The sequence below is a fragment of the Myotis nattereri genome (assembly GCF_964212035.1).
Source record: "Myotis nattereri genome assembly, chromosome: 3".
Taxonomy (NCBI): domain Eukaryota; kingdom Metazoa; phylum Chordata; class Mammalia; order Chiroptera; family Vespertilionidae; genus Myotis; species Myotis nattereri.
In genome coordinates this window covers 78142680-78213900 of record NC_138077.1, presented here as the reverse complement: position 1 = coordinate 78213900, position 71221 = coordinate 78142680, and the positions used below count along the sequence as shown (strand labels likewise).

Genomic DNA, 71221 nt, shown 5'->3' with positions numbered 1-71221 from the left:
TCTGCCTTTGCCCAGCTCTTCTCCCCAATTCCAAGTCCCTTTCTGATCCCAACTCCTGAGACAAATAAAATATGAGATTCAGAAGCATTATGTAATGCCACTGACATCATCATCATCATCATTATCATCATTATCATCGTCATAATTACCCGACTGGCTTTCCAGGGGTAAGGATTCTACCTGAAACCTCAATGACCAGAGGCGCATGGACTCCATGTGAACACAGATGGGCCCTGTGAGGCCCACACAGTCTCAGTGATTTAATTTAAAGTAATTAGTTATTCAATATTTCTAAAAATGTTCCGTTTCACATCAACATTCAGCTACGGAGATTCTGGGTGGGTGGGGAGAAAGCATCAAGCACAGGCCCTGGCTGGGGCGGCTCAGCAGTGACAGCGTCAGCCTCTGTCCGGAAGGGTCACGGGTTGGATTCCCAGTCAAGGGCATGTCCCTGGGCTGTGGGATTGCTCCCTGGCATAGAGGGGTGTGTGCTGTAGGCATCCAATAGATGTGGCTCTCGCATCGCTGTTTCTCTCTCTACCCCTCCCTCCCTCCCTCCCTCCCTCCCTCCCTCCCTCCCTCCCTCCCTTCCTCTCACTCTCTCAGAAGGGCAATGGAAAAAGTATCCTGGGGTGAGGATTAAATAATAATAATAATAATAATAATAATAATAATAAGTAGAAACAAAAGGATGTCCTGGCAGCCCTGGCCTGCCTCCCCGCTGACTGCCTTCAGAGGGTGTGTATTCTCCACGAGGGCCTGCCCTGCCGCTGACACTCCCTGCCCACCTGCTGGACCTGCCTGGCCCCCGCAGGCACCTGACTTTGAAGCCCCAAACATATTAAAACAAGGCTGTGCCATGGAAGGCTTCACGTGGTCAGGCCTCTGGGCTGAGACAAGACCTGGATTTGAGTCCTGACTGGGCCACTACACTCAGGACTGGCCCGAACAAGTTACTGAATCTCTCTGAGCCTCTTTCCTCATCTGTTTGAAAAGAAGGATAAAAACGCAGTCAATTCTCAGGATTCGCGGTATAATGTCCTATGGAGCCCCCGCGAGCACTGAGCAGTGTAGACTGCAACTGTCCCCACCAGTTCCTGTGAGTCTCTGGCCACATTTCTGTCAACCAATCAAGACATAAGGACGCTTTGTGTCATATGCTCACTGGGACAGCCTACAGCACCAGACCTCGGGCCTGAACGACCCTCCTGTGCCACTCGGATATTTTCCCTGAGGCCCAGCGCAGCGTGCACTTGGGACACTAGACAGCACTGCAGCACTCCATCTGGGGGCCGTTTCAAACAGCGAAATCGCCACCAAAAAGCAAGAGAAGAGGACTCCATGGCACTCCATGGACCACAGCAGGGACGCTCGTGTGCAGTGTGAGAGCTGAAACAGGCAGGAGCCAGAGGCCTTGTTCAACTGCAGCTGCAAATGTGCACATCAGGCGATTCCAGGATCTCGCCCTATGGACAGGCCCCTGACAGGCCATGGGGACCGATGGGTGGTGACAAGTGCATCTCAGCGAGGAGGTGAGTTTGCCAACAGGGAACGCGGGAATGATGTGGAGCGAACATCTGTCCTTCCGGGATGGCTGGTGAGAGAGGATGAAGGTACCCGTGCCCGACAGTCATCACCATCATCCATGTGGGAGGGGCGGTCACCCACACCTGGACAATGCTCCATCCCAGCCACCAGCTGGAGGCCCTTCCCTCGTGACCATCAGCTGTGACCGTGACCGTGACAGTGTGAGTGAAACGGCACCATCACCAGGGGACTCACTTGAGCTGAGCTCAGCGGGAGCTGAGGGAGTTGGTGTGAATGAAACGTGGCAGATGTCGCTGCAGGGGCGGGCGGTTACCTTTCAATCTCCTGCTGCAGCCTCTCGTTATCTCGGGCAAGAAGGGCCTTGGCCTCCTGCTCCTGCTTCAGGGCCCCCTGGATTTCAGGCAACTGTTTCTCTTGCTCCCTCAGCTCCTCCAGCTCCCTCTCCTCGGCCCCCTGCTGGTTTTCGGGGCCCAGCTTGAAAGGTTCCTCCTGCCCAGAGGGAAAAGGTGAGGATGCCTCACTGGGTGCAGGCCCCGGGGAGCAACAGACCCCGCATCCCTGCACCCCCACACGCAGTAAGGGGCCAAGAGCAGGGCAAGTGCAGACCCCAAAATGGCAGGGACCCTCGGGACAGGCAGCACCAGCAGTGCTGAGCGCGGTTCTCCCAGCACTGAAGGAACTGCGGTGGTCGGGCCCACGGCATGAACGGACCATCACATGGTGCTACAGGAGCCCTGTGCCCTCTCCCCACATGGGACCTTTAGGGGCACATGATGCCCGCTCTCTGGATCAGCTCCTTGGCTGCCCTCTGTGACCACATGTAAAAGCCTATTTTTTAAAATGTACATAGAGATCAACCAAAGGACTTATATGCAAGCAGAAGGGCCTAACCAATGGACAAGGACAACAGGGGGGTGAGGGCATGAGTTACCCCCCCGCAACAGGGGGTAATGTGGGGATAAGGACACATATGTAACAACATAATTAATTAAAAAAGTTTAAAAAAATAAAAGAAAAATAAAAAGTACATAGAACATCAGTCAGGATACAGAATATCTGAACAACACTAGCAGCCAACTCTCCCGGATATTTACGGAACAACCATCCACTGGGCACAGCCAGCAGCACCTCCCTCCTCCTTCCCTCAGTCCTGTCAACAAACACCAAGATGGCCAGTGTCCCTGGGAGGCAACACCTGTCCCCGTGGCCCGGCAGCGGCTGAGAATAGCTGGTCTGAGCTACAGCTGAGCGAGGGAACTGGTCACCCAGGAATCACTGATCAATGACCAGGACATGGCTCTGATCCCGGAGGCTCCCTCGGGCAGACGGGGGTGCCAGGGGGGCTTGCGCTCTGGAGGGCCTACCTGCGTGGCCCTGGAGGGCCTCACGGTGTTGGCGATGTTAGACTGGAGTTCTCCCTCCAGCTCTTCCTTTTGGCTGTTGGCCTTGTCCTGGGTGAGTTGGGTCTCCAACTCTTCCACCTGCAGAGCCAAAGACCCAGCCCGTGCCACAGTCAGGTCACAGAGTATACTTGGCTTGAAAGGAAACCCCAAACCTGTCACCCCACGGGACACCTGGCCACCGGCTTGCCCGTCTATTCCAGACACCGCCCACTGTTACCTTCTGCCGGAGCTGCTGGTTCTCCTCCTGCAGCGCCTTTACTTGGCCCTGGAGGGTTTGGTTATTCTCTTCAAAATTGGTTATCCGCATTAAGGCTGAAGAGCAAAGTGCAGTCAGAGCCCAGATTCCAGGGCCTCCACTTCCCCTCTCTGACTCTGGCCCCGAGGCGGCCATCCCCCCGAGTTGGCCACCCCCAACCCCGAGGCCAAGGTGTGAAGGCCAGGGATTGTCAGCTGGGTGTTGTTCACAAGGTGCTGTCGCTGTTGGTTGTGGCCCCTGTGCTGGCTCAGCTGGGGGCCGGTAGGGGAGCCATCCAGAGCTTAAGAAGAAGGCAGGTGACCATGGAGAGGCCAGAGCAGAAGTTCAATAGGGTGGAACTGCTGGAACCACTTTATACCAAGTTCTAACCTGACTGTCAAGTCAAGGATTTCAGAGACTCACAGAGATGGCAGAGACATGGCATAGTCCGGGCCACCAGCCATCAGAGTGGCAGGGGGGTGGGGGGGGGGGGCGTCTGGGTGGCTAAGCTGTGGGAGTGGGGGGCACGATAATTGAGCAGTATGTCTGCAGGGGCTAGAGGATCTGGGCCTCGTGTGCCCAGTACTTGCCACCCGTGGGTGAGGTCCTTCGGGAGGAGAGGTCACTGAGCAGCCCCTGCCCAGGGAGACAGAGAGCAGACTGCACCCATCTGCCCGAGGAGGACATGAATGGAGGAAATCAGCCCAGGCCTCTGTTACAATGCAGGTTAGTGAGCACTGGGAAGCTCCTGCCATCCAGAGCTTTCAATCCCCCAGGGACACATCTAAGACTGCCTCTGGGGTCAGCATACTGTCACGTGGAAGCTCCCGGGACTGTCCGCACAGGCGCTGAGAAATCTGGCAACATTTACTGTAGTTCATGTCCTAACTTGACATGAGAGGCTGCCACACCCCTCATGCTCCTCTTGGGGTGAATGGCAATGAAACGGTCCCAAATGGCCCCTGAATCACACCCTATTGACTTGGGCTGAGGGTGGGCTGACCCAGGAGATTCAGAACCAAGGGCTTAGCTCCCTGGGTGAGGGAGAAGCCACAGCCAGGCTGGCTCCCCGGTGCCAGGGGCTGCTGCCTACCATCGACCAGCAGATCCAGCTGCCAGCTCTGTTGGGTACGCTGGGTCCTCCTCTGGCCCTGTTCACCCTCGAGGGCCATGATGTCCCCCAGTAGCTCCTCAAGGAACTGCTGGGGGATGTGTCCACGATCCTAGAAAGAAGGGTGAGGTGAAGATGCACACCAGGGCACCCTCTGGGCAGCCCCGCCCCCTCCCCCGCACCTCCCGTGCAGCTACCCTCATTTCCCCAGGATGAAGGGCCTCCATGTACCTGCTCACTTCCTAAAGCACAGCTGCACAGAAGGGACTCTAACACAGGGTCCCACTGGGAGACCTACAGCCACTAAAAAACATGCTGATCCAGTGGTAGGTAATGAAGACACCTGAGGTCAGTGATGTCTGAGCAAAGTGATGCACAGCACAGGGCTGTTAAGCAGGTGATAGGAGGACGGGCGGCTCTCAGGCCCCTTAGCTGGTTTACCATGTCTTGGAAAGGCCGTAGGGACTCCCAAATCACAGCTCAGCCCACATCCAAGTTGCCAGCAGAGACCCTTATTGCCAGTCACCCGCCTACATCCATCCTTACAGAAAGCAACACAGCAGTCAGGCCCTATTAGTTTGTTTGTTTAACATCCTATAGAATAAAAGCCTAATAGATTAAGTGTCTGGTCATCCATTCAACCAATCAAAGCATAATATACTAATGATATGCTAAGGCCGCTCAATAGCTTGCTATGATATGCACTGACCACTTTGGGGCAGACGCTGCAACTGGCAGGTAGGCTTGCTGCTGGGGTCTGGCCTATCAGGACTGATGAAGACAGGCCTGACATGCCCTGGGGCCCTCCCGTGTCCCTTCCCACTACCAACCTCCTGAATCCTTCCGTGCCCTGATCATGCACCAATGGGGTCCCACTGCCTCGGCTATGCCCTCGCACAAACTGGGACCCATCAGGGGCTGTCAGAGAGCCAGTTTCAGTCCAGTTCTCACAGGCCAGGCCATGGGACCCCACTTGTGCACGAATTGGTGCACTGGTCCTCTAGAGTGTGTGTGTGTGTGTGTGTGTGTGTGTGTGTATACGTTTCTTTTAAATATACTTTTATTGATCTCAGAGAGCAAAGGAGAGGGAGAGATAGACACATCAATGATGAGAGAGAATCATTGATCGCCTGCCTCCCACAGGCCACCCCTGGGCATGGAGTATGAGACCTGGGCATTGGCCCGGCCAGGCAGGCCCTGTCTGTTTTGAGGGCCTTAAGTGTTGCCCATTTAATCAGCTGAGCTTGCAAATGACCCTTCCCTGTCAGCAGGTCACTGTGTCGGCAACAGCCCCAGCCCAGTGGCAGAAAATCAAAGAAGGGCAACACATAAACCTAAAGCTGCCCCCATCTGTTATACACATGATGCAAGAGTGTCTGACATGTACAGCCTCGTCTGGTTGGACAAGTGCACCTGCTGATTGGTGTGGGACTTCGCTGAGCCCATTTCCCTAAGAAGGAAGGGGTGGGGCTAAGATCTAGCCCAGGTGTGAGAGCTGAGCCTTGGCCTATCATTTCCACAGTCACTCCACTGATCAGGGAGCTGGAAATAAATGGTTGTTCAGGTGAGTTTTTGTTCAACACCCAGTTCCTATGTGAACAGTTCACACACAGCCTCTTGGAAAACCAACATCTCTGGGCAGTTTCCCGGACATGAGAGCAAAGGCACAGCAAACAGTACTATGGGCCTCTGGGTGTCAGGCACATGCTGTGTGTGGGACGCCAAGGCTGGTCCCTCACAGGCCCCCTCACGGGAGGAGTCCGCGGGGCCTATTCCGGTCCCAGGGCCCAGCACACATGGGGAGCCAGTCTGCTCTTTCCCCTCATCTCTGCTCCCGCCCAGGAGCCCTCCCAGAACCACTGGGCTGTCTCCCCCGAGCGCCTTCACAGTTTGGAAACACGCATGCACCCGACGTGTCCCTTGCTCTCGGTGGCAGTTTCCCAAGGCTGGCCCCACACATGGTTCTAACAACTGGGAGTGGGCGGTAGCTCCTGCTTTTCCATCTCATGTTCACTTCCCCACACCGACCAGATCCCAAGGTTCTTGGTGGAAGGGAAGCCGTGGATCTGCCGCCAGTGGACACGGATCTGGTGGAAGCCTGGCAGCAGGGAGGGTCTGCTCACAGACTCCGGAGTCACCTGGACACCGTCTCTCTGCCCATCCCCGGCCCTGGGCCAGGTGCCCTCTGTCCTTGCACATTCACTCCTCACAAGAGCCCTGAGGGGGAGGCAGGGACAGTCCCTTCTCACACAGGAAGAGGCTCTGCACTCACCGACTCTACGACCACCGACTCTTCTCACTCCAACTCTTCACACCGACTCTTCAAACACTGACAGTTCACACCGACTCCGCACCACCAACTCCGCACCACCAACTCCGCACCCACTGACACCGCACCCTCCAACTCCACGCCCACCGACTCCACGCCCACCGACTCTGCACCCACCAACTCCACACCCAACATTCCACTGCTTCCATGGCACCCCATCCAAACAGCTCTAGGCCCCGCATTCTAAACGGCTCTGCCATAGGCTCATGCCCCATGCTAACTGCTTTGGAATACACAAAAATTAGCACACTCTCCCCATGAAGATTAAGATCAGGCTGGCACATAAAATGTAAAGACACATAAAGGTCATATTTATAGATCCTATACCATTATAAATGGAAATTTACCACTTCATTCTGATATGTCTGTTTATGTTTCAAAAAATTATTTTTTCCCATCAGCCACATTATAGAAATTTGATCTGTTCCTTTCAGGGAACAACACATTCATTTTATTTTGTGAAGTCTTACCTACAGAGCCCAGCTCAGGAATTCTCCCCATCGACTGTCAATAGTTCATACATTAGAACCCCTGATGTTCACCAGTCAATTGCCTAAACACAATTTGACAGACCACTCATTAATGTGTAATTTATAAGAAACATGAACAAAATAAAGCTGTAATTTGAAAATAATTTATATATGTTTTTAAAATACATCCTTATTGTGTTCCAAGGGAAAAGGAGAGGGAGGAAGAGGAAAAACATCAAAGATGAGAGAGAAGCATTGATCAACTGCCTCCTGCATGCCCATAATGGGGATCAAGCCCCAACCCAGGCATGTGCCCTGACTGGGTATTGAACGTGACCTCCTGGTTCATAGTGTTACACTCAGTCACTGAGCCATGCCGGCCGGACTGGAGAATATCTTAACAAAAGGACTTTGTACATAGCTTTCTGGGCAAGGAGTACTAAATTAGCACATGCAAGAAAGACATTTAGAGAACAAATATACAGTTACCCTCAGAACAGAATTTAAACATTTAGGCTGTCAATCAATTATTTCTAAACTAGTAATGGTTTTGCTTGGGTTAATTAAAAAACTCGTTCTTAATTTAAGATAAATTTAAATTGTTTAAAGTAGATGAAATGTTTGGATTTAGATGGGGGGGGGGGAGTACTGATTAGCATTTAGATTAATTATCCAGCTCCAATGACTGTTATAAAATTACTGAAAGTGAAACTGGACAAGCAATGGGTCCGGGCTGGTGGTCACTCCTTGAGCCAATGAAGCAGGGACAGGGTTGAGATCATTTATTCCATGAATGCAGCAGAAGGGGAGACAAGCAGGTCATCCACAAATGTCTGCTCTACCTCCTGTCCCCACCTCCCATAAGCCAGCTGCTTATCTTGGGTAGAAGGATAAAGATCCCACGGGAAAGTAGAAATTTCAGGCCCGGGAAAGTAGGAAGGTATAGTGGTTACAGGTTACAGGCAAGTCGGGCTGGGGGTTGGCAGAGGCCGGGTGGCTCCGGGACCAGATTTCAGGCAACGAGGTTGCTGATCTAGGCCTTTCTCAGAAAGGACGGTGGCCTGCATTCCCTTGTTAGCTCCCATGTCCCAGGGCGGACAACTCTCCACCACAATAGAACGTGCTTTCCCTCATTAGAACAGAACAATCATGGTTAACAGAGCACCATTAATATTCCTTGTAATCATAGTGAGTCCCCAGCAGTCTATTCCTGCCCCGAACAAAGGAACAAAAATGACAAAAAATCCCACCTAAAGTGGTTACTTTTTCACAACTATCTCAAACAATTCCTCATAGAGAATCTATTCCATAAATCTAACCACCTTCATTTGTGGGAAGCATGATGAGATTTCAATTAATGTCCAACGAAATGTGATAAAACCCGGAAACAAATTTATGGATGCAGTGACCTGAAGTGAGAACACAGCAAATAACATATACTTTAAGGAATCTTGAGATAATGAAAATTATTTCTTTATCATTATGCAAATCAAGATTTCAAGAACAGTTGAATTGATGAGCTTATGCCAATGAGATATAAACTGGATGATAACATTTGAAACTCTCTGCTCCCAATTTTTAGGGCCAACATTTTAGAGAAACGATGCAAAATTTATGAACCTAGCGCTATTTTAAGGAAAATACATAAGAATGACACAGAAAACAGGTTGAGGCCGACTGCAACCACAAAGAGTGAGCACAAGCCTGGCACAGTGATGAGCACATTGCACACATTGCATCTCATTCAATCAACTCAAAGTCATCAAGGTGTTCCATGAACTCCCATGGGCTGAGATGTATTTTGGACCACGGATATGCACAAAGGTTAGGAGTAACATAAAGTTTTCTTTCCTAAAAATTGGTTCCACGACATGGCCGGTGTGGATCAGTTTGTTGGAGCATCATTCTCTACACGGAAAGGCTGTGGGTTCAAATCCCGGTCAGGGCACATACCTAGGTTGGGCGTTCAGTCTCCAGTGGGAGTGTGTATGAGAGGCAACCAATTGATGCTTTTCTCTCACATCAATGATTCTCTCTCTCAAATCAGTAAGCACATCCTTGGCATAGGGTTGAAAGAAAAAATGGGTTCCATTAGGCAGTAGAAAGTTGTGGACGAAAGGGGCCACACGCTGACCTGACAAGCTCAGGGAAGGCCTGCGTGGCAGCCTAGCAGACTCAGAGACCTAAAATAACCACAAAGGATGGTCTGAAATTAAACTTTGACTAAAAGCAGTGATGGTGGGCAGTTATGTCCTAGGCTGGTATCTTCACTGACAAGATCAACTTTGATCCTTACTGAGCCCATTTGCCTTTTTGCCTCTAAGATAACATTCCTTTGAAGTGTCTCGGTAACTTGTAACTTCCCTTTTTCTGGAACCCCTGGGGCACAACCAAATGTTCTGGGCTCCAGGGCAGATACTACAAATTCCTTCATTATCATGTTGATTGATCCTGCACCCACCTAAGTATGTGTCCATCATTTTACTTTTTATCCTATCACAGAGGTTCCCCCCCGACCCCCCACCCCGCTTTGCTTAATCCCACCTCCTTAAATCTGTCACCAATGAATTTCATGTATAAATACAGATGTAACCCTGCCATTCTCCAGAGCACTATCTCAATTCATTGAGGTTCTGCTTCCCAACATATGTCGACAGTTTGGCTCAAATAAACTCACAAAAATTCTTTACAGGTTTCAATGGTTTTTTATGTTAACAAAGTCATTCTCAAATTTTCAGTTATAAATTCTTAGCATCCTCCCCAATAGTTTCAAAGAATACATTGAAGCTAACTAAACCAGCACTACCATTCCTTTCTTTATACAAGCAGTGTTACTGGCACCCGAGCCTGGTCGGCCTGGTTCAGTGGTTGAGTGTCAACCTATGAACCAGAACCAGGCAGTTATGGTTGGCTTCCAGGTTGGGGCCCATGTCCCAGTTGTGGCCTCCATCCCCAATGCGGGGTGTCCAGGAGACAGCCAATCAATGATTCTCATCATTGGTCTTTCTCTTTCGCGCTCCGTCTCCAGTTTTCTGTGAAGTCAATAAAAGTATATATAAAATAAGAATTCTCCTCAAAAAAATGAATAAATAAGTAAGGGTAGAGGACGCCCTGAGTGGAGATGGCAGTGGGTCTCTGCTGTGGCCCACGTAAAAATACCTGGGGAGGTTACATAGACAAGCCCCTCTTCTGCTGGGCTAACGCCTCCGGTCCTGGTGGGCCCTCTTCCACAGTGATCAGAAGGTCTCTGGTGATTCTGCTGCACAGCCAAGTCCAGAACCACCGGCTAAGTGGGGGCGATGCTGATCTCACAGGGACTCACTGCACACAGGCCCCTCACAGGGTCTCACCGCAGAAACACAGCTGCCATTGGATCCCTCGCAACTCTTGCTGACCAGGCCGGGCACCCGACTCGCGGCTCCAACTACCTCCCACCCATCCTCGGTGGGTCCACGTCCACAGGGAACTCGCTTCCACTCTTAGCAATTTCCTCAGTTTCTCCACAGGATCAGGCTCACAGCCCGGAATCCTCTGCATGTCACTGTCCTTCAGAATCAACATCGTTTCCAGCATACAGCGAACCTTAAAAACATGAAGAAAAGAAAGAGAGAGCCATCCATTTCAAATGGTCATCACTTCAACTTGGGAAGAAACAAACCAACTCTGCACGTGGCCACCACTGCTGATAAACCCGATGGTCACAGGCAGACCATCCCCACACCAGCCTCTGCAGCCTTTTAACATGACCCGGCACCGGACCCCCACCAGACCTCCACCGGGGCCTGGACCACTACCCACAGAGCTCCCGTTCCCTCTCCTGCTCATGGATTCTCCCCCCCTTCCCTGCACTCCTCCCTCCTGGCCCTGTGCTCTGAGCCACCCCTCCTCTCCAGGACATTGGCCATTCCTTCCCCACTCCTGGCCTGTACACTCTTTAACTTTTCAACTGGAAAGAATGTCACACTGAGAGAAAAGTTGCAAGAACAATTCAGAGACCTCCCAGATACCCCTGTCTGAGATTTCTCCAAGTACTCACTTTTCAGTGATAGCATTCACACAGCATCACACCCACCCATTCACAGTGTCCACTGCGTATGTTAAGGGCTGTGCGTCCTCAGAGGGCTCAGACCACAGCACATCCCAGTGAGCATTTCGGGTTTTAGGATGGTCCTGTCCTCCCTTTTGAGCCTGTGTCTCCTGCATGTACTGCTGTCCACTAAAGGCCCAGCTGAGAACATGGGCTGACCCTGCCTTCCCTCCCACCCATTCCCCGCCTGGTCAGTTCCAACTCCCACATCCATATCCACTACCACAGAGCTAATCCTCCCACCACCGTCTCTGACCCCTGAAGGGGGTCTTCCTGCCTGACCACCTCCGTCTTCTACGTTGTAGCCACCGTGACCGTTCGCACGAACCCTTCCCAGGGCATCTTCCCACTCAGAACCCTCCAGGTGCCTCCAGGATCAAAGCCCAAGTCCTTGCAACAGCCTCTGCCCTGCTCCCCTGTGGGCCCCACACGCACCCTCTCCCTGCTCCTCACACATCCCGAGGGGCTCCCCGCCCTCCCCTATCTCTGATCTGCACAAAAGGAAAAGAGGCAGGAGCTCTGCTCAGCCCTGTGTTCTACAAGGGGAAACTGAGGCTTGGAAGACTCAGGTCACATTGCTGTCCAGGGCTGAGCCAGAAGTCCAGGTCGGCTGACACCTGAGCCCCAAGCCACATGGCCTTCCTCAGTGAACATTTGTTGAACAAATGAGTGTGAATTAAATCGATTCTTAAACTCACAAAACACCCGCGTTTTAGTAAAGGAATAAGGTTTGCTCACACACTCACGATAAAAACATTTTCATCCCTGGAGCAGACGATAACATATGGCTGGGGCATGACACACAGCATTTACCCACTTATTTCACCTGCTGCTCAGCATCTGAGCACTTAGGAGGCAGATCGAGGGACCCATCGTCCCTGATCTGGTCCTGGAAGGTGCTGCCTGCCCCGCTGGCTTTGGCCCTGGTCTCTCTGATCATTGCCAGGGACACAGCATCGTGTTTTCTCAGTGAAAATCCCCATTTCTCACCCTGAACAGGATCAGTTCCTTATCTTTCTCTGTGAAAGTTCTAGTCAGTTTTTCCAAAATGTGGAAGATGCGGAGAGACTGTAGCAGGTGGAAATCATACAAAAGGGCAAGGATGGCAAGCCGGCTGCCACCCTCTGTGCCCTGCTTCCCTTTCTATAGACGTCATCGAACTTCCTCAGCACAGCCTCCAGAGAGGGAGCTCCGACCTGCAGGAGTGAAACAGACCCAGCGTCATCGCACACACCTGACCATCATGGCAGCGCGCCCCTCTCAGGGACCCTTCTTTTCAGCCAGCTGAGGCGTTTATGCTGAAAGAGTCAGTCCTTTTAAAACCAGCGCATCAACACACACCTGGTAGGATACTCACGCCCACGGGGCATACCCTTTAAGACCCGGTCTGAGTGTGCCAGATTGGCACAGGGCCACAGGGACTGCTGGCTGCAGCCCAGAGCACCTGCCAGAGCACTGGGCCCTGCCTGTGAGCCACCCTCTGGCCTTCTCAGTCCAGGGGGGCCGCCTCGGCCAGCTGCTGTCTAACTCCTTGGAAACAGAGCACTGCACATCTGTCTGCAGCGCTGCACATCCCACAGCCCTCATTCTGAAGCACGGCTGAGCCAGGGGAGGGGGGCGGAGCAGGACCAGGTGGTGGCGTGGAGCCCTGTGTAAGGGGCAGCCTGGAAGGGAGACTTGCAGGACGCAGTCACGCGGGACCTGGGAAGGAAGACCGGAGACCCAGCAGCTGTGACCAGCCACGCAGCCACTAGATGGAAAAGATGAATCTCTGAGGACCAGGAGCTGGAAGAGGAAACCTGGGGTAGGGAAGAGCAGATTTGGGGGCAGCTTCAATTGTGGGTGCAGGTGAGCTCGGCCCGCCAGGTCGGGGTGTCATGAATACGTGTCACTGCTGAAGGCAAACACTAACTGCTAGAAGCCTCCAGGAGAGGCGCAGATGAGCAGGAGGGAACCATGACTTCACAGAGGCCAGCGCCCATAGACAGGGGCTATTCCAAACTTAATAAATAATAAATGTAACCTGTAAACTCCCTATTGGAGCCTTTTCACTAATCAACCAGGAGAGCAAACCATGACCACGACATTATGTTCAAATAGAACTTAAAAAAGAGAAATTAGTTAAGCTGGCATGACTCAGGGGTGGAGCGTCGACCTAGGAAGCAGGATGTCACAGTTCAATTCATGGTCAGGGCACATGCCCAGTTCAATCGCCAATGTGGGGCGTGTAGGAGGCAGGTGGTCAATGATTCTCTCTCATCATTTATGTTTCTATCTCACCCTCTCCCTTCTTCTCCTAAATCAACAGAAATAGATTTTCTAAAAGAGAAATTAGAATTCTACAGATATAAAAATTATGTATAAAACTGAACGTTTGAATGGTTGAATGTTTTCAACACACTAATGGAATTACTTAACTACATCAAATTTTCTCAAACTTTGAATTTATTTGAAGTCTTTAAAATAAAGTACAGCAATACCTTGACGCATACAGCTCCTAGGGCAATGGAAACTAAGGAGAAAAGAAACAAATGGGACTACATCAAAAGAAAAAGCATCAACCAAAAGAACAAGAAAGCCCACTGCATGGGGGAACACATTCGCCAATGTTATGTCCAATAAGGGTTTATTCTCCAAAAATTACAGAGAACTCCTACAGCTTAACAAAACCAAGGTAAATAATCCAATCAAAAAATGGGCAAAGGACCTAAATAGATATTTTTCAAAAGAGGACACACAGAAGGCCAAGAGACATATGAAAACATAGTCAAAGTCACTAATCATCCAACACATGGCTTCACAGGGGAGTTTTACCGAACATTCAAAGAAGAACTAGCACCTACTAGTATACTCCTCAGACTGTTTCAGAAAATCCACCAATAATGAACTCACACAGATAATAGTATGATCTTTTCCCTTTGTTTCTTTGTGTTTTTTTTTCTTTTTATATAGGTATGTATATGTATGCACAGTATAAAGTTGCCAAATTTGGAATTATATATTCAAATGTGTATGCACATATATTTATAAAAATATATGTACATATACTTATTGCTTCCTCTTGTTCTTAAAATTATACCATAAACCTTCCCACACATTCTAAGAGAGAACTATTTTAATGGCTTTGTAATATTCCAGCATAGGTTTAAATCACAATTCAGATAACCAAAATTCTATCACTGGACATTTAAGTTTTTCCCACTTGCTCAGTGTTATGAATAATAAAAAGAATCAGCACTTTCTAAAACTTTTCCTGTTTTTTAAATTAAAGAAAACTAATGTTAAAATCACTAGAAAATCTTTTGAGAATAGAAATGTTTTTTTTTTCACTTTTCAGTAGAATAGCCAGTAGCCGCATATGGCTATTGAGCTCTCCATAGGTGGTTAGTGCCACTTAGGAGTGTGATTTCTCCTTTTACTTCATTTTAAATTAGCCTCATGTGGGTAATGACTACCTTATTGGTCAAAGCAGAACTTGAGAGCGCCGAATCCTAAGCACTAGACCTCCAGGGACTGTGGTACATATAATGAACAACATAAACTGATGAACAAAAACAGATCCAGAGACAGAGAAACATCTATCAGACCATCAAACCCCAATGGGAAGGTAGGGGAGGGTGGGGGTAAGAGGGAGAGATCAACCAAAGGACTTATTTGCATGCATATAGGCCAGACAACAGGGGGGTAAGGGCATGAGTGGGGAGGGTGGGGAGGGTAATGTGGGGATAAGGACACATAGGCAATAGCTTAATGAATAAAGAAATTTGAGAAAAACAAACAAACAAACAAACAAAAAAACCAACAAAGCAGAACTTGACACTTGGGAGCTCAGTGCACTGCTTTGAGAATTTGCTTGTATGCAGGAATACCCCCATCTTGTGGTCTTTTAGAATATTGCTTCTGAAATATTGGGAACTAAGGTGTATTAGCAAGTATGAGCAAGTATTTTTTCTTATAACTTCAGAATGTTCATAAAGCATCAGTGTCATCTGGTAGATTATATAAATTATCTGGAAGTTTAAAAACTGGCGTGGCTAAAAGACAGCACACAGGGCAAATGAATTGCAGGGGACAGTAAATATTTAGAAAAACACTAAGAATAGAGTCACTCTTTTGATTGGGACACAGGGAGGACTTTAAACAGAGGAACCTTGTTATCTTCCAAGTCCAACAATATTACTATTTGCAGATAAGGCTTCGTATGGTTATTCCTAGAATTAGTACAGTTGGGAAATGATCAGTTTCAGGCATCAAGGATATCTTTTTCCAAGAATGGCGAAATGTGAAGAGATCCCAGAAGTTGGTTCATCCTTGAAATAGCCTTGAAACATATTTTATTGGAGATTTATCCCTAAAGCACACCCCTTTGGGGAATGTTAACCAAATAGCCAGGATGTTACTTTAGTCTTTAGGGCTCATTCTAAGCTTAGCAGAAGAAATGGGGAAAGGGCAATGAAATGAGGTCCAATGTGCTTTGTGAAACAAGGCAGAATGGCCAAACCTCAAATTTCCTGAAACAAATAAGGTAAATTATCAAGCACTGGAAAGCTAATCCCATAGCTAGTTACTGGAATTTATTTAGCCATATGTAAGTAATGAGCAGCAACTATCTTGTCATCTGTAATTATTGGGAACAATAAAGTTTTTATAAGGAAGCTCTGTTCTTGTTTGGTTTCAATGTCTCACATTGGCCTTGGAACATTTCCCTGTTGCATTAGAAGAACTAACACATCTATTGTGTTTCAATAAAAGCTATTAGCTGTTATTTATTTTTCTTTTAGGGTAAGTTAGTCATAAATGACTATTGTGGGCTCGCTGGGGCTGTGGTCTCTTCTCCACATCCCGCACGGAGGGGGAGACTTGAACCGGTTTGAGCAAGTTAGGAGGCTCTTTCAGGTTTAAAGAATAATGAAAGACAGACATAAAATAAATTAAAAGCTTGGGCTGGGTGTGGTGTCTGCCCTCTGACTCCAGGGACAGACAGAGAGAGTCTGCCCTCTGGAGGGACAGACACAGAGAGAGCCAGCTCTGAAAGCTGATTATTATATACTCAAATTACAGGAGGTTACATCACATCTGGGTGGGCCTGAGACATCATGAGATCCATCCCCTTAACACTGGGTGGAGAGTCAGACTGAGTGACATCCAATCTTTTGACTGGTACTGCCCTCAGGTCATGGCTCTGACCTTGCCCTGAGTCCCAGCTGATGTCAATTAATCCAAGTGTATTCTAAGGGTCCTTAACTAATTAGTGATTCTCTGAGAAGTCATCAAAACCCAATGGTTAACATCAATTTTATTTATTTTTTTGGTGGTATGTGCAGATTTGATCTGCATTTACACCATTCACATTGCTCTTGTCAACAAATAAAAATAAATACTTTCATAGCCATGTTGCCTTCCTTTTTCATGATAAGTTATATTTATGGTACAGAAAACATTTAATAGATGTAGAATAAACAGTGTACAATAAACAGTGATCATATCTTGCCCTCTTTTTTTATATTTTCATTTTTTAAGAAATAAGGAAACACTAGAGATGGGTAGCTCAGTTGGTTGGAGCATCGTCCCATACACCAAAAAGTTTCAGGTTTGATTCCCAGTCAGGGCACATACCTAGGTTGCTGGTTCAATCCCCAGTCACGGTACATACAGAAGGCAGCATTCAATGATTCTCTCTCACATAGATGCTTCTCTCTCTCCCTCTGACCCTTTTTCTCTTTCTCTCACTCTTAAATCAATAAAATTATCATCAGGTGAGGATTAAAAGAAAAATAAAAAACATAATAAAATAATAAAGAAATAATACAATACAGTAATAGTCTATATCATTTTCAGTCCAATTAATCTCGTAATATTTACATTATAAATTTTCTAATCATTTTTCTAATTTAGGTCTTTAATCATTTGTTACATATACTAGAGGCCCGATACATGAAATTCATGCACGAGTAGGCCTTCCTTCCCCCAGCTGCCAGCACCAGCTTCCCTCTGGGACCCGGGACCAGGATTCCCCCCTAACCCCCCACCCCACCCCCACCCGACCACCATCAGGAGCCCTGGACCCGGGCATCCCTTGCAGCCCTGGCTTTGTCTGGAAGGTCTTCTGGAAGGATGTTTGCTCTAATTAGCTCTTATTATCATAAATATATATCAATCAACCATATGTAGTATTAGTTCATCTTTCTGGATTAATATACAGGTATATTTTATGTAACATTCTGGAACTTTTGTTTAAATTATCATACATTTTAAAATCTATCTACTTTGAGACAAATAGTTCTTTATTGATTTTTAGCTGCCCTGTAATATTTATTCATATGAGTATTTCAGAACTATGTATGTATTCCTTTTCTAGTGAATATTTACCATATTTTGTTGATTTTATTTATTATTATTTTTAAAATATATATATTTTTTTTTACTTCAGAGAGGAAGGCAGATAGACAGAGAGAAACATCAATAATGAGAGAGAATCATTAATTGACTGCCTCCTGCACACCTCACACTGGGGATTGAGCCTGCAACCCAGGCATATGACTAGGTTTCAGAGCAGACCGTGACTTCCTAGTTCATTGGTTGATGCTCAACCCCTGAGCAACACTAGCTAGGCATGTGTTGTTGATTTTAAAATGTGCAGTAGGCCACATTTAAAATCATTTGAAATCCAAATACTGTGCAAATAATAATGCACATGGCCTTCATCTACTCTGTGTAGGACAAGGGTCCGCAAACTTCCTGTGTCAAGGGTTTGGTAGTAAATGGTTTGGGCTCTGTAGACAATACCATCTTGGTCATAGCTACTCAACTCTGCCATTGTAACATGCAAGTAGCCAAAGACGATGTGTAAATGAATGTACATGTCTGCCTTCCAGTGAAACAGTAATTATGGACACCAAACAGTAATTATGGACACCAAAATGTTAATTTCATATTATGTTTATGTATCAAAAATATTCTTTTCATTGTTTTCTAACTTTTAAAACGTGAATAAAAATGATTCTTATCTCATGGGACATATATAAACAGGCAATAGTCCAGATTTCACCCACTGAGTATAACATCCTGACACCTGGTATGCAGATAATATAATGACATACCCTCCTTTATAACATCTATAAAAATTATTTCCTTCTTTAATATAAAACATTTAATAAAATAAGTCAAAAATTAAAAGCTCAGATATTCTACATGATGATGAGCAAACCAGTGACCTAATGAAAAATTCTGGCCCTCGACAGTGACTTGGTCAGAATGCAGAAGTGTCCTGTGTTGAAGTTACTCTGCAGGGACAGACTGTCAGTAGGCAATGCTGGGTGGAGGAACTAACCCAGACTCCTGAGCACAGCAGGATGGCAGCAAGGAGCCCAGGGTGGCCTCCTGGTACTGCCCAGAGGCGCCACCAGGTGGCGGAGCAGCAGCAAACGCGCCTGGCAGATGTGGCCAAAGGCTCTCACGTGGGTGAGGGGAACAAGCCTGGGGACCGCGAGTCACAGGACCCGCTGGGCTTCCTGGCTCGCGCTGCGGCCTCATCCGGGTCCGCCAGGGTCCCGCGGGCGGAGGAGCCGTTGGAGGCCGAGCCCAGCTGGTGTGGAGCCGCCCCCGCTGCCAGACCAAGCGCATCTGCCTGGAGTCCAGGCCACCATCCTGCAGGCGCTCCTCTCCCGCATGTGGGCAAGATCCACTTGCTCATCTGAGGGAGGAGCTGGAGCGGAAGCTGGTGAGGGGCACCCTGGGCCAGACCACCTTCCTCAATGTCACCAAGGTGAGTGCCCTCCTGCTCACCTGCCCAGCGACTTCGCCTAAAAGCCTAGTCGACCCCCCCCTACCACCCCCCCACCCCCCAGCCCCCTCACCCCCGCCTCCATGCAACTGTGTGCGGGTTCCAGCCTATCTGGCACCTCCCAGGTGCTGGGACTTGGAGTGTCCCATGTGGTAGTGGCTGTTGTGGGTGGGAAGGGCTCATTCCAAGGGGAACTTGGGTTTGTCAGGTATTTAAAACGCTTGGAGGATTGGGGTTTCCCTGGGCCTTGCTCTGTGGGAGCAGCCAAGGAGTCACTTTCCCGAAGGGTGGGACTCGGAGAGCCCCAGGGTCCTGGGAGAAAGCAGGAGAGTGGAGAGGCTCCATCAGGTCGCCACCTGGGACCAAGAGCCCCAGTGAGAGACCAAGAGCCCCGGTGTGGGCTCCTTCCCTGAGCTGGGCTGGTCCCCTGTCATTCTGGGGCAGGTTGCATGTGCTCCCTGGACCTGGAGGAGGGGTGGCTGCTGAGCTGATGGGAGGCAGCTGGGGACACAGTTCCAGCCAGACCCCAGCAGGGCCCCCTGTCTACTAAGCCAGGCAGTGAGGGGTCCTGCTTCTCCAGGGCTTGTGACTCAAGCCAGGGGAAAAGACAGATCTGTAGTCTCCAGAAAATTAAGTACCTGGTCAAATATGGTGTGTGTGTGTGTGTGTGTGTGTGTGTGTGTGTGTATGTGTGTGTGTGTGGTGGTGGGGGTGGGGGGTTGTGAGCGGTAGAGGGTGGAGAGGCGAGCTGAGGGAAGGGAATGGGAAGGGGCAGAGCTTATTCCAGGCCTGGGGATATGTGTCTTGGAGGGAAGTCAACACGTGAGCCCATTAACAACTTGGTGTTTATTCAGCAGTGGCTTCAGTGCAAGGATGATAATTACATTGTGGTTGGCTGGTTGGCTGGTTGGTTGGTTGGTTGGTGGGGAGGTAGGTTGGTTTGGTCTCAGAAGAAATAAGAGGTAGAGACAATGGTCAGTCTTTCCTTAAAGCCCAGCAGTAGCCTGACTGGGTCTTGGCTGGTAGGGCCTGTCCTTCTCAGGCTGAGTTTCAAGTGTTCTGAGAGAGATGGCAGCTCTTCTCCCACCTGTGAGCTGAGGCTGGCATCCTTGCTGCCTAGCCGCTGGCTGTCCAAGGGGCTTAGTGGCAGGAATAATTCACACACAGCTCCCTTCCTCACTGGACAGAATAGGTGACATGTGGCTCTCAGTCCGTGCACTAAGCTAATGTCAGGATGGGGCAGACCCTACACGGAAGTATTTCAGCTTCACAAACCATTTGAGTGAGTTAAAGAACAACTCTTATGTATTTTTAACGTTTAAGGCAGAAGATACAGCCACCTTTTAATTTGATGTTTACAAGAGTTGATTTTTACACCCCAAAAAGTGGCTTCAGCTGAAGTTTTCCATACCTGGGAAGTTACTTGTTGAATTTTAATAAAAGTGACATATAGTACTCAACACATCTGTATTTTCTGAGCCTATTCACACCAATACAAAGAATATGCAATTATATTTTTAAAAAAATAATCCTAAATTTACTAGTTTGGTTTATAGGACAGTTACTAAGAAATGTTTCATAGTATCTACCAAAATGTTATAGGGTAAGTTTTATAGAGAATGTATATTTTTGAAATGAGTAGTAGTATAAAACTGTGTTTACATTTTTGTGAAGTTTTGTACCACAAAGTTTAAACCAAGGAAAAGTTTATAATTGCTGAATTATTTAGGAAGATTGTAGAAATCTGAACCTACAATTATTTTTTGAAGCATTTGTAGAAAACTTATTTAAGAGGTCTAATTTTACCCTCATCCTATAGATGTAGCTAGGAGACCCAAAAAGGGTAAATGAAATCCCCAAGACCACAAGCTATTACTAGCAGAGATCAAATGAGAACCCAGGGCAAGTGCTCATTCTATTTTTCCTGTCAGCCTCTGTAGACCCAGTTGAGGTTAGCACCATAGAGCTGTGACTTAGGAGATCTGAATCCTTTAAAAATCTTTTCTGTATACATATGTTTCTCTTAGGAGTCTTGATAGTATTATTTAATTACTAGAGTCCTGGTGCATGAATTCATGCACATTGAAAGGAGATTAATTAGAAGAAATAATGTAAGATCACTATTTGCCCTTTCTCAATAATAGAAGTGTATACCAAATTCACAATCAACAATGACAGCTGGAAACACATGCAACTGGTGCCAGTGAGATATATATATATATATATATATATATATATATATATATATATAATCTCAAAACTTTCTGATTTAGCTAAACTTTTTCCAGCCTAGTGAAGTGCCCCAATTTTTTTTTCAGGATATTGACAGCAAAACAGCAGTAAATACCAATATGAAAGCAGATTATTATTGTGGATCATGCAGGGATAACAAAGGGAGAAATATTTAACTATAGCACTGTTTGACTCTATTCTGTGCAGTGAGAAAACCTGAAGTCATGTTCAGGTTCTACCATTTCTTGCTTCTTTTCAGTTGGGTCAATTTTTAAAACATTCCAAATCTCCATTTTCTGGCTAATGAAATGAAAACAGGATTCTACCGAGTCTCCTCTCTACCTATTCTAGGACTTTAGTGAGGATCAAATGAGATGAGGCACATGAAAAACACTTCAAAGATATTTGGTGAAAGTGTAAAATGTTTGCACCTGGCTATAAAGCAAGTGGGTGAAGAGACTCCAAGGAGGCTAGTCGCTAGGGAGAGGAAGCCTGTTATTACTATGTGACATCATTACCTGGTGCCCGCAGCCACCATTTCTGTGTTGGGCTGGCCTGTGGGCTTTGTGCCATGGGTTTGTGGCGGGGCCTGTGTCCCCCTTGGGAAAAGCGGAGTGTTGCTTGTGGACTCTCGAGCGCAGGGTCCTTCCTCTGTAAATGGCCAGTTCAGGTCACGGCAGCTCCAGTATTGAACGTCTGCCCCTGGTGGTCAGTGCTCTTCATAGTGAGTGGTCAGGTGGTCTAATCCTTAGCACATTCGCCTTTTATATATATAGATTTTGCAATAAGAATGGCAAAAACCGTTTTAAAAAATATTACTGTGGCTCATGTCTGAAATTTATCAAATCTGAAACTTTACTGTAGCTATCAGCTTTCCAATGAGGAATTCTTCAAATACAGCCTGAGCTGTGGACCCTGAGGCATCCTGCCTATGAGCCACTCTTCAGGGTTGCTGACCCGCACCATCCCCTGCCACGCCTCCACCCCTGCCCATTATTTTTTCCAAGCAGACCCAGCATCTCCAAAGCCCAGTGTTCTCATTCTGGAGCTGTTGGAGTGCAAGAATGCATTTTAAAGGTTATTTCACATCCCAAAGCACTTTTTAAGCTTCTCAAAGCTAAGTGGATGGTCACTGAACATGGATGCAAAATGCATTTTACACCAAAAAAAGTTACTTAAATGTTTTTTAGAAGATTTTTTCTCATTATCAAAATAATATAGGATTATTAGTACAAACTTAAAAAGAATAGTATAAAGTAAAAGAAATCACTTCTTTCCACTATACAAGGTTAACTACTGTCAACATTTCAAAGTATTTCCTTTTGTCTTCCGTACATTTATATATCCAGATACCTTTTTGAGGTGATACTATTAATTCATTTATATTAATATATGTTGTATTGGCTTCAGACAGGAAAGGAGAGGGAGAGAGAGGTAGTAACATGAATGATGAGAACGAATCATTCATCAGTTGCATCCTACATGCCCCCTACTAAAGATGGAGCCCAAAACCAGGGCATGTACTCTGGCAGGGACTCCATGTATGACCTCCTGGCTCATAGATCAAGGCTCAACCACTGAGCACGCCTCCAGGGCAAGATGATACTATTTGTTATGTGTATATCCTGATTTGTTTTCTCTTAGTTATGGGGTATTCATTCCACTGCATCTATAACCACTTTTTTCCCATTGATTAAGGCACTGTTTATTTTTCCCAGCTTTATTGAGAAATAATCAATATACACCACTGTATACGTTTAAGGCAGAGAGAACGATGGTTTGATTTACCTACATTGTGAAATGATTACCACATTGGGTTCAGCTACCGTCTATTGAAGATGTGACAAACCAAAATTGAAATCTCTAATGTAATTTGAGTTATTTTTTTCTTTCAAGTCAAACCTACAATTGTTACTATTGCAAAAAAGAGCTTGTACTTGGAACTAAAGTGCAGGGTGTGGTGGGTCTGCAGGCTGGGGCTCTACTGCCCTGACCTCTTGCATTTGACCCCTGTGCCTGTTCACATGCAGAACCTTTCTCCTTCCAGACTTCACATGAGACTGGTGATGGATGTGCTGGCCCTGCTGGACGGGGCTCCACAGTCTGTCTTCCCACCACGGAGTGGCAGAGGTGAGAGCCCCCTGTGTAAGGCTGTGGAGCATATGAAGTTCAGAATCACTTGTGTCTCAGCAGCTCTGGGGGTGAACTCAGCGTCAGCATTCGCAGAGCCTATGCTGCCTCCAGGGTGTGCTCTGTGCAGGTCCAGCTCACCCACAGCTCCTCTCTCCCTGGATTTCAGCTGCCTTACTGGTCCTTCTGCTAGATGCTCTGGTTCTCTCTCTCAGAACCTTACACTCCTCTCCACCCATGAGCTGTGTGGAAGCTTCATAGAACAGGATGGTTTGCAGGGAAAACTGGCAAGAGAAAAAGAAGAAAAATAATCAGGAGTCGCCCCAATACTTTGGAGTCCAGGGCCCCATTTTCTCAGGTCCTCACCAGAGATGGCTTTTTCCTCAGCATTTGAGGGATTTATGCCCAGGCCATGGCGTTAGAGCCCGGCCAGAAGAGAAGGGGGAAGGGTCCAAGGGTCCACTCTGGCTCCCACAGTCCCCTGATCCAGTCCTCTCTGAGTCATTCCCGTCCTGCTCACAGAGCAGTGCTAAGACTCACTGTCTTCAAGAACAATCAGCTCACCACCGTGCTGGTCACAGGTCAAGTTCTCAATTCTCTCCCCACTCAGCCCACTGCTGCTCTCTCTGGAGTCCGCAGATAGTATTCTCTCTGACACCACGGTTGTCATCATTGGGTGGACAGCTGGCCATTGGTCTGCTCCATCTCGGTGGCTTCAGAATGATGTGTTTTCTTCTTTGGAGAAGAAAAAAAAAGAGCAAGAGTATGGGTCTGGACAGCAAGCAGCCTTTCTGTAGAAATGCATGGACAGTGAGTTTTTTTTACTCTTAGTACTTTGAAGTGCTAGGTGCATTGGCATGCGGTACTTTTATTTTATTATTCTTTCTGGATGTTCTTCCTGAAGGTGACTGAGTTGGCTGGCTGCACAGGTGAAGGAACAAGAGGGTGAGTGAGCTGTCCTATGTGCCAAGTAGCAAGGAGTTTGTGCTGTTCTGCATTTCTGAGCCTCTCTCACCATGTGAGTCAGGTCTGGCCTGATGGGAGGATAGCCATGAGTGGCTGCTCCCAGGCCATCCTGACAAGACTCCTCTGTCCCACCTCTACACCATTGGCCTGTGCTCATTGTCAGCTGAATCCACAAGCCAGGGGAGCCCTGGAGCCCTCAGTCACTGTGTGGAGAGCTTTGGTGGCTCCCTGGCCCACATCATGAACCAAAAAGAGCAAGATTTTATGGGGTACAGACACTGAAAAGGCCTTCATGACAGCCCTACATTATTACCCTAATGATACAGGTTTGGATGGACAATTAAAAACTCCCTACTTGACCACAGAGTAAAGTATGAAACCTTAATGAGTGACACTCCGTCTCTCATCTTCGTTTCACCCCTTAAAATAGGGATGTATTGACTTCATCCACCAGCATTACTTCTTCCATCTTGCATTCAAATTGACAGGAAAATTGGAGCCATCTATGGAAGGAGAGAGCATATGAAACGGTATTATTTTTACCTTAATTTTGAGCACCACTCTGTTGAGTACAAAGAAAAAAATTATTTTTCTTTCCTGACCTTTAACAGAGCATAGGTATCTTTCCTACAGTTGAGATCTGCAGATGATTAAAAGGCACGTGCTTCCAACGACAATGCTGCCTTCCTTCATCCTTGTCCTTGGTAAGTGTCACCCCTGGGCCCTGTACCCTGGTCCCAACCAAGCCACCAAGAAGTGAATCTGCTCTGTGGAGGAGACCCTGGCCCAGCGTTCCTGGAATGGCACAAAAGGCCCAGACTTGTCACTTGGTGGATGTGGTTTAATGAAGCAGAGGGTCACTGTGGGAGGATTGTGCTGCCGGTGTTGTGTTTGGTGAGATGGTTAAAAGGTTTGAAGCTCCTTTAAGAAACCAGGTGGTACTGTGAAGGAGCTGTTCCCCCAAGTGATCGCATTAGAGGTGGCTGAGACACAGCAGCTGTATTAAAAGCTGTGGAAGCTTCATGATGGGATGAGAACTTAGCTGTGTAGGTCACTGGTCTGGATGGTGGCCCTCAATCCCACTGACCACCAGTTCCTGTGGGCAATTCCTTATACTCAGCCCTGACCCCAACGGGACCTGCTGGACCAGATTCTCTGGGGCAAGACAACCAAATCTGGTTGTCGCCCCTTTTCTTTTTTAACCTTTTAAAATTATAATTGTAGATTCCCATTATTTATAAGAGATAACGCAGAGGTAGCCCATGTAATCTGACCCGGTTTCCCTCAATAATATCTTATAAAAATCTCACAGCCAGGATATTGACAGTGACCCAACCACCCATGTAGGGCCCATAGAAAACAGCTCTACCCGATTCTCCCACACCCAGGACAGTGCCTTCTATTTTTTTTTTTTTGGTATATTATTATCACAGTAATATATACAAAATGAAATTTACCATTTAAACTATTTTTCAGGGCACAATCCAGTGGTCTTAAGTGGTCCTTAAAACAACTTAACATTCATATTGTTGTGCTGCCCTCACCACCATCAGCTCCATCACTGTTCTCATCTTCTCCAACTGAAGCTCTGTCCCCACTAAACAGCAACTCTGCATCCACTCCCCCATTACTGGTACCCTCCATCTTACCTCTATGACTCTGATGCCTCTAGGGACCTCATGTGAGTGGGATCACACACTATTTGTCCTTTTGTGACTGGCTTATTTCATTGAGCATCATGTCTTCAGGGTCCATCCAGGTTGTAGCATGTGCCACAATGGCCTCTTTTTCTAAATTGAATATATTGGGGTGAGATTGGAAATGAAATCAGGTAGCTTTCAGGTATACAGTTCTGTAATACATCATCTGTATGTTGAATTATGTGTCTCACCGCCCTCCCCCCGACCCAAGTCAGGTCTCCTTCAATCACAATTTATCCTTTCTAAACCCTCTTCTACACACACCCCTCTCTCTCTGATAATCACCAAACTGTTGTCTGTGTCTATAGGTCTTTTCTTTGCTTAATCCCTTCACTTTTCCCCTAGTCCCCCAACCTCCTCCCCTCTGACAGTATTCAGTCAGTTTTTTGTATCTATGAGCCTTTTTCTATTTTGATTGTAGTTTATTTTGTTCATTAGAGTCCACATATAAGTGAAACCATAAGGAACCTGTATTTCTCTGACTGGCTTACTTCACTTCACTTAGCATAATACTCACCGGCTCCATCCATGCTGTTGCAAAAGGTAAGATTTTCTTCATTTTCTATTGTGTGTGTGTAGGTGAGTAGTATTCCATTGTGTTAATGTACCATAGCGTTTTCTCCATTTATCTGCTGCTGGGCACTTGGGCTGCTATGAAATCTTCGGGATTGTCAATAATGCTGCCGTGAACATAGCATTGCATATATCCTTTCCGATCAGTGTTTCAGGTTTCTGCAGAGATATTCTCAGAAATGGAAATGTTAGGTTATAAAGCAGTTCTATTTTTAATTTTTGAGGGAACTTCATACTGCTTTCCACAGTGGTTGCACCAATCTGCATTCCCACCAAGAATACACGAGAGTTCTCTTTTCTCCACATATTCACCAGCACTTGATGTTTATTGATTTATTGATGATAGCCATTCTGACAGAGGTGAGGTGATACCTCGCTATGATTTTAATTTCCATTTCTGTAATGATTAGTGATGCTCAGCATCTTTTTATTTGTGTAATAATCATCTGCAGATCCTCGCTGGAGAAGTGTCTGTTTAGGTTCTTTGCTCATTTTTAAATTGGATTGTTTAATTTTCTTATGATGTTGAGTTTCTTAAGTTCTTCATGAATTTTGGATATTAAACCCTTATCAGATGTATCAGTGGCAAATATGTTCTCCCATTCAGTGGGTTGTCTTTTCATTTTGTTGATGATTTCCTTTGCTGTGCAACAACTTTTTTGATTGATGTAGTCCCATTTGTTTAGTTTTTCTTTTGTTTCTGTTGCCCAAATAGATATATCAGAATAAAAAATATTTCCATGAAAACTTATTGCCTTTATTTTCTTCTAGAATTTTTGCGGTTTCAAATCTCACTTTCAAGTCTTAATCCGTTCTGCATTTTTTCTTCAATATGGTGTAAGAAGGTAGTCTGCATTCATTTATTTTTCTACTTATGTGTCCAATTTTCCCAATAGCATTTATTGAGTGGACTATCTTTACCACATTGTATAGTCTTGTGTCCTTTGTCAAATATTAATTGACCATAAATGTATGGGTTTATTTCTGGACTTTTTATTCTGTTCCAATGATCTTTATGTGTGTTTTATGCCAGTACCATACTATATTTATTACTATGGCCTCGTAGTATAGTTTGTTATCAGGTAGCATGATTCCTCCCACTTTATTCTTCTTTCTCAAGATTACTCTGGCTATTGGTTTGGTTTTATTTTGTTTGTTTTTTTTGTTTGTGTGTGTGTGTGTGTGTGTGTGTTGGGTTTTTTTGTTGTTTTTTTTTTTTTTTTTTTTTTGTATTTCCATATAAGTTTTTGTGATATTTGTTGTAGCTCTCTGAAATACGTCACTGGACATTTGAATGTTGTTAATTCTTCCTATCTTTGAACACCATATATGCTTTTATTTATTTGTATCTTCTTCAACTTCTTCCTGTCTTCCTTCCTTTCTTTCACTTTCTTCTTTCTTTTTCTTTCTTTTTTTCTTTCTTTCTTCTTCATAATCTTTATTATGTTCAGGTGAATTCCCTCTATTCACATTTCGCTGAGAGTTGTTATAATGAATAGGTGTTGTGTTTTGATGCTCTTTCTGCATCTATTGTTATAACGATATGATTTTTATTTATTTTGTTTACGATGTATCATGTTTTTTATGTGTAGATACTATACAAAGCTTGCATCCCTGGAATAAATCCCACTTCATTATGGTGTGTAATCTTTTTAATGTATTACTGGATCCAGTTTGCCAATATGTTGTTGAGGATTTTAGCATCTATATTCATCAGGGCTATTGGCCTATAATTTTTTTCTTTGTAAAGTCTTATTCTGGTTTGGGATTAGGAGAATGCTGAACTCATAAAATGAGCTTGGGAGTCTTCCCTTGTCTTGAGTGTTTTGGATGAGTTTGAGGAGAACAGGTGCTAGTTCTTCTCTGACTGTTTGATGAAATGCACTGTGAAAGCATCCAGTCCAGCACCTGCATTTGTTTTTTGCTGCTTTGTTTATTTCTGCTCTGATCTTTATTATTTTCTTTATTCTTCTCACTTAATGGTGTCTTTGTTTTTCTTTTGCACTAGTTCCTCTAAGTGTCAAGTTAGATGATGTATTTCAGATTTTTCTTGTTTCTTGAGGTAGACCTGTAATGTTAGGAATTTCCCTCTTAGGACTGCTTATGCTGTGCTCCATAGAGTGAGGATTGTTGTGCTCTCATTTCCATGTGTTTCCAGGTATTATTTCATTATTTCCTTGATCTCATTGTTATCTATTCATTGTTCAGTAACATGTTAATTAGCCTCCAAGACTTTCTGTGTTTTACAGGTTTTTCTTTTTCTGTTTTCTTTTTAATCCTATAATTACTAATTTTTATTGTGGTAAAATAAATATAAGATTTAGAGTTTTAACCTCATTTAAGTATACATCAAGTATATTGACATGCAATTCTCACCACCATGTATCCCCAAATTTTTATTTATTTATTTATTTATTTTTGCTTGTCATTGTTTTTATTTCTCTGTTAATAAATTTATTGGGGCAGGGTGGTTTTAGGGGTGTACAATTCAGTAATAGATCACTTGTATATCAGTTTTTTCTCATTGACTTCTAGTTTTATACAGTTATGACCAGAAAAGATTCTTGATATGATTTCAATCTTCTCAAATTTACTGAGACTGTTTTTGTGCCCTAACATGTGGTCTATCGAGATAATGTTGCACGTCCACTTAAAAAGAATGTATATTCTACTGCTTCAGGGTGAAATGCTCTGAAGATACCAATTAAATCCATTTGATCTATTGTGTTATTTCAGGCCACTCATCTTTTTTTTTTATTTAAAGACTAGGTGTGAGGCCGCCCTGCGCAAGGGTGAGAAGGTGCCCAAGTCTCACCCCCACCTCTCCCTCCCCCCCCAGCCCCCACCCCTCTCCCTAACCCCCCCCAGCCTCCGCCCCTCTCCCTCCGCCCCCACCCGCAGGGGCCCCAACCCAGGAGGCGGTCAGGGCCCAAGTCTCCCCCCCACCTCTCCCTCCCCCCCCAGCCCCCACCCGTCTCCCTCCCCCCCCAGCCCCCGCCCATCTCCCTCCACCCCCACCCGCAGGGGCCCCAGCCCAGGGGAGTCAGGGGAGCCTAGGGGAGCCAGGAGAGCATGTCCCACGCTAGGGGGAAGGGAACACTTCACTGATTTCAGTGTCACCCTTGCGCAGGGGCCAGCCTAATCTCATCTGTATCATTCCAGCTTTAGTGTATGTGCTCCTGCTGCTGCTGCAGAGTCCAGCACCAGGCCACTCTTTGCTTCTTGATTTTCTGTGCGGAAGATCCAGCCATTGATGCCAATGGGATGTTAAAATCCCCTACTACGTCTGTATTATTGTTGAACTCTCCATTTATGTACATCAGGATTTGATTTACACATTTACTTGCTCTTATGTTGAGGAAATACGTGTTTGCAAGGGTTATATCCTCTTGTTGGATTGCTCTCTTTATCATTCTGTGGTGTCCATTCTTATTGCTCAATATAGCCTTTGTTTTAAAGTCTGTTTTGTCAGCTATATAGGTTTACCTCCCCGGCTTATTTTTCATTTGTATTTGCATGAAATACCTTTTGCCATCCCCTTGCTTTTTGTCTGTATATCTTTCATTCTGAGATAGGTCTCTTGTTGACTGCATATATATGGTTCTTGATTTCTTATCAATTCAGCTACCATGTCTTTTAATTGCAGCAGTCAAGCCACTTACATTTAAAGTGATTATTCGTAGATATGCTTTATTCTTTTAACTCTGTTTCCCTTTTATTCCTTCTTGATAGTTCTTATACTAATGGTTTGGTGGTAACACACTTGTTTTGCTGTTTCTTGTCTAGGAAGCTCTTTATTTCTCCATCAATTTTAAATGACAGCCTTGCTGGGTGAAGTAGTCTTGGTTGAAGGTCCTAGCTTGTCATTATTTTGAATAGTTTGTGCCAATCCCTACTGGCCTGGTATGTTTCTGTAGAGAAATAAGCTGACAATCTTACGGGAGCTCCCTTGTAGGTAACTGACCGTCTTTCTTTTGTTGCTTTTAAGATGTCCTGTCTTTAATCTTTGTCATTTTAATGATGATGTGTCCTGGTGTCAAGCCTTTTTGAGTTCATCTTGTTTGGGACTCTGTGCTTCCTCGACTTGTGTGTCTCTTCCTTCACCAGGTTAGGGAACTGTTCAGTCATTATTTCTTTTAATATGGTGTAGTCCCTTAATCTTTCTTTTCTCCTTGTACTCCTATAATGTGGATGTTGTTAATGTTTCATGTTGTCCCAAAAGTCCCCTAAACAGTCCTCATTTTTAAAAGTTCTTTTTTCTTTTTGCTGTTTTGTCTTCTGTGACCTTGTCTTCCAAATCACTAATTTGATTCTCTCCTTAATCAAATTATTTATTTTCTCTAGTGTATTCTTCATTTCAAAGATTTTACTCTCTATTTCTGACTGGATCTTTTATATGGCTTAAATATACATTTTCATGCCTACTATCAGTTTTCAAGTTCCTACTGATTTCATCCATTCTTCACCTAACTTCAATTAACATCCGTACAACCATTTTATGTATATCTATATGCAGTATCTGGAATATTGCTTGCCTCACTTTGTTTAGCATTTTTTCTGGATGTGTCCCCTGTTCTTAAATTTGGGGCATGTTTCCTAGCATTTTGGCTTCCTCTGTGTGTTTGTTTCTTTGTATTAAAATCCAGGTCTTGGTAGTGTGGCTTCGTGTAGTAGGAGTCCTGTGGAACCCAGTGGCAATTTCTTCTTGATCATCTGAGTTGAGTGCTCCAGGGATGTCCCGTGTGTGTTGTGTGAACCTTCCTGTGGCAGTTGATTCTTGATGGCTGTTGGCCCATGCATGTACTAAGTCGATGCTCAGGCTAGTTGGCTGCGACCACAGTGTACCCTGCCTATAGTATAGTGTATAAGCTGCTGACAGGTGTTGACCACGTGGAGTGCAATTCATCTCAGCAGGGTCTGGTGCCTGCCTAGATCTCTCTTTGGATCTGCCACTTCTGAGGCTAATTGTATCCTTCTCTGATGTGCTCTGAAGCTGGCCACTGGGCTTGTAGGTCCCGTGGCTTCCTGGGAGCAACTCTGGTGCTGAACAATGTCAGATGCTTGATGTGACTGGCCCAGGGCAATCTATTTGCATCTACAAAGCAATTCACAATTTGTGACAGGCTCTCCTGAGGCCCAGTAAGCACAGGAAGGCCCAAGCAGGGCACCAAAGCTGGTTTTTACTAGCACTGAGCCCGGGGACAGGTCAGCAAAAGTCCCAGAGCACACCATGTTCTGCCTCCCTGTCTGCCTCCATCTGCCGAGTGCCTGTTATTCTCCACTAATGAAAGAGTCTCTGGAAGCACTCAAGTTGCATGAGGTAGGTTCTCAGGGAGTCCCCAGGTAGAGAGGTGAGTGGTGTTCACCAGATGGATGCAGGTTCAAGCTCAGTGTCAGTGTTGGGTCTGAGGCCACTCAGCAAATTTCCCAGGGGATATCAGGTCCAGCTGCCACCCGCTGGGTCCTCACACATCTTTGAGCAGTGTACAGAAGACAAAGACCTGGCATTGTTTGTAGGAGGAGAATGAAAAAGTCAAAAGAGGCTGCTTCCCAGGATTGAAGATGTCTGGAATCTGTAGTCTGAGATCAGCCGTGTGAGCTTAAGGGCTTTGCAGAGGGTCTGTGGATTCTCAAAGGCCAGAGAGCTGCTTTCTGTTGTAGATGATCCATGGGTCCCCTGGGATGCCACAGGGGAGCGAGAGCATGGTGGGATCATGCAGGTGTCATCCAGTCATCATGTAGTGAAAAGTTGAGTCCCCTTCTGGGTGGCTGATTTCAGCAGATTCATCCCTCCATTTCTGTCCTAAGGGAACTGGAGCTCTCTCCAGACTTCTGACCACATGCATGCTCACTGGCTTCCCGGGCAGCACTGTCCCTGCCTTCTTTCCTCAAGGCTGGGTGAGCCAGGCTGGCTGGAGTGTAGGGAAGGGAGGATAGAGGTCCATTTGGTGGGTTGAAATGCTGTGAGAACCTTTAAGGCTTAAATTTATTTTTTCTGTGTTGGCTCCCACACTACAAGCAAGCAGCCAAAGTGATGCTTAGCTCACTCTCAAGGAAGCACAGTTCTGCCCTGCACCAGTGCCACCAATCACCAGAGCCATGAAGGGAGCTCCTGGAGGAAGAAAACAGGGCATTCCTCTCCCAGGAGTGTAACACCCTCACAGGCATGATGCTGTCTGGAGAGCTGACCACTGTTGGAGCGCTTAAGGCTTTTAGGCACAGAGTGTAATTATCTGACTTACATTTTTTAAAGATCACTCTGATTCGCATTTTCATTTTTATTCAAAATTGTTTTACTACTTTAATTTATTTTCAATTAGGGATGACATTCAATATTAGTTTCAAGTGTACAAAATAGTGGTTAGACATTTATATAACATATAAAGTCATCTCCTGATAAGTCTAGCATGGGATATCTTTGAAAATGGTATTAATCGTATTCATGAGGGCTCCACCCTCATAACCTAATCAACCTCAAAAGACCCACCTTTCATTTACTTTTAATCAACCGTATTTGGGTGACATTCATTAATGAAATTGCATAGGTCAGGTGTGCAATTCTATATTGCATCATCAGTAGATTGCATTGTGTGTTCACTGCCTTCAAGTCAAGTCTCCTTCCATCACCATTTATCCCCCCTATTCCCTCTTCTCCCTCCCCCACCTGTCACCCACCAACCCTACCCCCTACTCCCCACAGGCCACCACCACCTGCCACCCGACAACCACACCCAGCCCCCACCGGACTCACCACACCCCCAACCCACAGCCCCCTCCTGCGACCCCATACCACCCACCTGCCAGCTCCCATACCCCACCACTACCGCTCACCCCCACCTCACACTCTTACCCACACCCCTACCCACACCCCACAACCCACACCTCACACCCCACGCCACCCCCCTGATTCTTGACCCCCCATTCCCCAGTCCACACCCCCTAGCCCCCACTCCCCTCCCCCCACCCCCACCTCCCATCCCCCACCCCCCAACTCCCCACCCCCAACCCCCCACTCCCATCCCCCACTTCCCACCCCTAACCTCCCACCCCCACCCCCCTTCCCCTCTTTGTGATTTGACATTTGAAATGATATTTGAGATGTGTCTTGAGAGCACAGGTAGGATTTAGACAGATGAAGAAGGTGAGAATGTACTTCAGGTACAGAGAGTGGACACTCAGCCTAAAGGCAGGAGAGATGAACACTGGAGAGGCCAGAGCATATGCCCCTCAGATGCCTGTGAGTGAGGGGTCAGGGCAGGGAAACAGAAGACCCTGGCATGGAAGGAAAAGGCAGAGGGATAAGGTGACCAACCACAGAGTGGTCAGAGCAGGGGAGACAGCAGCCCCTCCATGGGAAGGCAGGGCAGTGGGGGCAGGGGACCAGGGGAGGGACCAATGGACAGGGAGGACAGGGAATGCTGTGAAGGGCAGGGCTGGGGAACAAGGGCCCCACCATGGGGGAACAGGGGACTCTCCATGGAGGGGTGTGTTTCCCCTGTTACCTGTCTCTACTCCCCTGTCCTCCCTTCCCTGGCCCCTCCATGGATGGTGCCCTAACCTCACTATCCTGCTCAGACTATGTGGAGTCCTTTGTCCTCCCTGCCCTGCTACCTCCCGGGAGGATGTCCTCTCTCCCCTGCCCTGCCATCTATTTAAGGACCTGTGCTGAAATCCTTGCTGTCTCAAAGTAGGGTTCTCTATCCCCCCAGCCTCTCCCCTCCATGGAGAGTTGCCTGTTCCCTCTCCTGCATGACCTGTCCCTCTATGTAGGATTCTGTCTCCTCCCTGCCCTTCTCCCTCAAACTGGGGTTCCCTTTCCCCACTGCTTGCCCCCTCAAAGTGAGGTTCTCTGTCCCCCTGCCCTGCCCCTTCCATGAAGGAAACCTTATCCTCCCTGCCCATCCTCCTCAAAGTGAGGTTCTCTACACCCCTGCCATGCCCCATCCATGGAGGGTTCCCTGCCTCACCTGTCCTGAAGCCTCCATGGAGGTTTCCCTGTCCCCACTGCCCTGCCCTCTCCCTGGAGTGTCCCCTCTCCTCCCTGCCCAGTCAACTCCATGGAGGATCCCCACTTTCCCTGCCGTCCCCCCTCCATGGAGATTCCCCTCTACTCTCTGACTGGCCAATCATACAGGGTCCCGTGTTCCCAGTCCCCACTGCCCTGCCCTATCAATGGAGAGTTCCCTGTTCCCTATACCCCCTTCACTTCCCCCTCCACATAGAGTTCCCATTCCCACTATCCTTCCCTTCCATGGAGGGTCCTCTCCTTCCTGCCCTGTTACCTCCATGGTAGGTCTCCTCTCCTCTTTACTTGAAACCTCCATGCATTGTCCCCTCTACTCTTTATTCTCTCCCTCCATGGAGGGTCCCTTCTCCTCCCTGTCGTCTCCCCTCCATGGAGGGTCCCTTCTCCTCCCTGCCCAGCCCACTCCATGGAGGGTCACCTCTCCTCTCTGTCTTCTTCCTTCAATGGAGTGTCCCCTCTCCTCCCTGACCTACCCCTCCATGGAGGGTCCCCTGCCCCACCTGTCCTGTAGCCTCAATGGAGGGTTCCCTGCCCACTGCCCTGTCTCCTCCACGGAGGGTCCCCACTTCCTCTGCCCTCCTTCCTTCATGCAGTGTCCCCTCTCCTCCCTGTCCACCCCATTGTTTGGGGTTCCCTGTTTCCCTTCCCCACTGCCCTGCCCCCTCCATGGAGGGTCCCCTCTCCTCCTCTCCCTTCCCACTCCATGGAGGTTCCCTTGTCCTTCCCGCAGAGCCACTAAAATTGAGGGTCCCCTCTTCTCCCTTCCCTGTCCCCTACACTCCCCCCTCCATGGAGGATACCTTCTCCTTCTTGACCCATCGCCTCCATGGAGGTTCCCATCTCTTCCCTGCCCTTCCTCTCCCTGGAAGTATCCTTCTCCTCCCTGATCTGTCCCGTTTATTGAGGGTCCCCTCTCCTCCCTGTCTAGCCCATCCCTGTAGGGTTCTCTGTCCCCATCCCTGCCCTCTCCTCCCTGGCCTGTACCTTCCACGGAGGGATCCTTCTCCTCCCTGAACTGTGGCCTCCGTGGAGGGTCCTGAGTCCTCCTTACCTGTCCCCTCCATGGAGGGTTCCAATAACCCTACACTCCCTTCTCCATGGAGGGTACCTTCTCCTCCGTGACCCGTCTCCTCCATGGATGTTCCCATCTCCTCCCTGCCTTGTCCCCTCCAGGAAGGGTCCCATCTCCTCCCTACCCTTCCCATGCATGGAGGGTCCCCTCTGCTCCCTACCCTGCCCCCTCCTTGGAGGGTCCCATCTCCTCCCTGCCCTTTCCTCCCATGAAGGATCCCACCTCCTCCCTGCCCTTCCCCTCCATGGGGGGTCCCATCTGCTCCCTACACTGCTCCCTCCATGGAGGGTCCCCTCTCCTCCCTGCCCTTCCCCTCCACTCAGGGTCCCCTCTGCTCCCTACCCTGCCCCCTCCATGGAGGGTACAATCGCCTCTCTGTCCTGCCCCTCCATGGAGGGTCCACTCTCCTCCCTGCCCTTCCCCTCCATGGAGGGTCCCCTCTGCTCCCAACCCTACCCCCTCCATGGAGGGTACAATCTCCTCCCTGCCCTTCCCCTCCATGGAGGGTCCCATCTGCTCCCTTCCCTGCCCCCTCCATAAAGGTTCCTCCCTCCTCCCTGCCCTTCCGCTCCATGGAGGGTCCCCTTTCCTCCCTGCCCTTCCCCTCCATGAAGGGTCCCATCTCCTCCATAACTGTCCCTTCCATGGAGGGTTCCCTGTAACCACTGCCCTGCACCCTCCATGGAGGGTCCCCTTTTGTCCCTGCCCTGTACCCTCCATGGAGAGTCCCTTCTCCTCCCGGCCCACCCCTCCATGGAGGGTCCCACTCCTCCCTGGCTGTCCCCCCCATGGAGGGTCCCCTCTCCTCCCTGCCTTCTCCCCTCCATGGAGGGTCCCCTCTCCTCCCTTCCCTTCCTCTCCATGGAGGGTCCCATCTGCTCCCTACCCTGCCCCCTTCATGGAGGGTCCCATCTCTTCCCTGCCGTTCCCCTCCATGGAGGGTCCCCTCTCCTCCCTGCCCTTCTCCTCCATGGAGGGTGCCATCTCCTCCATAACTATCCCTTCCATGGAGGGTTCCCTGTCACCATTGCCCTGCACCCTCCATGGAGGGTGCCCTTTTGTCCTTGCCCTGTACCCTCCATGGAGAGTCCCTTCTCCTCCAGGCCAACCCCTCCATGGAGGGTCCCCTCTCCTCCCTGCCCTTCCCCTCCACTCAGGGTCCCCTCTGCTCCCTACCCTGCCCCCTCCATGGAGGGTACAATCGCCTCTCTGTCCTGCCCCTCCATGGAGGGTCCACTCTCCTCCCTGCCCTTCCCCTCCATGGAGGGTCCCCTCTGCTCCCAACCCTACCCCCTCCATGGAGGGTACAATCTCCTCCCTGTCCTGCCCCTCCATGGAGGGTCCCATCTGCTCCCTTCCCTGCCCCCTCCATAAAGGTCCCTCCCTCCTCCCTGCCCTTCCGCTCCATGGAGGGTCCCCTTTCCTCCCTGCCCTTCCCCTCCATGAAGGGTCCCATCTCCTCCATAACTGTCCCTTCCATGGAGGGTTCCCTGTAACCACTGCCCTGCACCCTCCATGGAGGGTCCCCTTTTGTCCCTGCCCTGTACCCTCCATGGAGAGTCCCTTCTCCTCCCGGCCCACCCCTCCATGGAGGGTCCCACTCCTCCCTGGCTGTCCCCCCCATGGAGGGTCCCCTCTCCTCCCTGCCTTCTCCCCTCCATGGAGGGTCCCCTCTCCTCCCTTCCCTTCCTCTCCATGGAGGGTCCCATCTGCTCCCTACCCTGCCCCCTTCATGGAGGGTCCCATCTCTTCCCTGCCGTTCCCCTCCATGGAGGGTCCCCTCTCCTCCCTGCCCTTCTCCTCCATGGAGGGTGCCATCTCCTCCATAACTATCCCTTCCATGGAGGGTTCCCTGTCACCATTGCCCTGCACCCTCCATGGAGGGTGCCCTTTTGTCCTTGCCCTGTACCCTCCATGGAGAGTCCCTTCTCCTCCAGGCCAACCCCTCCATGGAGGGTCCCTTTCCTCCCTGCATGTTCCCTCAAAGGAGGGTGCCCTGTCGCCACTACCCTGCACCCTTCATGGAGGGTCACCTTTTTTCCCTGCCCTCTACCCTCCATGGAGAGTCCCTTCTCCTCCCGGCCCACCCTTCCATGGAGGGTCCCACTCCTCCCTGGCTGTCCCCTCCATGGAGGGTCCCCTCTCCTCCCTGCCTTCTCCCCTCCATGGAGTGTCTGCTCTCCTCCCTGCCTTCTCCCCTCCATGGAGGGTCCTATCTCCTCCCTGCCTGTCCCCTCCATTGAGGGTCCGCTCTCCTCCCTGGCTGTCCCCCCATGGGGGGTCCCCTCTCCTCCCTGCCTTCTCCCCTCCATGGAGGGTCCTATCTCCTCCCTGCCTGTCCCCTCCATTGAGGGTCCGCTCTCCTCCCTGGCTGTCCCCCCATGGGGGGTCCCCTCTCCTCCCTGCCTTCTCCCCTCCATGGAGGGTCCCCTCTCCTCCCTGCCGGTCCCCTCAATGGAGGGTCCCTTTCCTCCCTGCATGTTCCCTCAAAGGAGGGTGCCCTGTACCCACTGCCCTGCACCCTTCATGGAGGGTGCCCTTTTTTCCCTGACCTGTACCCTCCATGGAGAGTCCCCTCTCCTCCCTGCCCGCTCTCCTCCATGGAGGGTCCCCTCTCCTCCCTCCCCTCTCCCCTCCATGGAGGGTCCCCTGTCCTCCCTGCCCTGCCCCCTCCATGGAGGTTTACTGCCTCCCCTACCCTGTCCTCTCCATGGAAGGACCCCTTCCCCCTGCCCTGCCCCCTCCATGCAGGGTCTTCTGCTTCCCTGCCCTGTCCCATCACTCACAGGCTCTGAGAGGCATGTGCTCTGGTCCCCAGTGTTCATCTGTCCTGCCTCCAGGCCGTGTCCACTTTCTGTACCTGAAGCACATCTCACCGTCTTCATCTGCCCAAATCCTCCCGGGCTCTCAGGACACATGTCAATTATCATTTCAAATGTCAAATCACCGAGTGATCTTTAAAAAATATAAATCAGATCCCCCTATTCTCGTGCCTAAAAGCCTTCCTGCTGTGACAGCATTTTCAACCCGCACTAGGGCCCTCTATGTCCCCCCCCCGCCCCCCCCCCCCCCCGCTCTCTGCTGTTCCCATCCAGCCTGGCTGTCCTTGCCCTGGGGCACTGCCTCTCCTTTTGTGGTGGCTTCCCCAGGTCTCCATGGGGCCAGCTCTGTCTCAACAGCCATGTCTCAGTTTAAATATGTTGGGGAGCCCTTTCCTGAGCCTTCTGGGGAGTCACTCTGCTCGGGAGCCCCCATCTAGCCCTATGGTATATCACCTGGCAGTAGGTCACAATACTAACAGAGGTCAGAATGGTAAGACAGGTCATAGAGGTAACCTAGCCACCATGCCAGGTCAGCCATGTGGGCCAACCTCTCAAGTTTTCTGGTGGTGTTGTTGTTAAAAATCAGTGAATAAACAATTATTGACACCAACACACCCCAGGTCCTCTACAGAAAGCACAGGAGGTGTGTCTCCCCCCGAGGTCCTGGCCCTCAGTAACCAGGTGTTCTTCAAAGTGAAAACTGGCTGGGAAGGAGGGGCAGGAAGCCAGGGAGGGACCCCATTTGAGTTGCTGGCTTTGAGGCTGGAGGAAGGGATCAAAGGCCAAGATTTTTGGGAGCCCCAGGAAGCTGGGAGTGGCTTAGGCAGGGAACAGAAGGGAACTGTGCCATAAGGAATGGAATCTGCCACGTCCCCATGAGCAGGCCCCCCGAGGCCTCCTGGGAGGAGGGCAACCCGATGAACCACCTCAGGTTTCTGACCCACAGCACCTGGGACCCCGCACTTTGTCCTGTGAACCTCTGCGTTTAAAGTCATAGGTCAGGGCACCAATAGAAATCCTTTGTGTCCCTGTGGCTCCCTAGTCATATAAGCTAAGTCTGTTTTCTTCATGGCTCTTGCTGTCTTCTGAAATAAAGTGTGGCCTTGGTTCTTGTTCACCTGTCTGTCTCTCAGGCCCTCTCAGCACCTGAAAGGTGACCTGTGAAGGCCCCGCCCCGAGATCCAGGTAGACATCACACACTTGCTGAATGAATTCCTGAGCAAAGAGCTCTTTTTTGATTTCCTTTATTTTATATTTGTAATAAACCTGATTCATTAACATGTACATACATATGATATCTTAATCCTCTTTAGGACATCCCACATAGATTCATGAATTTTCAAAATATCTTAATTTTTTGGTCAAAACCCGTGTCTCAATTTCTTGTTCAGAAATGCAGTAGCTGCTTTATGACCTGCCTTGGGGAGGAGAGGGCTCTGACTGCAGACCAGGTTCACGCCAGGATGTGGCTCCTGTTCCTGGTCCTTCGCAGGCCAGCCCTTTGGCCTCTGGTGACCAGTTTACCCATGATGCACCTTTACACCTCATCTTCTGTTCACCAGCCTGGTGTTGCTTCCTGAGTTGGGCACAAGGTGCAATATACAGATCCTGTCACATAGAACCCACACCTAAAACCTGTATGTTCTTGTTGACCAATGTCACACTAGTGGATTTAATAGATAAAAATATTCTTTAAAAAATCACATATTAGTTATTTTGCAGATTGAAACTGGTTCAGGGAGGTGAAGTGACTGGTCTGAGGTTCCCCAATATTCCCACTGCTCATGATTCTGAATGCCCAGCACTTTCTTCTCTTTCTCCCATTAGAGTTCAAAGGCCCTGCCTTTTAGAAATCCAAAGAAGCTGAAAACACAGTAGGAAGCTTCAAACCTCCTTTAGAAAGCAAACTTTAAGTCGGCAGAGGGGAACATCTTCTCTGTCAGTGTTTCTTTGCTTCTTTCTTCATTCATTTGCCAAATGTATGTTTTACAGACATTTCTAGAACTGACCTTTTCAGTACTGGATCTCCCTCTCAGAAGGTGCCTAGGCCTGTGCTAGGACCAAAGAGTCCCCAGTGCTGAGTGGGAATTCAGCAATGACTTTTGAAGGTTTCTGTTTAAGAAATACATGCAAATTCTGATTTTACTTTAATCACTAGATACAGTGGGGCCTTGACTTACGAGTTTAATTCATTCTGAGACCAAGCTCGTTAAGGAGCTCGTTAAGGCGCTCCTTAACTCAAATTACTCTGTCAACTCAATGCAAAAAATCAGCCAAGAGACAGCTGGAATCTCAAAAAACTCGTTAGTCGGGACACTTGTAAGTCAAGGCCCCAGTGTACTAGGAAGGGCTCTCTCCTCACAAGAGCCTTTATGCTATTTTCACAAGACACTTGCTCAGTGTCTGGTGAAAGGAAGCTCAGCTTCTTTCACAGAAACACAACAGCTAAAACCACAGCACTATTTTTATAATAAGAAATTTCCTTTGCACATTGTAGTGAGGAAGAAACACCTTTAAGAAGAAATGTCAGATATAGTTACAGTTTTGCATGAATAAAGATAAGTACGGCTCAAAGTTGCAAATATATTCAGTATGTTAAATGTGCAGAAGAAATATAGCTTATTTACTTGTTTCTAAATGAATTTGCTCTTGAGTCCCCCACCAAAGGATAGAGAGGAGAGGAGCAAAAGAAAATATTTAGCCCAGTTTAATATCTGAGTTCAGCCTCATGAAGGGAATCCTGTCTTTAAATGAACCCAGTGCCTTTCCCATTGGTGTATATGGGGTGGGAGGCGGAGCTATTTTGTTCTTATGGCAACAGGGGCGGAGTCTTTGTACCTCCTATTGTCTCTCAGGGAGTAGCTAGCCTGGGTCCCTGCCTGGGGTCCTACTCCAGGCTTCCCTCTGGAGTTCTACTCACCCAGAGAGTGAGGACATGCAGCATCCCTCCTGGGGGCTCCCAGTCTGCCCCGATAATCCCAGGGGAGCAGTCCTCAGCCCTCCAATTCGAACCCCAGTGTCTGTGTGTCCCCCTCTCCCCTCTGAGAGTCCTGGCTGCAGAGGAGGGGACAGGAGGCATCTGCAGTTCCCTGTCCTCAATCTCCTCATTTGTTCCCACAGTTACCAGAGCTCAGAAGGCTTTGCTTCTCCTTCCTATTCATACAGACCTTCCCTGATGGAAAATTTGAGAACATTGGAAATCAGGGTAGGTAAATGCTTTTCAAGAGTACGTAAGTGTTTACAAAGTATTTGAGAAAATTAATTTTGAAATTCCACATTTCTTTTAGGTGCTCTTTTCAAATTTGGTCTGCCTGAGGAGTCATCTGTGATTATTTTTTTTCCATCTCACCTTTCACAGTCTCTTCTCTCATTTTAGTAAAGAAAACCATGCCTTCCCCACCTCCTCCCAGAAATCTTACCATTGCCCCTGGGTGGGACACACTCCAGCCCTCTGAACTATGAGTGCATGCCAACTAATCGCACTGCATGAAGCAAACCCTATCTGAGAAGGAATTCTTAGGGTGATCTGAAGGCCGCAGGAAAAACAAAAGCAGAGACTTCAGAGGTAGTTGGAGCCTCGGTCACCTCCAGCTACACAAATGTTAAACACAGCCTGACACCTGGCCAGACAGTGTAAAATCTCACAGTGCTCAAAATGGTTGATAAAAGGGAAAAATGGATTATTTTTTTGTTAAATAAACATCTGCATAATAAGAACTAAAAAAACCTAGTTTTCTTCCATAATTCAGGCACTTTACATGTATTGTTCTAATCCCACAATGGTCCCCATGTGCCTCCCATTTTAGAAAGCAGAGAACTGAAGTCAGAGGACTGAAGACAGGAGGCCAGAATTGGTGGGGCTCCAAATCCAGCCAAGTCAGCTCCCCCAGAACAAGCTGCCTCCTGTGTCCAAGGTTTCCTCATCCTCCCTGATGGAGAGTCTGAGCTTCCGTCCATAACACACATGCTGGTGTCTTCATGAGTTTCAACCAATTTCCAAAAGAACCAGTGGGAAAAGAATTTTTACGGTTAAGGACTAGCAATAGGGACACAGAAGAGACCCTCATTCAGAACCATTGGAGCATAGACAATGTTTACAGATCTGCTTCCGAATAAATGAATGAATGTCACCCTGGGCTCAATGTTTAGACAGGTGCAGCTACAGAGAGAATCCAGAGACCACTCAGCTGCTCTGTAGACATGGGAGAATGCTATGAATGACACTTGCCTTGACAACTGCCTTGGTGACAAGAATTATGCAGACGGCTTGAGCGGATATAAAAAACATTTTATACATCGAAAAAATCTTTAGTTGTGTTTTTTTTTTTAAAATATATTTTATTGAGTTTTTACAGACAGGAAAGGAGAGAGATAGAGAGCTAGAAACATCAATGAGAGAGAAACATTGACCAGCTGCCTCCTGCACACTCCCCACTGGGGATGTGCCCGCAACCAAGGTACATGCCCTTGACCAGAATCGAACCTGGGACCCTTCAGTCCGCAGGCCAACGCTCTATCCACTGAGCCAAACCGTTTTCGGCTAGTTGTGTTTTTTTTAAGTGAATTACTGAATCTTCTGAAACTTATTTTGGCTTTTGCAAAAGTTCCAAAAATTCCACATTCTTTTTATAGTTTCTTTTTTTATTCATTTTTCCCCTGATATTGGAAAAAGATAAAAAATAAAGCTATGTTCAAAGAACATAAAATCCGCCATAATTTCACATCCCACAGTTAACAGATAGTTAACAGATAATAGTATGATATTTTTCCTTTGTTTCTTTTACATATATATATATATCTCTTATAAAATTGCAAAATTTGGAATTATATATTCTAATGTGTATATACATATATATATGAAAATATAAGTACACATACTTTTTGCTTCCTCTTGTTCTTAAAATTATGCCATAAACCTTCCTGCACATTCTAAGAAAAGACTATTTTAATGGCTTTGTAATATTCCAGCATATGTTTAAATCACAATTCAGAGAACCAAAATTCTATCGCTGGAAATTTAAGTTTTTTCCACTTGTTCAGCATTATGAATAATAGGAAGAATCAGCACTTTCTAAAACTTTCTCCATTTTTTAAATGAAAGGAAATTAATTTTAAAATCACTTGAAAATCTGTGAGAATAGAAATGTTTTTATTTTGCACTGCTCAGCAGTGTAGCCAGCAGCCACATATGGCTATTGAGCTCTCAATAGGTGGTTAGTGCCACTTAGGAGTGTGATTTCTCCTTTACTTCATTTTAAATTAGCCTCATGTGGGTAATGACTACCTTATTGGTCAAAGCAGAACTTGAGAGCGCCGAATCCTAAGCACTAGACCACCAGAGACTGTGGTACATATAATGAACAACATAAACTGATGAAAAAAACAGATCCAGAGACAGAGAAACATCTATCAGACCATCAAACCCCAATGGGAAGGTAGGGGAGGGTGGGGGTAAGAGGGAGAGATCAACCAAAGGACTTATTTGCATGCATATAGGCCTAACCAATGGACACAGAAAACAGGGAGGTGAGGGCATGAGTGGGAAGGATGGGTAGGGTAATGTGGGGATAAGAACACATTTGTAATAACTTAATCAATAAATAAATCTTAGAAAAACAAACAAACAAACAGAAACCAACAAAGCAGAACTTGACACTTGGGAGCTCAATGCACTGCTTTGAGAATTTGCTTGTATGCAGGAATACCCCCATCTTGTGGTCTTTTAGAATATTGCTTCTGAAATATTGGGAACTTAGGTGTATTAGCAAGTATGAGCAAGTATTTTTTCTTATAACTTCAGAATGTTCATAAACCATAAGAGTCATCTGGTAGATTATGTAAAGTATCTGGAAGTTTAAAGACTGGCGTGACTAAAAGACAGTGAGTACACAGGGCAAATGAATTGCAGAGGACAGTAAATATTTAGAAAAACACTAAGAATAGAGTCACTCTTTTGATTGGGACACAGGGAGGATTTTAAACAGAGGGACCTTGTTATCTTCCAAGTCCAACAATATTACTATTTGCAGATAAGGCTTCATATGGTTATTCCTAGAATTAGTATAATTGGGAAATGATCACATTTAGGCATCAAGGATATCTTTTTCCAAGAATGGCGAAATGTGAAGAGTTCCTGGAAGTTGGTTCATCCTTGAAATACCCTTGAAACAGATTTCATTGGAGATTTATCACTAAAGCACACCCCTTTGGGGCATGTTACCAAATATCCAGGATGCTACTTTAATATCCAGGTTTCAGAGCAGACTGTGACTTCCTAGTTCATTGGTTGATGCTCAATCACTGAGCAAGACTAGCTAGGCATATTTTGTTGATTTTAAAATGTGCAATATGCGACATTTAAAATCATTTGAAATCCAAATACAGTGCTAATAATAACGCACACGGCCTTCATCTACTCTGTGTAGGACAAGGGTCCGCAAACTTCCTGTGTCAAGGGTTTGGTAGTAAATGGTTTGGGCTCTGTAGACAATACCATCTTGGTCATAACTACTCAACTCTGCCATTGTAACTTGCAAGTAGCCAAAGACGATGTGTAAATGATTGTACATGACTGCTCCCAGTGAAACGGTAATTATGGACACCAAACAGTAATTATGGACACCAAAATGTTAATTTCATATTATGTTTATGTATCAAAAATATTCTTTTCATTGTTTTCTAACATTTAAAAAGTGAATAAAAATGATTCTTATCTCATGGGACATATATAAACAGGCAATAGTCCAGATTTCACCCGCTGACTATAACTTCCTGACACCTAGTAGACAGACAATATAATGACATACCCTCCTTTATAACATCTACAAAAAAATTATTTCCTTCTTTAATATAAAACATTTAATAAAATAAGTCAAAAATTAAAAGCTCAGATATTGTACATGATGATGAGCAAACCAGTGACCTAATGGAAAATTCTGGCTCTCGACACTGACTTGGTCAGAATGCAGAAGTGTCCTGTGTTGAAGTTATTCTGCAGGGACAGACTGTCAGTAAGCAATGCTGGGTGGAGGAACTAACCCAGACTCCTGAGCACAGGAGGATGGCAGCAAGGAGCCCAGGGTGGCCTCCTGGTACTGCTCAGAGGCGCCACCAGGTGGCGCTGCAGCGGCAAACCATCCTGGCATGCCAGCCTGGCAGATGTGGCCACAGGTGCCCACATCGGTGAGGAGGACAAGCCTGGGGACCGCGAGTCACAGGAACCGCTGGGCTTCCTGGCTCCTGCTACTGCCTCGTCCAGGTCCTCCAGGGTCCCGCGGGCGGAGGAGCCGTTGGAGGCCGAGCCCAGCTGGTGTGGATGCCGCCCCCGCTGCCAGACCAAGTGCATCTGCCTGGAATCCAGGCCACCATCCTGCAGGCGCTCCTCTCCCACATGTGGGCAAGATCCACTTGCTCATCTGAGGGAGGAGCTGGAGCGGAAGCTGGTGAGGGGCAGCAATGGGCCAGACCACCTTCCTCAATGTCACCAAGGTGAGAGCCCTCCTGCGCCCTGCCCAGCGACTCCCACCTAAAAGCCTAGTCGACCCCCCGTACCCACTTCACGCAACTGTGTGCGGGTTCCAACCTATCTGGCAGCTCCCAGGTGCTGGGACTTGGAGTGTCCCACGTGGTGGTGGCTGTTGTGGGTGGGAAGGGCTCATTCCAAGGGTGAAATTGGGTTTGTCAGGTATTTAAAACGCTTGGAGGATTGGGGCTTCCCTGGGCCTTGCTCTGTGGGGGCAGCCAAGGAGTCACTTTCCCGAAGGGTGGGACTCGGAGAGCCCCAGGGTCCTGGGAGAAAGCAGGAGAGTGGAGAGGCTCCATCAGGTCGCCACCTGGGACCAAGAGCCCCAGTGAGAGACCAAGAGCCCCCTTGTGGGCTCCTTCCCTGAGCTGGGCTGGTCCCCTGTCATTCTGGGGCAGGTTGCATGTGCTCCCTGGACCTGGAGGAGGGGTGGCTGCTGAGCTGATGGGAGGCAGCTGGGGACAGAGTTCCAGCCAGACCCCAGCAGGGCCCCTTATCTATTAAGCCAGGCAGTGAGGGGTCCTGCTTCTCCAGGGCTTGTGTCTCAAGCCAGGGGACAAGACGGACCTGTAGTCCCCAGAAAATTAACTACCTGGTCAAATAGGGTTTGTGTGTGTGTGTGTGTGTGTGTGTGGTGGTGGGGGGGGGGGGGGTTGCGGGGGGCGGTGAGAAGCAGAGGAGCCAGCCTCTCCTTTGGGGAAGCCAGTGAGAAGCGCCTCCAGTCCAGTGGTTGGCACTGGGGACCCAGGCTGTGAAGGAGCTGGGGCAGATGGCGTGGCTGGCTGTTTCTCTGACTGCCCCTCCCCCCCCCCCCCACCGAGTCCTCAGAACCCCTGCCTTCAGCTGACTCCTGTTTGCTGGCCTGTGGCCTGTGGGTCCCAAGCAGCTGGGCTGAGGCCACGATGGCTGCTGTGTTCATGGACGTGCACCAGAAGGCAGCTGTGCGGGAGGGGGTAGGGGGGGCGGTATTCGGTGGCCTGGCTCTGCCCAGAGACAGGCTCTGGGGAGGCAGGGCTGCCTCAGGGCACACTAGGTGGGCCTCGGGCTCAGCATGTCTCTAGTTGGGCTTAGCATACCACCCCGCCTTCAGCAGCTTCCCCCGCAGGGGCTGACAGAGCTGGAGGGCATCCTCCTTTTGCTCCTGGCGGGTGTAGCTGGTGTGGAGGCTGAGGGAGGGAGGTTCACAAAGGTAGGTCAGCGGGGTGGATGCCAGAGGTGCCAGGGGGCTGAGAAGTTGTGGGAGGCAGGCAGACCAGTTGGCCAGGCCCTGCCAAGACCCAGGGACAGGGGTGTCGGGGGGACCTGGGATGAGAACAGTCAGCTAAGAGGGGTGGGCACATTCCAGATCCATTCCAGACCCAGGTTCAGGGGAGCGATCACCTGTGGGAAGTGGAGAGAGAGGAGGGGTCCAGCCCGCACCCCAGGTTTTGGCTTCTGTGATTGACAGCTGGTAGCCTTGGATAAGCAGGGAGCCCAGAGGAGTCAGGGACAGTGGAGAAGCCTGCAGCCCGGGCAGGGGGTCTAAGGCAGCGACCTCAGGCCTGAAGCTCAGGAGCGGTCAGTGCTGGGGAGCAGGTGGCTCAGCCCTGCAGAGGGGCAGGGAGGGGGCTGCCTCCACGGTGGAACCCGGGAGCGAGCACACAGGGAGCTCCAATGAGTGTTTGTGGGAAGGATGAGGGGGGACGCAGGGACCGGCCAGTGTGAGCCCTGAAGAGCTGTCCCAGAGGGGAGAGAATCAGGGGACAGAGGCTGAGAGCTCCCAGGGGTGACCGGTCAGGTTCAGACCCTGCAACAGCCAATGGCGGAGGGGAGGCGGCCTGCAGGGGTCCACATGCTCAGTTTGGCTCCCATCTTTGGGGAGGGCTGCTCGCAGAGGGGGCGGCTCCCCCAGGGGCAGGGCCTTGGAAAGAAGAGGAAAGGAGGCCACAGGAAGCACCTTACAGAAGAGGCTGGTGAGGGAGGAGGGACACGCAGGCGGCAGCTGGACGGGCCGCCATGAGGTCAGGTCAGGGGGGATCTTCACCTGCCGCCCTCCTCCCTCCTCGGCCTCTTCCTAGTTGAGTGGCCTTGGAAAACCTAAGGATCATTTTAAGCTGAGCTCCTGCTGTGATAGAAATCCCAAATCAAAATGGGATTCCACTTAGAGGGACTTAAAACACACCAAGGCCTGGGAAGAGCGGCTGCCTGGGAAACAGGAAACCTGGCTTCCCCTTCTCTGGCCTCCTGGCCGAGGGAGGTCTGCATTCCAGGGGCCCAGGACCCGGGGGCAGACGCGGGGAGCCCGGAGCCCGGGCATCACTGCCAGTGACGAGCGGTGAGGAAATCCAGGACTCAATTCTACTCCAACTCATTTTATTACAAACCCATCCTTGTGTTCCAGAATCAATGGCTAATCAGTACAGGTCACAGCACTCGGAGACAGAACACATTTGCACACCCAGTTCTTTGTCAGCACATTAAAGCCAAAGGAAAACCTCTTTATAGAGCCCCGGTCCCCAGGCCAAGCCCATCCCAGGAGAGCACCTTAGGAAACCGGAAACCATGTGTCAGGAAACCGGCCATATACACACTAGAGGTGTGACTCCCAAAGAGAAAGATTGATGCCAACTGATGTCAATATAGGCTGTCCCTCAAAAAGGTAAAGAGAGGTAGGGCTGCTGATGGAAAATGAGTCCTGATTGGATATAAATATGGGCTGTCCCCCAAAAAGGTAAAGAGAGGTAGGGCTGCTGATGGACAATGTGTCCCCATTGGATGGAAATATGGGCTGTCCCCCCAAAAGGTAAAGAGAGGTAGTGCTGCTGATGGACAATGAGTCCCCATTGGATGGAAATATGGGCTGTCCCCCAAAAAGATAAAGAGAGGTAGGGCTGCAGATGGAAAATGAGTCCCCATTGGATGTAAATATGGGCTGTCCCCAAAAAAGGTAAAGAGAGGTAGGGCTGCCGATGGAAAATGAGTCCCCATTGGATGTAAATATGGGCTGTCCCCCAAAAAGGTAAAGAGAGCTCGGGCTACTGATGGACAATGAGTCCCCATTGGATGGAAATATGGGCTGTCCCCCAAAAAGGTAAAGAGAGGTCGGTTTGCTGATGGACAATGAGTCCCCATTGGGTGTAAATATAGGCTATCCCCCAAAAAGGTAAAGAGACGTAGGGCTGCCGATGGAAAATGAGTCCCCATTGGATGTAAATATGGGCTGTCCCCCAAAAAGGTAAAGAGAGGTCGGGTTGCTGATGGACAATGAGTCCCCATTGGATGTAAATATGGGCTGTCCCCAAAAACAGGTACAAAGAGGTCAGACAACTGATGGAAAAGTCTCTCCATTGAATGTACATGTAGTATCCCCCCAAAATGTAGACACATTAACAGCTGATAACGCACTTAATTTTCACTTCTTTTCAGTTTGAACAGATTTGAACAAATCAGTGAAGACGGTAAGATCTGAACGAAGACCATGTCTCCACAGGACTTTTTATGGGGACACAGAAAAGATAAAGTTGAGGGGACCCAACACCCAGCAGTCGAGGAATCAAGGGCAGCTATTGAGAGAGATGCGAACAAACACCGAGCCGAAGGAACGATTCTTGATGTGTGCGGCTCCGTGGCTGCGTCAGTTCTGGTCCCGGCGCTGCTGCTGCTGAAGCAATGGAACCGCAAACACCCAGAATCGCTGCGTTCGGTGTTTCTGCGCATCCTCTGTCCACAGCGCCCTGGATGCCTGGGCTGCGGCCCGTTCGGGACCAGACACTTCATCCTGGATGTGTCCCCATCACAAAGTCCAGAGGATACATCTTCTTGGTTCCAAGCTGAGTGTGGCTTCACCCATGACGTCAAATCCGCTCACCCTGAAAGGAGGGCAAACTGAGTTCTCAGCTGTTAAAGTGCGTGTACATTTGGTGGCCAGCCAGCCTGTGGTACATCCATTTGGGGGACACCTCAAAACACATATATTTCATGAGTGCCTGCACGGGTATGGAATGTAGTAAATTGGGTTTCTATCCCGGGGAGTGACTCAGAAACAAAGACTCAAAGTGTCATCCTCGATGGTGGACACCGGGGGCTACAGCCGCGTTACCGACCAGGCTGCACCCGCCTCTGGCACACGCTCCCCTCTGCACACTGTGGCCTCTGCTGGGAGGGGGCGGGCAGGGCTTCTCTGCGCCAGGCGGGGCAGAGCCCATGATGGTAGAAAAGTGAACCCGGGGGCAGGTCCGGGGCCCAGGAGCCAGCTGGAGAGAGGCACAGCCTGAGGCCACCTGCCTGGACGGCCCCGGGCTCAGGAGAGTGGGGCCCAGGCCTGGCTCGGCAACGCCCTGGGGTAACAGTGAGCCCGACTCCAAGGTCCACCCAGGGCTGCGAGGTCTTGGTCGTCTGGCCGGTCTGGGCTTCCCCGTTCCAAAGTCTCTCCCGGCCCCTCAGGCCGATGGGAGAGGGGGCCCTGGTGGTCAGAAGGGGCGTCAGGAGTTTGAAGGCTCAGGGGCTGCGGGTCCAAAAGACGAGTCGCCCACGGCCACGCTCATCGTCTGAGCTCCACCTGCTGGGCCCACGCAGCTGTGGCGACGCCCGCCTGCTCTCTAAGATGTTCCCATGACTGATGTTCTCAGGGGCCCGTTGGCGTGGGAGCCACGTCGGGTGACTTGCGTGGGCTCTTGGCAGGGAGCCCCTCTCTGTGGTCCTGCCCTGGACCCGTCGGGCTCTGAGAAGCTGACACTGCCAGGACAGGGGCCACGGTGGCCACTTGCCCTGAACATCCGGGGCTGAGGCCGAGTCCTGGCAGCCGGGGCTGCAGTCACTGCGCGGTGCTGGGGCTGGAGCTGCTGCGGCCGCCACCTCCCGTGGCCATGGCGGGGCTGTGGCGGAGGCTGCAGGGGAGCCAGCCTCTCCTCCTTTGGGGGAGCCAGTGAGAAGCGCCTCCTGTCCAGGGGTTGGCACTGGGGACCCTGGCGGTGAAGGAGCTGGGGCAGAGGGTGTGGCTGGCTGTTTCTGCCCCTCGAGTCCTCAGAACCCCCGCCTTCAGGTGACTCCTGTTTGCCGGCCTGTGGCCTGCGGGTCCCAAGCAGCTGGGCTGAGGCTAGGCTGAAGGCCCTCTTTAGGGACAGGCAACAGCAGGCAGCTGTGTGGGAGGTGGGAGGGCAAGGGAGGAATGGGGTGGCCTGGCTCTGCCCAGAGAAAGGCTCTGGGGAGGCAGGGCTGGCTCAGGGCGCACTGGGTGGGCCTCGGGCTCAGCAGGTCTCAAGTTGGGCTTCACATACCGCCCCGCCTTCAGCAGCTTCCCCCACAGGGGCTGACAGTCCTCCTGCGGGCACAGAGCTGGAGGGCATCCTCCCTTTGCTCCTGGCAGGTGCGCCTGCCTGGCCCCCGGTGGTCAGGAGATAAAGGTGTTTCTGAGCAGGTACCTTGGCAGGTCATCGGGCACATGGGAGTGTCCTACAGAGAAGAGAGGAAGGATGGAGAGGACGGAGTGAGGGCAGGAGGGTTCTCGGAGAGCCCTCCCCTCCCAGGGCCGCCCCTCAAAGGCCACATGGCCAGGACCAAAGTTTCCGCTCCTGCTCGGCCTGTTCACAGCCTAGCATCCCCCCAGCTCCCTCAGCGCCCTTGGTCAGGACGCCAGGCCTGGGTGCTGGGTCAGCAGAGGCATCTGAGTGGTCAAGGCTGCCTCCCTGGAGGGCCCCTCCCTTCAGTATCGGGTCCCCAGGGCCTGGGGCAGAGAAGGACAGTGAGACATGGGGCTGCAGCACCCCATGCCAAGGGGGGGCGACCACACCGAGGCCTAGCAGCAGAGGCAGCGGGGCCCACGGAGCCCAGGGACAGAGGTGGGGCTGGGCCTCACGGGCTGTGGTCTGAGTGGGAGGCCCTGGCCGCAGGCCTGAGCGCAGGCCTCCACTCTACCCATCGCTCACAGGGCGGGCTCTGAGCAGCTGGGAGAACTTGGGGGACCAACTGACGAGGCTGCACCAAATGTTGGCACAAGGCCAACACATAACTCCTGGGCACACCTGCTGTGAGACACTGTGTCCTCAGATCCCTGATGTCAAAGCACCCTGACCCGAGTCTGCCTAGGACCACTCCACACCTGTGGTCCGGGCCCTCACGGTCCAGGAGGGCACCCTTAGGATTTGAGAACCAAGTCGGTTGCCACCCTAACAACCGTCCGTTTAAGAAGTCCTCCTCTCCGCATGGTGACTTTGACTGCACCATGAGTTTACCTGGTATTTTGTGCTTTCTGCAATCTCTGAATTTTCTACCATGAACGTACACTCTTGTCAAAGCTAAACAGAATCCTAATTTAAAAAAGCATGAGGGCAAAACCCCTAAAAGACCTGCAACTACCTCATCGTGGGACAGGCGATGGGCTCTCCAATCCCAGTGGCACAGGCGTGCGGTGGACCTCCGGGAGCAGGAGGACAGGCTGTTTGCACAGCATCGGGCTCCAGGCAGCCCCGGGGCTGTGGGCCCGGAGCCACACCCACTGTGGGGATTGCGGGCCCCTCCTCACTCTCCCAGGACCTGCCCCCCTGCCCCTCAGCCACTCAATGTCACACCCACCATGAAGTCTGAAGCACCCAAATCTTACCGCTTGACATCAGGCCTCCACTGCGTGGCGTCACCTGGAGGAGCAGAGCGGCGGACACAGCCAAGCCAGAGAGACCTCGGGTTTCCAACTGCGCCCACGGGAGACAGGCCGAGGGAAGACCAGGCCGTGGCAGCCCAGGAGTTACAGCCGGTGCAAGAGTCCAAGTAGGGGACACATCAAGCGACTAAGTCAGGGCGATGGTGACTCCTGCTTTGGCGTGGCCTTGTTGTCATGGCAACTGAGGTTTCCATTAGGTTCAGGATTTTTCTTTTTCCAAGCGAACTGGTTTTCTTGGGCTTTTGTTGTTGTTGTTGTTTTGTTCTTTTGAAAGAAATTTAAAAAATTTTCAGAAATAAAGGGTATCCGAAGCTCTATCCTCTGAGCCAAACCGGCCAGGGCTGATAAAGGACTTTTTGAAAGCTCTTTTGTACCTTGCTGGTTTTGATGGAAATGAGATGACTGTTTCCTCCCTTTTTCCTTTGTAAGCTTTCCCCCCATCAACCATGGTTAGTCCAGGTTTCCTCTATTTCAGTCTCATTCCTATCTGATGAAATTGAAGAGACTAGCATGATTTAAAAATTGAGTTTCAGTTATGTTTGTAAATGTACAAACATAATCTTTCAATAGTCAACAAGCTGTGAACAAGATGTGATCAGTCAGCTGGGGAATAATGGCTGTTTCTGTTTCTGTATGATAATAAGCTCCGACTGAGGTCTGAATCCTACGTGGTAAGCAGTGTATATGAGAGTGTTGCCAGGGGAGTCGGATAGGAGATATCCTTGCCCAGCTTGTGTTAAGTGCATTTCTTCTGGCAGCCATTTGTTCCAGAATAGCACTAGCTAGAAACAGCTTTTAAGAGAATGCTTCTCAGAGCTAGTGTGGCGAATGGAAATGATTGATTCTGGCACCGCTGGTGGTACTGCTTATCAGCTCCAGAATGATGTGCTTTGTGTCAGGGCAAGAAAACCCTTTATCAGATTTTTACCTTTTTGTTCTTCAATGGATGCTAAACTCTGCTTTGTTTGTTTCATTTATTCTTAACTTGCTTTTTAAATAAACATCTATAGGTATTATAGGTATAGAGTAAATGAATTTGAAAGTTAAATATTTTTTTAAAGATTTCTCTGTGAATAGTTGGCATGTTTTGAATATATTAAAGGTGATCTTGTTCTCATTCACATTCTTGATTTGAAGAGATTGTTCCAGGCCAAGTGGGTAACTGGAAGAATTATAATTATGTAGAGACTAGTGATAATCCTTTCTGTTGTTGGGGGGCCCGCAGTATTTGACACTTGGATCAAACAGTGAAGAGCCTGCCAATGTGAGCATCTCAGTGAGATCCCAAACAATGAAAAGCTTTCAAAGCAAGACCTTTTTTTCATTTGTGGTCACCAGATTCGGGTAATTTCTGTCCATTTGGATTAAATACCTGCATCAAATACTATGAATCTAGGAAGTGTCCCTAGTGGTTTTCAAAGTTGCTGAGAGGTAAACTAATTCTGGTGTTCTTAGAAAATCCTCTGAGGAGAAAGACTTTATTATATAGCGCAGCCTTTTTCCTTTACCTTTATTCTTGAGCTATAGTGCCACCAAGTTTCAGAAATGTGAGTTTACTAGTAAGAGCCAAGGGCCTATATCTGTTATAAACTTTAAAAACTTTATTGTGCTATATTTCTATATCATTAGTTGTGCCAAATTTCTCTTGGTGTGAATTATGAGGCAGTAAAGTGAGGATCTTGGAGATGTAAAGAAGAATAGGAAGAATCGGTAGCCAATGTTATGACGGTCACAAAGTTTACTGAGTCTGATTATAGGAAATTGATTTAGAAACAAGGATATGGGAGCTTCCATTGAAGGAGAAAATTGTGATGTTCTAGGAATGAAGTGGAAATACTTCATTTCACTAATGAAATCACTAAATTTCACTAATTTATTAACGGCTTCATGTATTTTAACTTCTCTTTGTACACTAGAGGGCAGAATCCCCCCTGGGAAGACAGTTAGTTGTCTTTGGCAAGATCCCAGGAACTTGAAGCGTTCCCAAGGTTTGGTCTAAGAGTGTGTCACATTTTTCTTTGGCGAATTAGGTTAGTCTCTTGATATTAGAGTTCTATGTGCTATATAGTTTCTACATTTTTCTTTTATTAGAATTTGTTTCAAATTCTACCATTGTGTTTAGAAAGTGAAGATGATTTTTCTTTTCTCATTTATTTCCTTGAGATGCAAAGCTTTTATTGTTGTTGTTTTTTGTTACAAATAAGAAAGTAAAAATGACCCATAATCCCACCACTTAAATTTTTTCAGAAAGCATTCCCAGTCTAAGAGGCTAATTGTTGTAAACTATTTATTAGTTTTGTGCTTATTCTTCCATATGCTTTGCTAATATATTGTAATTATATATACATTAAAACAAAAATGGACTCACTCAAAAAAAAAAAAGAAATAAAGGTTATATGATCAAGACAGGGATAAAGGGAAAGGATTATAAATCTTCGTGGTCGGAAAAAAGGGAGAGGCTAGTTAGGGAGGAGAGGGTGGGTGCATTAAATGCAGCATTTCATGACGTTAGACCAAGCAGAGCTGGCCACTGGAGGCTTGTCTTTGACCTCGACATGCTTCTTTCTGCTCCAAAAGGCATTCTTTTGTTGTTCTGTCGCTAAATTGTCATCCCGGATAACCAAGGGAGGAAGGATAAAAACACAGAAAACAGCAAGTAAGTGAATTGAATAATGGACAAATGACGCTACATTCGCCAAATGTACTTGGGAAGTCAGAATCCAGTCCAGCCCGGGAGAGACGGCCACATTCCCCCCAGCACAACCAGCATCAGGGCCCGGTGGACCCTTTCTGCTCGGACTCCAGTCAAGTGTTGGAGTGGCAGCTGGAGCCAGGGCTCTACGTAGCACGAGGGGAGCATTCTGTACTGCTCAAGGAGTCGACACCTTAGACTGCTTTTCCATTTCCATGGGTTACATTATTAAGCAAGGGTGTTTATTGATGTAGGGGGCAGCTTTCCTTACTCATCCGCCTTTTTGTCCAATGTGTTTTCATTGATTTTCAGAGAGGGGGAGGGAGAGGGAGATAGAAACATCCATGATGAGAAAGATTGATCAGCTGTCTTCTGCATGCCCATACTAGTGTGCCCTGACCGGGAATCAGAAGGTGATCTCCTGGTTCATGGGACGATGCTCACCCAACTGAGCCACACCAGCTGCGTGTACTCATCCATTTTAATGACAGGCTCCCTGACATCCTGTCTCACACACAACTAACTCCTGCTCCCCTCCAAACACTTAGTGGCATGCTTCTGGCCTGCTGCATGCAGTGAAACAGTCCACCTGGACTCCTCAGTCATAATACTTCTTTTTAAAAAGTCCTCACGGGAGGATTTTTTTCCATTGGTCTTTAGAGAGAGAGTGGATGGGAGGACGTAGGTGAAGGGAGGGAGAGAGCAAGAGAGGGAAACATCAATGGGAGAGAGATACATCCACTGGTTGCCTCTCTCACAAACCCCAACCGCGGCCAGGATCAACCCTGCAACCGAGGTATGTGCGCTTGACTGGAAATCTAAGTTGCGCCCCTTCGGTCCTTCGATGCTCTAACCACTGAGACAAACGGGCAGGCTCACTAAGAATTCTGGTACCTCTCACAGCCTCTGATGGCAGGATGACTTTGCACATAATGAAAATACCTACCTCTATCTGATACCAAAACACCCTCAAACTCAAGCATTATTCCAGTGTAGATCGCGCCGCATCCTCTCCTCTTGGTTTAGCCCTCACAGCCTTTAAGTTCTAGTCTTATGAGAGCAGACAATTGGTCTAGTGACTTCCTCAACACATCAATCCATGAACAGAAGGGATTTCTCCAGTTCTGATGGAGGATTCAAGTGCACAGCTGCACCTCTGCTATTTCTTCCCCCGCAGCGCCACCTGCTGACACAGCTCACACCACAGAGAAGGGACCCACTCCTCAGTGCTGGGGCCCCAAGTTGGTTGAACACCTTCAGGGACCAAAGCAGCTTGAAGGGCAGGCAGTGCTCACAGCGGTTAAGAGTTCGGGCCCCGGAACCTGTCAGACGCGGGTTCGGGTCCCAGCTCCAACACTGATTCTCTGGGCCCGTGCTGACCCTGGTCAAGCATTCCTGAGCTCCCCTCCCAGCTCTGAACGGGGGACAGGAATGGAGCCGACCTCCCACGGCAGCTAGAACTCAAGGAGACGGACAAAGTGGGTCAACTACCGAAAGGCTGCTGAGCCCAGAAAGCCCCCTCGCACGGCTGCCGTTACTAACTGCAGCCCCTGACCTGCTCACTCACGGATCCAAACCAGAGCGGGGATCTGTCAAGCAGTTTTTTCTCAGAAGGTTTTGCTGACTCAATTGGGCTGATTATAGCTCATTCATCAACTTAGCCAATCACACAAGTGGACGTGATACATGTCCAAAAGTGTGAGGAGCCAGTATGAAAACCCGAGGCCACAGAACCCTCTGGAGAAAACCCATGCTAACAAGGCAGTAAGCTTCATGATCATTTACCTGCACGTGAGCGTTTCCCCTACTTCACCTCCTGTGAGACCAGGAACGCAAGCAGCAGCCCCCAGACAGTGTGTCCGCATGCGCACACTTCATTTCTGCATCTTGAGTGACACAGCAGGACTTGCAGTGGCGACTGCCACCCGGAACGGCTGGTGCACCCGTCACAGCCACAGGGCGCCTTGTCACGGCCCCAGGTCCTGTCGGGTCCTGTCACCCCAGCCCCTGGGAGCCCAGGAGTCTCGGGCCTGGCCCCGTCTTCAGAAAGTCCTAGTGTGCTTCATCAAATTGTTAACTTCCTCAGGGGGCATGTTTGGCAGGTTTATAGGCAAATAATCAATAAAATGATATTTCAAAGTGAATGTGAAAACTAAACCACCTTTCAGTCGATGGCTTTGTTTAATTGGTTCTAAGAGGAACCCCCCCACCCCCACCCCCAACCTTCCATCTCTGAAATCAGGGTGCAGCTTGGAGCATCCCTCCCAGTCACTGTCGGCTGGTGGCGATTCTGACAAAACCCTCACTGCCACCACCCGATCACTTTCTTTCTATGAGCACAAAATCGGGCAGCTGACAGCTGACAGCCTCTTAGATCCCAGGAAACACAGGCAGCACATGCAGCTACAAATCCACTGTGGAGCCAATGGCTCACTCCCATCACAGCCCTCAATGAGCAGGTCCAGCGCCCCCTGGTGGGAGGACTCAGGGCCAGGTCAGGTGGGAGAAGAGAACCACACCTGCTTTTCAGAGCAACAGCAAGAGCAGAGCCCGAGCCTGGCTGAAGGCCTGGCAGATGTCCAGGACGTGTTACATGGGGGCTCCCCCGACAGAAATGGCTGATCCGAGGCCTGGCAGAGACAAGGAGCCCCAAACACATCCTCTCCTGAGCGTGTCTCCGCGGTAACTGTCTGGAGATCCGCTCTGGATATCCGAGGACCCACTACAGTGTACGTGATGGGGAGGCTCCTCATGCTGAAGGAACTAAATGGTTCTGGATGAAACTGCCGCCACAGTGACGTGGGCTTACATGTTCTACCTGGGTGTTCACACACCTGAGGGGGCAGACGGGGGCTTGCGGAGCCCCCTTCAGGCTCCAAGCACACGTGTGCGCACCCAGCTCGCATCTCGTTGGTTCTGCCCTGACCTCGAGGAAGGCCTGAGATCCTCCCCTTCACTGCCCTCCTGCAGCCAGGCCAGCCCCTCCTACCTTTTGGTGGGGGCCCACTGCGGGCGTCTCCCTTCTCCTCCCAGTATGAGCACGATGGGGTGGCCTCCAGGGGCCCAGGACGGCCATCTGCAGGTGACTTGGCTTGTCCTCGAGAGTGGTCTCTCTGGCGTTGGAACAATTTGAGGAAGGCTCTGGCTCGACTCCAGCGCTTTTTCCTATTAGGAGTAGAGGGTTAGGACACTGCCAACCCCCACTGCCCCTCCAGCCGGGGAAGCGGCCCTTCCCTTGGGGTTCAGCACCAGGTTCCCCACGAATCTGCATCGCCAGCACCAGGATCATCGCATGTGGCCTCAGGGCGTGGGGCACCATTGGCAGTTCATTCACACAGACCCAGGGACAGGGGAAGCGTTCCTTTTGGCAGAAACCTGCACTAGCCTCTCGGGAAACAGAACCTCACATGCAGCCTCCACTCTGCGTCACCGGGAGGCACCGGGAGAGGTGCTGTGCTCATCTAGGTGTGCTGGCAATTGTGCATCCCAGGGCCATGTCAGGGAGAGTCAGGGCCTCCTCATTTCCCGCTGGAGCTCCCAATAGGTGAGACAGGCGGGCAGACTTAGCCCCTTCCTGAGGACACTGGGGAATCTGGGTGAGGGGGGAACAGGGTGGGCCCAGTGGGCCATGTGGATGAAAAAGAGTGGACACTGGCTGGTGTTCCCCAGGGGTTAGAGCAGTGGCCCAAGCACTGAAGGGTCAAGGGTTTGATTCTGGGTGAGGGGTATGTACCTGGGTTGCAGTTTTATCCCTGGGCCTACTGGGGGTGTGTGCTGGATGGCAACCGATCAATGTGTCTCTCATATTGATGTCTCTCTCATTGATGTCTCTCTCTCTTCCCCCCAACCCTTTGTTCCCCTCTACTCTCTCCAAAAATCAATGAAAAAAAATCCTCAGGTGAGGATTGAGCAAAATTAAAATAGCCCTAGCCGGTTGGGCTCAGTGGGTAGAGCATCACTCTATGGACTGAAGGGTTCTGGGCTCCATTCTGGTCAAGGGCACATACCCGGGTTACAGACTCAATTCCCGGTGGGGGGTGTGCTGGAAGCAGCCAATTAATGATTCTCTTTCATCACTGATGTTTCTCTCTCTCACCCTCAGCCTTCTTCTCTGAATTCAGTTAAAATATACTAATATATATACATATACATATATATATACATATATATATGTATATGTATATATATATAGTAAAATAAAAAAGGATCAATGAAAACAGTGAACTTAAAGGGTCATACAGTGCAGCTAAACGGAAATGGAGGCATTCTAATGTCACAAGAAGAACCGCAGCTGGTTCTAATCCTGGCTCTGCCACAGAGCGACACTGTGCTGACTCAACTCGAGTACTTTCCTCATCGAGGCCTCAATGTCCCTGCCAACACAAGGGACAGGAGGAGGGTGGGAAATTATGTGGTTTTGTGATGTCAACAGAGAGCCCTTGCAGGATTCATGGTGATTTGCCCTCAAGGCTGGGCTGGGGCAGGACAATCTGAAGGCCCAGCTCCTGGGGCTTCGGCCCGGACGCAGGGGAAGGCCTGCTGGACGGAAGCCCGCAGCCTCAGGGACCGAGCCGCCCACCACCGGGGCTGCTGCTCTGCAGAAGGGAACGTGTTTAAGAACCACCCTGGCGTCCAGAGACTCCAGAGGAATGTAGGGAAGACCAAGAGGTTCCTGTGACTGAAGACCATGGGTGCTGGCCCAGGTGTCCGGCCCACGCTTCCTTCCCAAAACAGAAACATGGCTTTCTAGGTCCTGAAACCTGGAGACACAGCCTGATAGTCCTTCAGTGGCTCTAATCCAGACTCTCTGCCCCTTCAACCGGACACGGCAGCTGGCATTCGCCATCCCTCAGAGGATACCCCCGAGGAAGGCCGGAAAGAAACTCTCAATTCTTTCAGAGCTGGGAGGGAGGTACGCACAGGGGACCTGCCAGAGAGGGGAAGGTGCGGGCCCCACACACTGGTCACCGCTCCACATGGCTTTCCCCACTCGTGAAAGAGCAGCTTCCTGTTCTGAGTTGAAGTTCCTGCTGCTGAAATCAACTCACTTCCTAGGAGCAGGACACTGAGCCTCCTTTGGAGCCCCAATTCTGTCCTCTTCCGCCTCTCCTGTAGGCATAGTCTGCCGGGTGTCGCTGGAAACAGAGGAGAAAGAAAGAACAGTCTGGTTTTATATAAAACGTGTCAATGGACTCATCGGCCCTGGCTGGGACCTGGCCCAGAAGGGCCGGCATTTTCCGGGGACTCGGACATCACGGTGCTCATGACCGTCAAGCTCGCCGAGGGGGGAAGATGGGGAGGGGAGCTTGTGGCGTGGGTCCGGGAACCCTAACACGTGAGGAGACCTGCTGTAGCACCAAGGAGCAGGCTGGACCACATCTCAGGAGAGCAAGCCCCGAACCATGTGCAACTCAGGATGGCAAACCCGTGGGCCTTGACGGCAGAGACCCTGGTTTCCTTGCTTGAACATGAGTCCCCTGGATCGAGGCAGCAGCTCAGGCTCCTTTGGCCATGAGGCTGCCGAGGTCCCACCTAAGACGCGGGCTTTTCTGAGACTTCACCGTGAAGTGAGCAGCTGTGAAAAGCGATGACTCGCAAACCGCTGGGCCCAGGACCACCGACCCTGACCTGCTCCCAGCGGCCTTGGCTCGGCATCTGTTCTTCTAGTCTGTGTTCCTCTCTTCCCTCAGCCATGCTGCTGGGCCTTATGCTAGAGCGCTTTCCTGTCTGGCTCTGACCGACCCCCACCACTAGGCGCACAAATTCACACAAGACAGGCCCCCAACCCGCCCCGGGCTGGGAAGACTCCACTCTGCGCAGCTCAGGAAGCCTGCCCACTCCCTGGCCTCCTGCACACACTGTCTAATGCAAAACCTTCATCAGATCATCCCCCTGGGTACCAGGCCCCGATGCTTCTAGTTGGCACCTACCCAACCTCTGCTGGTCATTGGGACCCGCTGCGCTGTAGAGAGCCAGCTCAGGCCACGGTCATTCCACCCCAAACTACAGTGTGCCATTCCCTGTAAACCATCCTGGGGAGGTGGCGAGCCAGCTGTAGACGAGCAGAAGAACCCGGGAGAAAAGTGAAGCAGCACCGTGACCCCGCGGGGCTGGGTCAGTGCCCCTGTGGCCACTGTGACCATGTCCCTCTGTCCCTCATGGCCAGCCACTCCCCATCACAAGGAAGGACAGTCCCACAGCTCAGCACCGAGGGGTGAAGACCACCCTGGGCCCACCAGATGCATCTCGGGTCACTTGACTTCCAACCCCAAGGTTTCCAGCACCAAGCCTCTTCCTCCTGCCTCCTCTCTGGCAGCTCCCTCGGCCCTTAGACCAGCCTCCCATAAACACTCACTCCCAGGGAATCCGACTCCTTAGCAAGGCATGGAGGCCTTCCCCATCTGAGTGCCCCCTGCTCCAGCCTTCCCTCCTGCCACTGCCTGCACCTTCCCTGCACCCCGACCACCCGTGCTCCACCTTCACGTCCCCCCAACTCCCGCCCCCCCGGCTAGCCCTGTCCCCATCCGGGTCAGCTGCAGAACCCCAACTCCCACACCACGCTTCCTTCTCCGCCTCCTTGGAGTTCCTCAACATCTGTCTGCTGGGCACACAGCTCTGCTCACATCGCATCACCCCTGCTGGTTCAAAGCCACCAGGTCACTGGTTCTGTGCACCTCGAAGGGCCTCCGCCACAGCCAGGTCCGTGTCCTGTCAGCAGAGGGAGGACAACCGCGGCACACCCACAACCCTCTCTCCAGCCCCTCTAGCGGAAATCAGACAGAGAACGGGCTCAACCCGCAACCTGGATGGCTTCCCTAGGTACCTCTCTTTACCTCTGTCATCATTTTTAAACTGAGCTTAATTCCAAAAGCAGATTAAGAAGCGGCTGGCAGTGGGCCATGTCGTTGAAGCCAGCAAAATCCAACCACCCCTCCTTGCAGAAATCTAAAGTCATTCCAGGGAAAGGAGAGCAGGGTGGGCTGGGAAGATGGTCTGTTCCCTTGCCCTGGGGACACCAGTTCGCCGGCAGGCTCTCTGCCCAGAATGTGGAGGCCTGGGCGTGGAGCTGGAAGCCCGCAGCCCTGTGAGGACAGGTGTCGGTCACCCCTGCTCCTTACACGTTCTCAGTGCAGTGCTGGTCCCATGCGTCCAGGAGGCTCTGGTTCAGCTCTTTCAAGGTGTCTATCTCCCTCCTCAGGCGACGTTTCTCCTCTTGCCAGTCCTTCTTCGCACGGGTGAGCGACTGAAACACAGATCAACAATGTCCTCAACACCACGGGCCCCTGTGACTCCACTGCTGGGAAACTGCTCCCAAAAGGAGAAAAGGGCCACGTGCATGAACATGGCCATTTCCGCATGAGCTTCACCAGTCGCAAGGATCAACACAGCCAATGACATGGGGATGGCCGAGTGCACCGGCCAGTCGCGCAGCCCTGCCCACGTGTGGCCACTGAGCACTGAAAACATAGCCAGTCTGAGCAGAGAGGCGCCATTAGTGCAAAATGTACAAGAGGCTCTGAGGACTTGACAGCCATTTTTAAAAACAATGTAAAGTGTCTCATTACGATGCAGCCCAAAGGGTGTGGCTCAGGTGGTGGAGTGGCCCCCCATGCACCAGGAGTTCACAAAAGAGATGCCTGGTCAAGGAACACGCCCAGGATGAGGGGTTGATCCCCAGTAGGGGGCGTGCAGGAGGCAGCCCATCAGAGGTTCTCTCTCCTCATTGAAGCTCCCATGGTTCTCTCCCTCTCACTTCCTCTCTCTGACAACAGCCAAATAAATGCCGGGCTGGATGGGAATTCGGGACTGAGGTTGGTCAACTCCTGACCCAGAACATCATAGGGTTTGATTGATGGGAAAGCCTAAGCTTTGGCTTCAAACAAACTGAGTTCAGACCCAACCTCAGAGGATGAGGATGGGCCCCAGCTCACAAAAGCATTGTGAGAATTCAGTGAGATGACACGGGGAGCACAGAGCAAAGAGCTCAGCCGCGAGGACAGAATGGAAACAGCACTTCGCTGCTTCCATGCACCGCCCCGACCCTGCAAAAAGCAAAAGTCCGGCCCTAACCAGTTTTGCACAGTGGACAGAGCATCGAAGTGCGAACTAAAGGGCCTCGGGTTTGATCCCAGTCAAGGGCATAGGCCAGGTTGCAGGCTGGAACCGCTAGGGTGGTGCAGGAGGCAGCCGAACCATGATTCTCTGTCCTCTTTGATGTTTCAGTCTCTCCCTCTCCCTTGTTCTCTCAAATCAGGAAAAATAGATTTAAAAAATACAAAAGCAAAGGTTGGTGAGAGGTCTTTTCTAACACATCCCCACCAGACAAGGTGCTTGTCCCCGTTAAATGCCTCTGGCTTCCTCCCGGCCTCGGGGTGACATTCCCACACAGTCTTTGGGCACAGACACCAATGAGGACCCACTCGGACCTGGCTGAGCCCCAGGCTGTCAGCCCCGGGCTCAGGCCCGGTGTCCCGAGGCCCACCAGCCCCCGGCCTCACCTCACACTGCATGCTCAGCTTGGTGAGCAAGATTTCCTTGGGCAGTTGCTCCGCCTTCAGGTCTCGGAACTCAGCCTGCCAGATCCGCATCTTCAGCTCCACCTCCTCTATGGAGGCCTGCAGCTCCTGGCTGTGGGAGCATAGCTCCTCCTGCTCCGCCTGAAGCAGCTCAGTCCAGGAAGTGAGCCTGCGGGTGGAGAGCCACATGGCCCAGGGCTCAGGAGCACTCCCAGCCGCTGTCCCATGTACACCTCAATCACACCCACATCCTCCTTGGGCCTCAGGTTTTCCCCTGTGGAAATGAGGGCTGAGCACAATCAGAGGTTCTTAAACTGTGTCCGTTGGGGTTCTGTGCGGCCACCCCAGCTGCCACACTCTGGCCTGCGACACAGGACAGGCAAGCTCGGACACACTTCAACAGAGCAGCCTGTGAAAACCCTTCCCATGGAAGGCTTTGCATGTCTGCCTCCTTGCAAAAACGGTTCTTCGACTGAAACACTTTTGAAAAACATGGAATCAGAACATCTTTGCTCTGAAACTCTGCCTTTGCCCAGCTCTTCTCCCCAATTCCAAGTCCCTTTCTGATCCCAACTCCTGAGACAAATAAAATATGAGATTCAGAAGCATTATGTAATGCCACTGACATCATCATCATCATCATTATCATCATTATCATCGTCATAATTACCCGACTGGCTTTCCAGGGGTAAGGATTCTACCTGAAACCTCAATGACCAGAGGCTCATGGACTCCATGTGAACACAGATGGGCTTTGTTTGGCCCACACAGTCTCTGTGATTTAATTTAAAGTAATTAGTTATTCAATATTTCTAAAAATGTTCCGTTTCACATCAACATTCAGCTACGGAGATTCTGGGTGGGTGGGGAGAAAGCATCAAGCACAGGCCCTGGCTGGGGCGGCTCAGCAGTGACAGCGTCAGCCTGTGTCCGGAAGGGTCACGGGTTGGATTCCCAGTCAAGGGCATGTCCCTGGGCTGTGGGATTGCTCCCTGGCATAGAGGGGTGTGTGCTGTAGGCATCCAATAGATGTGGCTCTCGCATCGCTGTTTCTCTCTCTACCCTTCCCTCCCTCCCTCCCTCCCTCCCTTCCTCTCACTCTCTCAGAAGGGCAATGGAAAAAGTATCCTGGGGTGAGGATTAAATAATAATAATAATAATAATAATAATAATAATAATAAGTAGAAACAAAAGGATGTCCTGGCAGCCCTGGCCTGCCTCCCCGCTGACTGCCTTCAGAGGGTGTGTATTCTCCACGAGGGCCTGCCCTGCCGCTGACACTCCCTGCCCACCTGCTGGACCTGCCTGGCCCCCGCAGGCACCTGACTTTGAAGCCCCAAACATATTAAAACAAGGCTGTGCCATGGAAGGCTTCAAGTGGTCAGGCCTCTGGGCTGAGACAAGACCTGGATTTGAGTCCTGACTGGGCCACTACACTCAGGACTGAACCGAACAAGTTACTGAATCTCTCTGAGCCTCTTTCCTCATCTGTTTGAAAAGAAGGATAAAAACGCAGTCAATTCTCAGGATTCGCGGTATAATGTCCTATGGAGCCCCCGCGAGCACTGAGCAGTGTAGACTGCAACTGTCCCCACCAGTTCCTGTGAGTCTCTGGCCACATTTCTGTCAACCAATCAAGATATAAGGACGCTTTGTGTCATATGCTCACTGGGACAGCCAACAGCACCAGACCTCGGGCCTGAAAGACCCTCCTGTGCCACTCGGATATTTTCCCTGAGGCCCAGCGCGGCGTGCACTTGGGACAATAGACAGCACTGCAGCACTCCATCTGGGGGCCGTTTCAAACAGCGAAATCGCCACCAAAAAGCAAGAGAAGAGGACTCCATGGCACTCCATGGACCACAGAAGGGACGCTCGTGTGCAGTGTGAGAGCTGAAACAGGCAGGAGCCAGAGGCCTTGTTCAACCGCAGCTGCAAATGTGCACATCAGGCGATTCCAGGATCTTGCCCTATGGACAGGCCCCTGAAAGGCCATGGGGACCGATAGGGGGAGACAAGTGCATCTCAGCGAGGAGGTGAGTTCGCCAACAGGGAACGCGGGAATGATGTGGAGCGAACATCTGTCCTTCCGGGATGGCTGGTGAGAGAGGATGAAGGTACCCGTGCCCGACAGTCATCACCATCATCCATGTGGGAGGGGCGGTCATCCACACCCGGACAATGCTCCATCCCAGCCACCAGCTGGAGGCCCTTCCCTCGTGACCATCAGCTGTGACCATGACAGTGTGAGTGAAACGGCACCATTACCAGGGGACTCACTTGAGCTGAGCTCAGCGGGAGCTGAGGGAGTTGGTGTTTATGAAACGTGGCAGATGCCGCTGCAGGGGCGGGCAGTTACCTTTCATTCTCCTGCTGCAGCCTCTCGTTATCTCGGGCAAGAAGGGCCTTGGCCTCCTGCTCCTGCTTCAGGGCCCCCTGGATTTCAGGCAACTGCTTCTCTTGCTCCCTCAGCTCCTCCAGCTCCCTCTCCTCGGCCCCCTGCTGGTTTTCGGGGCCCAGATTGAAAGGTTCCTCCTGCCCAGAGGGAAAAGGTGAGGATGCCTCACTGGGTGCAGGCCCCGGGGAGCAACAGACCCCGCATCCCTGCACCCCCACACGCAGTAAGGGGCCAAGAGCAGGGCAAGTGCAGACCCCAAAATGGCAGGGACCCTCGGGACAGGCAGCACCAGCAGTGCTGAGCGCGGTTCTCCCAGCACTGAAGGAACTGCGGTGGTCGGGCCCACGGCATGAACGGACCATCACATGGTGCTACAGGAGCCCTGTGCCCTCTCCCCACACGGGACCTTTAGGGGCACATGATGCCCGCTCTCTGGATCAGCTCCTTGGCTGCCCTCTGTGACCACATGTAAAAGCCTATTTTTTAAAATGTACATAGAGATCAACCAAAGGACTTATATGCAAGCAGAAGGGCCTAACCAATGGACAAGGACAACAGGGGGGTGAGGGCATGAGTTACCCCCCCGCAACAGGGGGTAATGTGGGGATAAGGACACATATGTAACAACATAATTAATAAAAAAAGTTTAAAAAAATAAAAGAAAAATAAAAAGTACATAGAACATCAGTCAGGATACAGAATATCTGAACAACACTAGCAGCCAACTCTCCCGGATATTTACGGAACAACCATCCACTGGGCACAGCCAGCAGCACCTCCTTCTCCTTCCCTCAGTCCTGTCAACAAACGCCAAGATGGCCAGTGTCCCTGGGAGGCAACACTTGCCCCCGTGGCCCGGCAGCGGCTGAGAATAGCTGGTCTGAGCTACAGCTGAGCGAGGGAACTGGTCACCCAGGAATCACTGATCAATGACCAGGACATGGCTCTGATCCAGGAGGCTCCCTCGGGCAGACGGGGGCGCCAGGGGGGCTTTCGCTCTGGAGGGCCTACCTGCGTGGCCCTGGAGGGCCTCACGGTGTTGGCGATGTTAGACTGGAGTTCTCCCTCCAGCTCTTCCTTTTGGCTGTTGGCCTTGTCCTGGGTGAGTTGGGTCTCCAACTCTTCCACCTGCAGAGCCAAAGACCCAGCCCGTGCCACAGTCAGGTCACAGAGTGTACTTGGCTTGAAAGGAAACCCCAAACCTGTCACCCCACGGGATACCTGGCCACCGGCTTGCCCGTCTATTCCAGACACCGCCCACTGTTACCTTCTGCCGGAGCTGCTGGTTCTCCTCCTGCAGCGCCTTTATTTGGCCCTGGAGGGTTTGGTTATTCTCTTCAAAATTGGTTATCTGCATTAAGGCTGAAGAGCAAAGTGCAGTCAGAGCCCAGATTCCAGGGCCTCCACTTCCCCTCTCTGACTCTGGCCCTGAGGCGGCCATCCCCCCGAGTTGGCCACCCCCAACCCCGAGGCCAAGGTGTGAAGGCCAGGGATTGTCAGCTGGGTGTTGTTCACAAGGTGCTGTCGCTGTTGGTTGTGGCCCCTGTGCTGGCTCAGCTGGGGGCCGGTAGGGGAGCCATCCAGAGCTTAAGAAGAAGGCAGGTGACCTTGGAGAGGCCAGAGCAGAAGTTCAATAGGGTGGAACTGCTGGAACCACTTTATACCAAGTTCTAACCTGACTGTCAAGTCAAGGATTTCAGAGACTCACAGAGATGGCAGAGACATGGCATAGTCCGGGCCACCAGCCGTCAGAGTGGCAGGGGGGGGGGGCGTCTGGGTGGCTAAGCTGTGGGAGTGGGGGGCACGATAATTGAGCAGTATGTCTGCAGGGGCTAGAGGATCTGGGCCTCGTGTGCCCAGTACTTGCCAGCCGTGGGTGAGGTCCTTCGGGAGGAGAGGTCACTGAGCAGCCCCTGCCCAGGGAGACAGAGAGCAGACTGCACCCATCTGCCCGAGGAGGACATGAACGGAGGAAATCAGCCCAGGCCTCTGTTACAATGCAGGTTAGTGAGCACTGGGAAGCTCCTGCCATCCAGAGCTTTCAATCCCCCAGGGACACATCTAAGACTGCCTCTGGGGTCAGCATACTGTCACGTGGAAGCTCCCGGGACTGTCCGCACAGGCGCTGAGAAATCTGGCAACATTTACTGTAGTTCATGTCCTAACTTGACATGAGAGGCTGCCACACCCCTCATGCTCCTCTTGGGTGAATGGCAATGAAACGGTCCCAAATGGCCCCTGAATCACACCCTATTGACTTGGGCTGAGGGTGGGCTGACCCAGGAGATTCAGAACCAAGGGCTTAGCTCCCTGGGTGAGGGAGAAGCCACAGCCAGGCTGGCTCCCCGGTGCCAGGGGCTGCTGCCTACCATCGACCAGCAGATCCAGCTGCCAGCTCTGTTGGGTACGCTGGGTCCTCCTCTGGCCCTGTTCACCCTCGAGGGCCATGATGTCCCCCAGTAGCTCCTCAAGGAACTGCTGGGGGATGTGTCCACGATCCTAGAAAGAAGGGTGAGGTGAAGATGCACACCAGGGCACCCTCTGGGCAACCCCGCCCCCTCCCCCCCACCTCCCGTGCAGCTACCCTCATTTCCCCAGGATGAAGGGCCTCCATGAACCTGCTCACTTCCTAAAGCACAGCTGCACAGAAGGGACTCTAACACAGGGTCCCACTGGGAGACCTACAGCCACTAAAAAACATGCTGATCCAGTGGTAGGTAATGAAGACACCTGAGGTCAGTGATGTCTGAGCAAAGTGATGCACAGCACAGGGCTGTTAAGCAGGTGATAGGAGGACGGGCGGCTCTCAGGCCCCTTAGCTGGTTTACCATGTCTTGGAAAGGCCGTAGGGACTCCCAAATCACAGCTCAGCCCACATCCAAGTTGCCAGCAGAGACCCTTATTGCCAGTCACCCACCTACATCCATCCTTACAGAAAGCAACACAGCAGTCAGGCCCTATCAGTTTGTTTGTTTAACATCCTATAGAATAAAAGCCTAATAGATTAAGTGTCTGGTCATCCATTCAACCAATCAAAGCATAATATACTAATGATATGCTAAGGCCGCTCAATAGCTTGCTATGATATGCACTGACCACTTTGGGGCAGACGCTGCAGCTGGCAGGTAGGCTTGCTGCTGGGGTCTGGCCTATCAGGACTGATGAAGACAGGCCTGACATGCCCTGGGGCCCTCCCGTGTCCCTTCCCACTACCAACCTCCTGAATCCTTCCGTGCCCTGATCATGCACCAATGGGGTCCCACTGCCTCGGCTATGCCCTCGCACAAACTGGGACCCATCAGGGGCTGTCAGAGAGCCAGTTTCAGTCCAGTTCTCACAGGCCAGGCCATGGGACCCCACTTGTGCACGAATTGGTGCACTGGTCCTCTAGTGTGTGTGTGTGTGTGTGTGTGTGTGTGTGTGTGCGTTTCTTTTAAATATACTTTTATTGATCTCAGAGAGCAAAGGAGAGCGAGAGATAGACACATCAATGATGAGAGAGAATCATTGATCGCCTGCCTCCCACAGGCCACTCCTGGGCATGGAGTATGAGACCTGGGCATTGGCCCGGCCAGGCAGGCCCTGTCTGTTTTGAGGGCCTTAAGTGTTGCCCATTTAATCAGCTGAGCTTGCAAATGACCCTTCCCTGTCAGCAGGTCACTGTGTCGGCAACAGCCCCAGCCCAGTGGCAGAAAATCAAAGAAGGGCAACACATAAACCTAAAGCTGCCCCCATCTGTTATACACATGATGCAAGAGTGTCTGACATGTACAGCCTCGTCTGGTTGGACAAGTGCACCTGCTGATTGGTGTGGGACTTCGCTGAGCCCATTTCCCTAAGAAGGAAGGGGTGGGGCTAAGATGTAGCCCAGGTGTGAGAGCTGAGCCTTGGCCTATCATTTCCACAGTCACTCCACTGATCAGGGAGCTGGAAATAAATGGTTGTTCAGGTGAGTTTTTGTTCAACACCCAGTTCCTATGTGAACAGTTCACACACAGCCTCTTGGAAAACCAACACCTCTGGGCAGTTTCCCGGACATGAGAGCAAAGGCACAGCAAACAGTACTATGGGCCTCTGGGTGTCAGGCACATGCTGTGTGTGGGACGCCAAGGCTGGTCCCTCACAGGCCCCCTCACGGGAGGAGTCCGCGGGGCCTATTCCGGTCCCAGGGCCCAGCACACACGGGGAGCCAGTCCGCTCTTTCCCCTCATCTCTGCTCCCGCCCAGGAGCCCTCCCAGAACCACTGGGCTGAGTCTCCCCCGAGCGCCTTCACAGTTTGGAAACACGCATGCACCCGACGTGTCCCTTGCTCTCGGTGGCAGTTTCCCAAGGCTGGCCCCACGCAGGGTTCTAACAACTGGGAGTGGGCGGTAGCTCCTGCTTTTCCATCTCATGTTCACTTCCCCACACCGACCAGATCCCAAGGTTCTTGGTGGAAGGGAAGCCGTGGACCTGCCGCCAGTGGACACGGATCTGGTGGAAGCCTGGCAGCAGGGAGGGTTTGCTCACAGACTCGGGAGTCACCTGGACACCGTCTCTCTGCCCATCCCCGGCCCTGGGCCAGGTGCCCTCTGTCCTTGCACAGTCACTCCTCACAGGAGCCCTGAGGAGGAGGCAGGGACAGTCCCTTCTCACACAGGAAGAGGCTCTGCACTCACCGACTCTACGACCACCGACTCTTCTCACTCCAACTCTTCACACCGACTCTTCAAACACTGACAGTTCACACCGACTCCGCACCACCAACTCCGCACCACCAACTCCGCACCCACCGACACCGCACCCTCCAACTCCACGCCCACCGACTCCACGCCCACCGACTCTGCACCCACCAACTCCACACCCAACATTCCACTGCTTCCATGGCACCCCATCCAAACAGCTCTAGGCCCCGCATTCTAAACGGCTCTGCCATAGGCTCATGCCCCATGCTAACTGCTTTGGAATACACAAAAATTAGCACACTCTCCC

The 71221-nt window shown here is 50.1% G+C and overlaps 1 protein-coding gene and 1 long non-coding RNA gene across 3 annotated transcripts; one reads left to right on the top strand and one right to left on the bottom strand.

Annotated features, from left to right (window-relative positions):
- The first annotated feature begins 18638 nt into the window (after positions 1-18638).
- Positions 18639-43095, top strand: LOC308516541. Of its 2 annotated transcripts, XR_013995760.1 has the most exons (9): positions 18639-18948; positions 23246-23328; positions 24233-24273; positions 24725-24824; positions 24928-24998; positions 26433-26537; positions 27339-27412; positions 41608-41692; positions 41775-42786. It is a non-coding gene; the product is annotated as an uncharacterized lncRNA (long non-coding RNA). The 2 variants fall into 2 exon arrangements; XR_013995759.1 differs by lacking the exon at positions 27339-27412 and having other exon boundaries at positions 41775-43095.
- Positions 43096-54914: 11819 nt separating this feature from the next.
- LOC308517131 (protein Daple-like) lies at positions 54915-64458 on the bottom strand. Its single transcript, XM_081088189.1, has 5 exons — positions 63834-64458; positions 62454-62578; positions 60384-60470; positions 58325-58500; positions 54915-55242 (listed from the first exon to the last, which is right to left on the bottom strand). The coding sequence occupies exons 1-5, from the start codon at positions 64038-64040 to the stop codon at positions 55130-55132; spliced, it is 708 nt and encodes a 235-aa protein (XP_080944315.1). The 5' UTR covers positions 64041-64458; the 3' UTR covers positions 54915-55129.
- Positions 64459-71221: the final 6763 nt, after the last annotated feature.

Coding starts and splice junctions, on each gene's coding strand:
- LOC308517131 (XM_081088189.1), bottom strand. CDS start 64,040: ATGTGGCTCTCCACCCGCAGGCTCACTTCCTGGACTGAGCTGCTTCAG. Junction 58,501..60,383: donor CAGTGTCCTGCTCCTAGGAA/GTGAGTTGATTT, acceptor TACTCCTAATAG/GAAAAAGCGCTGGAGTCGAG. Junction 55,243..58,324: donor CAGTGGGCCCCCACCAAAAG/GTAGGAGGGGCT, acceptor ATGACAATTTAG/CGACAGAACAACAAAAGAAT.